The sequence below is a fragment of the Taurulus bubalis genome (genome assembly GCF_910589615.1).
Source record: "Taurulus bubalis genome assembly, chromosome: 16".
NCBI classification, from domain to species: domain Eukaryota; kingdom Metazoa; phylum Chordata; class Actinopteri; order Perciformes; family Cottidae; genus Taurulus; species Taurulus bubalis.
In genome coordinates, this window is record NC_136604.1 from 17,056,221 (window position 1) to 17,128,309 (window position 72,089).

At 42.8% G+C, this 72,089-nt stretch overlaps 3 protein-coding genes across 3 annotated transcripts; 1 reads left to right on the top strand and 2 right to left on the bottom strand.

Moving 5' to 3' along the window:
- Positions 1-2,348: 2,348 nt before the first annotated feature.
- Positions 2,349-14,378, bottom strand: hivep3a (HIVEP zinc finger 3a; the record flags this gene model as incomplete). The annotated part of the gene is made up of 6 exons (XM_079231701.1): positions 2,349-2,885; positions 5,130-5,740; positions 7,246-7,320; positions 7,407-7,579; positions 9,807-9,970; positions 10,533-14,378. 6 exons carry the CDS (start codon positions 14,376-14,378, stop codon positions 2,349-2,351), a joined length of 5,406 nt encoding a protein of 1,801 aa, XP_079087827.1.
- A 22,418-nt stretch (positions 14,379-36,796) lies between these two features.
- serinc2 (serine incorporator 2) lies at positions 36,797-42,909 on the bottom strand. The gene is made up of 10 exons (XM_079232308.1): positions 42,803-42,909; positions 40,232-40,393; positions 39,705-39,892; positions 39,458-39,537; positions 38,877-39,014; positions 38,611-38,780; positions 38,217-38,307; positions 37,948-38,107; positions 37,622-37,831; positions 36,797-37,520 (listed from the first exon to the last, which is right to left on the bottom strand). Exons 1-10 carry the CDS (start codon positions 42,839-42,841, stop codon positions 37,382-37,384), a joined length of 1,377 nt encoding a protein of 458 aa, XP_079088434.1. The 5' UTR covers positions 42,842-42,909; the 3' UTR covers positions 36,797-37,381.
- A 19,538-nt stretch (positions 42,910-62,447) lies between these two features.
- pkib (protein kinase (cAMP-dependent, catalytic) inhibitor beta) lies at positions 62,448-63,896 on the top strand (the record flags this gene model as incomplete). Its single annotated transcript, XM_079232168.1, has 2 exons — positions 62,448-62,589; positions 63,814-63,896. The coding sequence occupies 2 exons, from the start codon at positions 62,448-62,450 to the stop codon at positions 63,894-63,896; spliced, it is 225 nt and encodes a 74-aa protein (XP_079088294.1).
- Between the last annotated feature and the right edge of the window lie 8,193 nt (positions 63,897-72,089).

The following is a 72,089-nucleotide window of genomic DNA, read 5'->3' on the forward strand; positions in this document are numbered from 1 at the left end:
TAAGAGTGAAACTATAAGGTTTGGATTTCTGTGTCAGTCTGAGAAGAAAACTATTCGCGAAAATGGCTTTAAAAGATATGTTTTGTAAAATTCCATACATTTTGCATGACACTAGAATATGATAAAACATTAACTAATGAATATCACCATGAAACGTCCCCAGCTGATTACTAAGACGAACATATGTTGTATAACAAGTTAACTGAAATGTTATGTTCAAATGACGCATTTTGGTAAGTTTTGGTGACTTTAGATTTTAGGATCAAGTCTACAGACGCAACCACACAAAGTAGTAATGAAAGCCTTAATGTGTTTTCTTTCCACTCGTCTGAATGAAGACATGTTTTGGATGCAAAAAAGCCCAGAATCTCAAAATTGACAAGATCATAAGATCCTAGTGTCTCTCCTTAGAAATACATATGTGAAAGTAGCTTCTATCTGATTATTCCTGCTGCATATGATTGATAACAGTATCCGGTCTGATACCTTCAGTGTGTGACGTCATTCCTTTCAGCACACAGGCAGCATGAGCCAAGATGGACCTAAAGTTGTTTTCTACTGCCACCTAGTGGTCATATGTGACACCTTCAGCTCCGGGAAACAAAGACGAGCTGCCTTCGCGGCCAAATCAGCACAGGAGAGAAAACAATGATACAGTAAAGCGCCACACAATTAAAATAAATAACAGATTAAATCAAGGCAGGCACTAAAACTTTGTCAAATTGTTTCCATTCTAAGAGGTGGAGTTTCAACATCAAGTACAATCTTACCACAGCCACAGGGTGGTGCCACTTCAGTCTCTACAGGTTTCAAGAAAACAACAATAAGGCTTTCTGTCTATTTATTTTTAAGCTCTTATTAAAGGGTCAGTTCAACCCAAAAAAGAGTTGTTGATGTTATTTGCCAAACAACTGTAGTTCTGTGGTGCTCACATCGAAGATTACATTTGAAAAATTCAACGGCAACATCTCTTCTCCTAATTAAGCATCCTAAAACCTCTGGATAATGCACACAGCAGGCAGTGAAGAGCTTTTTTCGGGACTTTCTCTTGAATAGAAATTGCCAACGTTCCAAGTGTTCACAGCAAGTCAACACATTTTATCAATAATTATAATTATCAATAATTTTTAGAAACTTCAATCAGTTGGATTATGATACTGCTTGGTTTGCACGTGTAGCTTCATTTTAATTGCAGTGCATTTAAAAGTTGAGTGGAATACTGTGCAGAAAGTTTGCTTCCTGTGTCAATAAGGGACATAAATTGCGTTGCAAACTCTGATGTTTTTGCAGAGGAAAGTTTGGAGAAAACATTGTGTATTAGTCTGATTGATTGCAGGAGGTGTTTGGTGATATAGGGCAGCTGACCTTTAAACTACAAATCAAATACTCTAAATTCACAATAATTCTCCTTCGCATACAGTTAAGTTTCACATTTCTTTATGTGCTTTTCCTAACTTCCAAGCAGCAATCAAATTCCATTCATTTCTATGCATGAATTAGAATTGGAAAAAGAAGAGGAATAACTTATTGAGAAAAAAACAGACACGTGTAACACCGTTTTAATATAAATCTGTAAAAATGAGAAGTTTAATGGTAAACATGAAGATGACAGAGTGATTGTATCATTTATAAAAGCAACAACACAAAAATACATGTATCTGTTTTATGAAAAAAACTGCACCGTAGCTACCATGTACGTGAAACAGGTTTCCTCTGGATATCAAATTATTTGTCAGTGCACTCCAAATGTCTTCATCTGAAACGTTTCTTTTCCTGAAGACATTAGAAAAGGAGGTGATCGTAAACCCTGCTTCCTGGAACTCAAACAAAGACGACAACAACAACAAAAACTGACAAATAATAATAATAATCACAGCCTTTTAAGAATGACATTTCAAACCACAATCTCGACATAAAATTGCACTTCAAAATACTGGTCGGGGGTGAATAAATATTTGTGGTACCTTTCTATATCCATTTTGGTAATACAGTACATTAACACAGCAATAGTATGTCAGAGCTGTCAAATGGGTTAATAGGGAAACTGATTAAAACTTTGTCTATTTTCATTCCAGCTGCTTTTGCATATAGTACAGAATTTGCATAATAGCACATAAATAAATTAACACCGATGACATCAAACAAGAGGGTAAAAAAAGATTTACAAAACATACTGCATATCTAACATAGTGTCTATATATTATTCATATAATTACATAACAGCGTCATTCAGAAGCGGTGCTGAAGTGCTCTTGCCTTTTGCCCTCGGTCTCCAAACCCGTGCCGTGTTTTGACAACAGGCTCTGGTTCTCAGTCTTTTGCACTGTCCCTTCAGACTCTCCCTCCTATCAGAGTTGTGTCTGGGAGGAAGGAGCCTTTTTTTGGCCTTGGGTGGACTCTGGGTAAACACAAATCTCTGTAACATGTGCGTGCGTGACGACCTCCGGATGCCTCGTCTCCGTCCCGGCACTGGATGGCTGCCGGACGCCGAAGCATCCCCGACTGTCTCTGTGTAGTAAAGCGTCCGATCGGCTGATTCCGGACATTCCCCCCGATGCCTCGGGGTCCTGCGGGCTGCTGGGCGACGACGTCTCTCTGAGAGTACCCTGACGCTGCAGCAGAGGAAACCTCCCCTTCGGAGCGTCACTTAGTTCCCAGGATCTCCCGGCGGGGCCTGCCGTGGCTGCGATGGAGCTGCTCACCAGGCTGTACAGAGGGAGGGTGGACCGGGGCTGAATCATGTGAATCCCCCCGATGGGAATCAGGACGCTCGGGACCCTACTCGGCTGCTGGGAGTGCAGAGGGAGGTGACTCAGCAGGGTGTGGGCTCCGCGAGGCCGCGTGGGATGTGGGGTGGTGTGGGTCAGACCAACGTCATCCACGAACTACAACGAAACAAGGTGAAGTGAAACTTGAAGGATTCGGTCAGCACACCAACAAAATGAATGGGATACAGTTAAGAAAGAATAAAACAATGACCATAACTGTTAATGTCGTCGATCAATAATGGCGGATGAGCTGTAAATTAGCACCCAGCAGTGAGAGGCATTTTACCCCTGCAGGTTAAACAGGTTCATTCTTCAGCAATGCAAGCACATGCTAATCAATTTAGTAATTATATCAGAAAAGCATGCTGATGTGTTAAATTGACTTGATATGTCTTTTGGAAGTTAGTCTAATTAGTTTGAAGCTGCCTCTGTGAGTGTGGCATTGTATTAGCAGCTGAAGCTAACAGAGCAGTGGGGTTCACCTCAGGTCACCTACACCAGACAGTTCATACATTATCCCCATTTCCAAGCCAGACATTCCCACTGCATGCCTGCAAGCCTTTGTGCTCAATTTGTATTTATTGCTCAGATATGATTTTTTTTGTTTCACTAATAGATATGAGTTTGGATATCAAGAGTCCAGTAAGTTTATGTACAGTGGAAGGCAGCGAATTTGGGAACAGAATATAACGAGCTACGTTTTTAATGGCTGCTACTTGTGTGGAGGAGTGTGTGTGTGTGTGTGTGTGTGTGTGTGTGTGTGTGTGTGTGTGTGTGTGTGTGTGTGTGTGTGTGTGTGTGTGTGTGTGTGTGTGTGTGTAAAGTCGGAGCCAGGAGTGATCGAGACGTGATCGGCTTTACGGCGCAGAATTGTGACGAATGTCGGTACAGAGTGACATAAAGTAGTCGCATAAATACTGTTCAGACTGAGGTGCCATTGCAAAAAATTATAATTATTATTTTTTTTTTTAAATCAGACCTGTGTCTGATTCAGGACCACATATGAAAGTGACCCCGATCTGAATTGAAAAGATCAGATTCCATGATGTTCACACAGCTGCTTTAACTAATCACTGTTGGGTGTGTTTAAAGGTGCAACAAAGCACACTTCAATATGTACAGTATATGGACATTAGGAGTCAGCTGTGGGTTTATTTATTGATTTAGCTTTATGGTTAAACCGTTATTATGTATTATGTATGTATGTATATGCAGTGGGCGGGACATTTTACCTCGTCAGTGCTCTCGGGTGGAGAAATCTCTAATAGTGTCACTGTGTCTAAATTACCCCAAACAAATCTTTGGTGTTTTTGTACTGTAATACCTTGTTACAAACCAGAGTATATATGGTCTGGTGAAGCTAATGTGGGCCTGATGTCACTATAGTGTACATTACAGTATCAGAATGGTGTCCAAAATAATATATTATAATCAAAATACTAAAACCAGGGTAAAAAAAGTATGTGCGGTAAGAAAATCTATATAAGAAAGTCAACTGTGGTTCTTATTTGAGCATATATTCACATATATGTACCCATCAAATATTTAGGTATTTAAAAATGGCTCCCCATACTAGACACACCCAGTGTACAGGTGTAGCTCAAATGTAAACAGGTATGTATTTGTGTGCAGATGTGAAGAAAAAAAAGAAAAAATGAGGAGAATGTGAATTAGTATCTCCTCCTGTGAGGCCTATATTAGTGTCAGGAGGAAGTGGTGAGGTTACACCATAACATAACCACAAGTTTTTATTTTTTATTTATTTAATTTGGGTGAACTGATTATATTCACCCACGTTGTTTTCGTCGTCAACATGTGGTTCTAATCTCTGGTGCTTAACGATCGGCCTGCGTCTCGTTTTATCGCCGGCTGCCCAGGGAAAACATGCGGCGTCTATTTGGGAGCTCTCCTGCATTATTTTAAGGTTCGGCGCTGCAGGCTCAGTTTGAGTGATATAAAGCAAGAGAGTTGCCTTTACTTCCCTTTCCAATAAATGTGCGACTTTTAAAAATAACCTCATATGTACCAGCCTATCTATATTTGTTCTAGCTGTTGACTCACTGGGATTCAACTGAGCCGCACAAGATTAGCTTTGTGAGCCCAAAGCTGGTGTATTTAAAACTGTCGGCTGAACTAACAGAGATGGAAGTCACAGGTGAGTGAAGACAGCGGTTTGAACAAAAGCCACGGCTTGACCAGCGTTAATTATACACGCGACAAAAACAGAGCATCGTGACGGATTCAGAATAAGACCAACACAATGGCTTGGGTTAGATTACGGTATATGTAGAAAACTAATGAACATGCTGCAGGAGATCTTATGTCACCGTGTGTTTTGAAGCAAAAGCTGAAGCGACTCACCACTCTTGAGTTAGACGACCGGTCCCTTGGGTGAAGACGAGCTTGAGACAGAGCAAAGGAGTCTGCGAGGGAGCCTGGAGGCCCAGAGGACTGGACTATTACAGGAGACAGACCTCTAACTGGGGAGACTGGTCTCAGAGTGGAGGTGGAGACATGACAACCGGGTGAGGAGGGTGAGGAAGTGGGAGCAGGGGACTGGCGAAGAAGTCTGGGTGACGGGCTACGAGGTGGAGACGGCTCCCTCCGCGGGATCAGGGGTTGAGTGCTGGGAGAGCGGGAGCCTCCGGAGGACGCCGATGCCGACGTGTCGAAGCGCCTGCGGGCGAACAAGGCCCTCCTGGCGCTGGCCGAGCTCTTCGGGGTCGAACCCTCGGGGGAAAGCGGGGCGGACCGGCTGGGTTCGGGCACCATCGGCTGGCCTCCTGGATGAGACTTCTCACTATCAGAGGAGGCAGTGTGAGAGCTTTCAGCCACCGTGGACCTGCTGTCTTCCTCAGGTCGGCCATCTTTGTCCCTTGCATTGTCATCCTCCTCATGTCGACTTTCCCTCCGATCGTAGTGCTGAGGACCTTTTTGTTCATCTGGGTGACGGGAACGTTCTTCACAGACTCCTAGGACAGAAAAAAAAGTATATTTTTAAGCTTGTGTTCTTACGCTAACAACCAACTCCATTCTGTAGTTAAATTAATTCAGTATCAAGTGCTTGGCAGATATTGATCAATCATCTAATGCACATAAATACAGAGATTTCCTTCTAATTTGGGCTATTTTCTTTAGATCTTGTCAAGCCAGCTGGGACTAAAACAATATTTTTTCAACCTGTAAAGGTGTATGTGTGCCTCGTTGTGGCAGGTTAGTACCAGCCTAGCACATTTTTTCCCTGGGTGTAACGCTTAAGAGCCTCTCCCATGTTTCTTTTCCCACATATCTTACATCTTGGACGCCCAAGATTTTGACATGCACAGAACCAATGTTTACATTTCTCTTCAAATAAATGTGAAATGTAGACGCTCAATCAAAGTGACAAAGTGTGTAAGTCAACAGAATTAGAGCGCTGCTATTTATTCATCAATGCAGAGACAATCGCGTGTGTGGCTCAGGTTACAGCAGTGGATACACTTGTGGGTAGTCACCTATAAAAGCACTTTCTGAAGCGACATGGACCGGTGGTGCTAATGGGAAACATTACCACCTTTGTCCACAGGGGGCGCACACGTTGACGCAAAATAAAAGTTCCTTTTAGTTACTTTAACATTCACAGCACATTTAAAGTCCAACTGAAATCACAAAAGATACCTATTTTGGTGAATTGAATTTCTGAATTACTGTTTTTTTATTAAAAAGAGGAGGAAAATAATGCTTGTGTTTGACAGCTGAGCCATCAAAGGTATCGCATTAGCAGACGTTTTAAGCGGCCACACTAAAGACAACTTCTGTTATGACATCATCATGTTATTAACACATAATAAAACATAATAAAAAGCAATCTCTCTGACCGGCCTCCATGATCATAACAGTTACATGACGGCTGTAAGCCGATCCTGGTGCTGTGCGGGTAGAGGACTGATCTAGGTAGCGATGCTATGGAAATAGTGGTGAATGTTTTTCAGACCATGTTCCTATGACTCCGTCAGACCCACGCGCTTTTGTTATTACAAAACTGCTCAGATATTTTATCTAATGGAGGTGCAAGATGATGACAACGTGACACATTGCCGTCTCCAGTGTATTCAGGAAGTAAAAAGAGAAAAACAACTGTGTCAAAGCACATCCTTGTTGCTTTGGTGTGCTAAAGCTGAAACATTTTCCCCTGTCGGATATTTGTTTGGTTGCTTCCTCGGCTTACCGAGGTGCTACACATGCTAGTCCATGTGCATAGATAAAGAGATAACACCCAGAAAGCTAACGTGGATGCTAATGCTAAGCTAAGATGGAAAAGTCAGTACAAGAAAAAGAGAGCACAGGACATGTCATTTACAAAGCATCTTTGAATTATAAACAAACGCATGCAGTGTAATTTCAGTTGGATTTAAACATTCAGTTTTTAGCATTTAAAAGAACAGCGGCACTTATCACTGATATTTGATAGTACATCAAATACAACAGCATAGCATACCTTCATCTTTGCCATCTGGGTAACAACAGATTTCTTCTCCACGGGACTCAGATCTCAAGTGTTCAATGAGGCTTCCTGAGAAACACAACCGACAGGCTGAGCTCATGACGGATGCATGATGGATGCACAGTGAGCGCAGACGTCACTCGTAATTTCCTTACCTTTGGCTTCGAGAGAAAGGTTGCAGTGTTTGCAGTTATATGGTGGAGATTCTGTGATGCGATGGGGGCACTTTTGCAGCACACTGGTGGTATTCTTAAGGTGGGATCCACAGTCCTCACATTGGCACTTCCCTCCACCTCCACCGGGCACGAGAGCGCACTTCTCATTTGATCTGTGGGTGTGAAGAGAGCAGGAGGTTTCAGTTTCGTCCTCAGAGCTTTCCCCTGTCAGTTGTCCATTGATGCCGCTTCTCTCGGGATGACAGTCACAATCAATATGAGTGTAACTGGAGTCGACAGACTGTCTGCAGGCCCTTTAGCACCTGTAAGCAGCTCTTTAGTGCCTGTATTTATCCAGTGTAAGTACACTATCTGCCTTTTCTACACAGTGAGCTCACACTGTGGCAGCTGGGCCCGGGGTCCACCCCTCCATGTACACTGAGGGTCCCTCAGCGAGGCACCCACTTCAGCTTCAACAGAGCAGCTTTCATAAGCCAAAACCAGACACCCCCACCCTCCCACTGCCGTATAACCCCATCACAGCTCACACCACCACCATGTCCAAACAAGGGGGGAGCCTACGATGTGGCCAAAGGTCCGGGGGTTTGCTGCAGCCAGCCAATAAAAACAGGCCAGAGAGGGAGGGAAACCCTGGCCCAGACCAGCTGCTGCTCCAAATAAGTATGAAAAAACACAGAAAAATGAAAACACATCCCTATGAGAAACAATCTTTCTGATTATAAGCGGCTGTTTTTTTTCTTCTTCTATTTTCACTACAGGCTTTCATGACTGGATAAACTCGACAGGTATCATAAACGGTGGCTTTTACAGTCTTGAAAAAGTGAATGAAAGCGAAACACTTAATAATCATGCCGGGACACTTTACTCACTATAAAACAGCTATATTCATCATTAAAGCTTTTCATGCAGCACCTACTCACGCCCAAGACTGAAGTCTCGGTGCCTCTGCCTTCACTAACAACAGAAAATGTTCAACTTCCTCTCGGCCTCAGTTTGGTCTTTCTGTCCCTCAGACGGACTGAACAGACAGTGAAGAAGAGAGCGAGCAGGCGCGAGGATGACTCACTCTTTTAGGAAGGCTGTGAGGAGCGTCAACATGAGTCACAACAGGGATTTGTTCACACACACACACACACAAACCAAAAAGAGACACACAGATGGCACCTCTCTGCACTCGGCCGCATCGCAGCAGCGTTTATTTCTGATGGGTATCAGAAGTACTGAGCGTGTCTGGTTTAACCTCGCTGCAGATTTAAATTGAGAAGTGTGTGTGCTTCAATTAAGACAAATAAATAACAGAATCGTGTCAAAATAAATCCACACCGTACATATTTGCGTACTGCATTTAACTTTACCTCAGGATCAGTCATTGCTGTTCATGTTATCTTTTTACACAGATTAAATTACCTTTATGACCCGTGACTACTACCATTTAAATTCAATAACACAAATCACACTGTACACAGCAAAGCGTCCTGAATAACAACACAGAGAGTCCATTATTTTCTATGTCTGCTGATATAGAAACACACCTCAGGGTGTGTTGCTTAACTCATTGTTGATCCAGTTCAGTGAGAGTTATTATCTGGTAATATAGCATTAAGCAGAAGTAACTATGGTTGCTATTGTGACACACATTTTAATTTGATTATACCATTTAATATGCTGTATCTCAAACTGATTTAGAACAGTGGTTAAACTGTTGGATGTGAGTTGGTGCATTAAAGCCTACTGTATTTTTTTGAATATAATTCTGTCCGTCTTAAAACGTCTTTAACTGATATGACTTCCTCAGATTGCTGCAGCCTTTGAGTGAACAGGGTGAATGACTACAGCAAGAGTAACTGTCCATATTGGTACCTGACTACTGTTTTAAGGACTGCGTTCCCTTTTGTGTTCTCTGATCACATCCTAAGACTTTTGTGCTTTTTTGTTGTATACAGTTTGTCTGTTTTTCTGCCTATACACATTTAGTATGGCAGGCTCCCTTTCACGACTTATGCTATGTGAGTACATGTACTGAGTATATTTTCTACTCATTCCGTTGGTGTCAGTGGAAGAGAATGAAACGTGCTGCTTCTCCACGTGAATGGCTGGTGATGGTTGTTGTAAATTAATCTCTGCAGGCTTCAAAAGTAACGAGGTCGTTTCCTGGCTTCAGCCCCTCAACAGACGGGCTCTGTTGGTGCAGACAGCCAACCCTTGGCCTCTCCAACATGGTGGACAGACACCGGTTTCCACAACATTCCACAATATATGACGCAAGCAGTAATGAGGGATGTACCGCTGTAAACACAGACACTATATCACGGGGAAACTGGATGTTCTTAGCTAATGTTCTTCTACTGAAATGCTGAGCTGTCATAAGTTCAGACTCACCCTCTCTCAGGGATCCAAACTTCGGGAGGTTGTTTATTTCTGGAGCATGACTGTACTTCCTCCTCCACGTTCTTCTTCTCATCCTCCCTCTCTTCTTTTCTGTCTGACAGCGGTCCCTTCGTCGTTCCCTCGCGGTCTCTGCAGTACGACCGGCTGTTGTAAACCTACACCCGAAAGAGACATGGGCAAATTCACCAACTCTGCTCCAGCATGCCCAGGGAGACAAAAATTGGGAAGTCTCATTGAACGTTGTGTTTAATAGCATTTGTTAAAGCACATATATTTCCATTGGGTGTCATCATTGGTAAGATTTTTGATATATATATATATATATATATATATATATATATATATATATATATATATATATATATATATATATATATATATACACTATTTATAATGTTGCACACGATGGTGCACTTTCTATGCACCTGGAGAATAACCCAAGAGGCTCTCTATGCTGACCTAGCAATGATGTAAAGCATGCCAGGGACATCCCTGGATCCTGAATTTAGGGTCGGCAACCATCTAAACCTGGTATCTTGGTTTCAAATGTGTTTAACATCTTTTATTGCACGTCAACAAACTTCTCTCACACCCTCTAATTTTGGATCGGGCAAATAAACGTGAAATTCCCAGATGTTCTCTCTAGTGATGGGCAATATCTTTTACAAACGTCGCTATTTAAATACAGATTTACAATTGTAATCATTTTGTAATTACCTCAGAGGAGCACGGTCTTCTGTTGTCCTCTTGCTCCATTGACTCAGTCGTCCTGACTGACATGGGGGATACAGTGTAGATGGAGGGACTGAGCCTCTGCTTGCAGTGCAGCAGAGAGAGAGCCGTCTTGCTCGAGAGGCCAGGTGGGTTGGGGTCATAGCCGCTGGTGGACCACGATGAATACACTGAGGGCTTCTGTTCGTCCAGAGTAGATGGGTTTGGTTTAATGTAGTTCAAATAGCACCAGCTATTACAGGTGCTGGACAGCAGACTGGGGTACGATGGGCCAAGATGTGTAATGGGAGAGCAAACACTGGGTAGACATGTCTGATTTTCCCTTTTGAGTTCCTGATTGCATGTGTCCACTGATGCCTCGTTGACGCATCCCAACTCCCCTTCCTCTTCCTCCTTTACTCGTTTCTGCTGCTGCTGTGACCCAGGGAGGAGCTCTACACTGTTTGAAGGGGAAAGCATGCGCTTGTTGCCCCCTGAGCCTGATATCTTGAGGCCATCGTCAGACCACAATTGATGGTCTGGACTTGTGTTCCTATGGTTTCTGTATTCGGCTGTCGGGATGCCCATATTGTGTGATACAGCATCAACCGCCTCCTGGGGCCTGGGTGAGGTGGACTGAGAAAATGTAGTGTATATGGCACATGCTAGGGTGAGTGTGTCTGTTTGGAGACGCACCGCTACTGCTGGAGATGGAACTGGCCTCAGGAGTTCCAGACTGGAAGTGATGTGAGGCACAGAGTGCTGCACGTGAGAGGGATTTACTCGAACCTCAGAGTAATCATCGTGTAGCAAGGGAATCTCCAGCTTCAGCCCCGTAGACATGGGGAGATAGTGAGCTCTAGCTGCCCCTGATGGTCCATGTGTAGGGTAGGGTTGCGGTGCTTGAGGAGGCGGCTGCTCTGTATGGATGTGTGAGGCCTCTTTTACGTGATCTATACATGTGAGTTCTGTGCTGCCTGTCAACTGAATATTTTGACTGAGTTTCCACTGAGAGAAGCGCTCTTTGCCTTGTGATCTTACTGGATTACGCAAGACCGTGTCACCTGATAAAGGGGAGGTCGGAGACCTGCTGCAGTGCACAGAAGTTGGGCTCGCTTTAGAAGATGTGGTGGAGCTGACATGTTCGGGACTACGGCTCGGTTTGGCACACTGCTGCTCCTCCTCCTCTTCATCTGGATCTCTAATAGCAGTGTGCCTCATAAGGAGACACTTTCTTCGTTCCCTCCAGCCAATTGCAGAGCGCTCAGGGGACAGACAACTGTAGTCAAAAGACTTACTGCGGGTCTCGGCCATGAGAACACTCGGTTGTGGGTCATGAGGCGCCTGCTCAGATGCCGAGCGCCTCATCTCTCGGTGCGGATGCACCCCAGGCACCGCCAACATGTGAGGAGCCCTTGATCTCCTCAGGGGTGTCGACCCTGCGATCTCCATGTCTGGTCTATTTGTCTCTTCAAAGGATGTGGAACGGCTAGACGCATAAGATGCACTACTGTCCTGACTCGGGCTGCGAGGGAGGGATATAGAGTCAAAACTGGATTCCCCCGAGGATTGGGCAGCCTCGGCTAGACGTAAGCGCTTCTTCTTTGGAGGAAGCTTTTCAATGGGGAGCTGGGCCAGAGAGGGGCTTCTCTGTGGCCACTGAAACTCATCAGGTTTCTCTGAATGCTTTATTGTGGATGTCGGCTCTATTGAGCTGGATGCCCTTGAGTTGGAATCCTCTGTAACCAGTATTTCCGGGACCTGCACACTGTGTTGGAGGACCAGCTTTCGAGGTGTTAGTTTCGTCGATTGCTGGGGTTGTTTCTGAGGCACCAGTTGATATTCTTCGTGAGGTGGAGAGTTTTTTGTTGCCTCGGTGCCTTGACTATCATTGCAAAATGAGTCCTGTTTTTCAAACGAACGAGTATGTTGGATTACCGAACAGGTTTGTAGTGCGGGTCTTCGGGGCCCCTCATGAGCCACATTGCTTTCGTCTTTACACTGTCCTGACAAGAGGGCAGGAGACGGTAATGAAGGAGAAGAGGGATCGTCAAATTCTAAACTCTCTTCTTTCCGTCTCTTGCGCATTGCTGAAGCTCCTGCTCGGACTGCGTGGTTAATTAGCTGCGAACACCCCGTTTGACTAATTACCACCTCATTTTTGGGATGATGTATCAAGCACAGGCTTTTCTTGTGTTTCTTATAACCCTCCCAATCTTTACATCCCGTGCCACAGGCCTCACACTCATATGGCTGCGGTTGGCTTTGCTTGTGGTCAGGCACAGTGGTAACGACGTCTGGGTAAAGCGAACGAGAACCCTCTTGTTCTTCTTTTGTAAATTCGGCACCAAGTGGGATTTCAATAGCCGGCTGCCGTTTTAGCATCCGGTAACGACGGGACGCCTGCGTTTCAGAGGACTGTCGTTCATCAAAGGACTGAGTTAAGCGGAACTTACTGAGGCCACCACTGGAGGCGTCAAATGAACTTGCTGCAGATGGCATCGAGTGACTTCTCACCAAAGGGGCGGTGGATGTTTGGCCAGCTGGCTGCTTCACATTTAGGGATGGATGATGAAATTTCTCACATGGAACTCCCATGGTGATGGAGCCACTGTTTTTATAGCCCAGATCTCCAGCTTTAGGGCTGTGAATTAATGCATCTTTCACAGATGAACTCTTTTGTGACTCTGAACTATTCTTCCTGGAGAGTGAGAATCTCCTTGGCTTTACACTGTCAATTTTACTGGTGTCAACCACAGCCTCGTTGATAGTGATGAGTTTGGTGATGTGATCAATGACCTGCTTCTTCGGGACTGTGAATGCGATGCTTTTGTCCTCCTGACCAGAGGGCTGCTGGTTATGTTGCCGGGACATCCTCTGCAGGTGTCCGAGACGCCCATATTTGCCGAGGATGATCTCTGCGTAGCTTTTGGCACTTGTGTTTGGGGGGCTGTCCTGTGATTGCTCAGTACTTTCAGAGCGAGAGAAATAGCCCGATTCTGTACTGCCTTTACTCCCTAAAATAAGAGATGAAGTCTTTTCATCAGATAAGTCTTGAGGACCTTGTTTTCCTCGACTCAGACGCAAGGCCAGTCTCTTTTTCACTGCATTCGAGTCATCGTTTCCTCCGGTGCAATCTTTGACCCTGTGTGTTTCATGACTTTTTATTGAGGCTACACTGCTTTGCCTGTCTGCAAGGGAAGAGGATGATACCAGCTGTCTGGTTTCATCTTCTGACTCAGTGACTTGCTCTTCTAAAGTTCTCGGCTCCCCAAGCGCCAGACCTGCCTTCACCCTGTGGGTGTGCGATTTGCGGTGTTTGTACAAGTTACTCTTGGTCTTAAAAGAGAAGCCGCATGGGGCACATGGATATGGTCTTTCACCTGTGTGGGAGCGAATATGTTTCTGGAGGACACTCGGCTTCGCACATGCACGGCCGCAGTAAGTGCAGACGTATTTGCCTGGTCTCTGAGGCTTGCGCTCACGTTTTTGTTTTGTGGTGCCTTCCTGGGTTTCTGGTTTGGACCCGGTGGGCCCACCTGCTGAGGAAGGTGAGCCTGGTGACAAACCAGAAACTGCGGTGGCTTTTGTTGCCTCATGATTGTGTTCAAGCGCTGCGTCCGAGTCAATGCTCTGCCGCTGGTGCCGGAGACGTTTACGTTCAGGATGCTGTCTTCTGGACTGTTTGGGCTGCTGCAGTGTGCCGTGGGGTTTTGGGGAGCCAGTTTGCTGTTGCCGCCGGGGCTGGGAGGGAGACTTGGGCTGCGGCCCTCGCTCAGGAGACTCTGGTTGACAATGCTCTTGACCTCCGGACTGCTCCCCAGTCGTCAGGCGACTATGCAAGGGCTCCATAAAATGGAAGGACAGCCTCAGGTAGACACGTGGGATGCGTCTGCCTGTGTCAGGCTACGGAGTTCAATCCAAATCATGAACTGGAGAATGGGTTGAATATGAGTGAATTCTTTCGAATGATATCCACTTTAGTTTACTTCATAGTTTTCACTTGTTTTGCTGAGACTGTATGGCTTTGACAGCAGAATGATGCCATCAAATGTAGAACGGCGGCGTCAAAGAATGCAGCCGCGATGTGTCGTGTGCTGTGGAGGAAGTCCTCTGCCATGCAAACTTAAAGTGTCCCATCGTGATGCACTCGGCCAGTCTTGCTGCCACACCGTCTGATGCTCAGTTAACTCAGTTGATTTTATGGTTCTTCCCTCTTCTCAACATGAAGATCTGTGAAGACAAACAACTCTTTATATACAAAACATGCATACAATTCAAAACACAGACCACACTCTGACCCTCCGGCTTGCCAAATATAGATATTTATGTTTTATGTTACATAATCACTGTATGTGTCATAACATTCAGCTCTCACTTTCCCGCGCCTGCTGCTGAATACTGTTAAATTAGAATGCATTATGTAACAATTTTGTATAAAAATATATCAGGATGTAGCAGATTCTGCTAACATTCCAAGAGAGAGAGGCATTATGTCCACTGGAAGCAACAGGAACATTTCAATACAGCATCATCTGAAATTGTCACGGTCTTCAATGATTTTTAATCAACCATGCATTACCTATTTCAAAAACGTGGACCACAGTATTTTTCTGTCGGACAGTCTTACAAATCCTACCCACTCCCTTAAAATGAGTCAATTTTGCAAGAGAAAAAAAAAAGATACCCAATGAAGGATGATATTATTTTGATGCTTTGGCAAAATTTAATTTCTGAATCTTTCAAGCCAATAAAACCATATATTAATACAAATGCTTCTGGTTGACAAAGGAGTTCACTCATATTAGAATGTCATAAAAGCACATTTTTTTGTCTTAATGGAATTGCCTTGCATGAAGATTTCCTTTGCATAATGAATTACACTGGGATTAACAAAGGAGCTGTGGCATGTGAACCTGTCACAGTGTCTCAGCATGCTCAAATTAATACTGCATGTTTATTCAAAATGATGAGCATCAGACAGTGCTATGTACAGAACTGCCACATTAGAGGACATTGATGTCTGTTTCATTGCCTAATAGTGCCTGGATCATTATATCTTTGATTTTGAATACTTGCAAAAGCCAAGCCAAATGAAGGTAAGGGGTGTGTGAGTGCATACACAAGGTGGCATCAGTGGAGATGCTGAAGAGAACTCCCAATGTTATTTTGTGCCAGCATACTGAAACAGTAAACAAGGCATCCCACGCATTGACCAGCTGGTTTCTACACCCACGTTCTGGTGGAAGACGGCAAAGCTGCTGGATTATATCCAAATTACTGATAACAGGTGGATAACCGTCTTTGGTTTAACTTGTGGAAAGAGTATACGTGCGAGCATTGGATGAATATTAAACCAACATCCCTTTTATCCATCTTAACATCTCCTGCAGTGAGTCTAAGAGTGTTCAAATGTATGTCAGACAGGTAATGTAACTGGACTAAGAGCTTTTGGACAGACTCAAGTCGCCATAGTGAAAATAATGCCTCACAGAGTTTAGACCGTGAGACGCTCAGAGGCTCTGCACACTCTGCACGAGGAAGGCAATAACTGGAGTGAAAAGCATTTCAGATTGAGCACAAAACAGGGAACTAAAACCAAGTGCCACTTTTTAAATCATGCAATGCATCTGCTCATTTACACTTCCATGTGTCACACTCATTCCAGACTTAACTCAAATTAATTTGCACCTCTTGTGGTGCAAATTAATTTAGCAAACAGTTTTTTTTCTTCTTCAACCCTTCTCTCCACAAGGATCCTGTTTTCCTCCCGTCCTTGGCTCTCAGCCGCAATAATTCTCTCTAGGTGAACTGTTGGAGGCTCTCCTAATCTGGGTGTAATGTACTCTGTGGTAATTAAAGACACACAAATTTACTAAAAGAATACCAACGTCCATCTATAGCTGCAATCCAAATACTAATAAATCTCCTCTTAAAAAGGGAAGTCCACTGATTTTACACAAAGTGTGTTTACAGGAAGTAAACCACTGCATACGTGAAACAAGTTGTATTGGGCATTTTGAGGCTATATAATCTGATACCTAGCCTCAAGTGACATCACATGAGTCAGCGTCGGTTGAGGATTGGAACTCCAAGTTTGAGGCTACATTAGCCAAGTCAAGCATAAAATAATGAACTCATTGACCTCCCGGTCAGCAGTAAAGTTGCATTGTGGGTAATGGCAAGATTTTGGCAAGAAAAACATGACATAACAGACTACATTTCTCTTTTTTTTAACTGTCCATCGAGAATCCGACAATGTTATAGGAGTGCAAAGCTAAATGGGTGGAATGCTTTAAATAACTTTCGGACATCTTTTCCAAAAAACAATAGGCCATTTTCTCAGCAGATTTTGTGAGAAATCTTATACAATTCAGGGATTTGTTCCTTTTATGGCGTTCCAGTGAGCCATACCAGTGAGTCATTGTGAACAATACTAGATTCATGCAACCGCCACTCCTTAATGTAATGCAGCCATCATTAATATTACTAATTACACATAGGCTTTTCCTGCCAACGTCTTCCATGAACATTAGCCTAGAGAGAGAGAAAAAAGTTGACTGTTCTCATAAAAGCATTTGGTGGTGGGTGATATGAGCAATGTGCACAATATTAATATATATTGCATTTGGTGCACATCCCAAAAATATTTGTGGGCTACTTTATATAATGAGACAGTATAAAATGCATGTATGTGCAGAGTGGGTATACAGTTACAGTTACAATCTGCAGAGTTAGCTGCCAATCTGCAGGTACATAACCGATGAGGTCATCACCTCAAGTTGAGTAAAAATAAATAAATAATAAAACCCTGAAATGCTGCATCCACTCACACACACAGAAAAGAGAATATTGTATAAATGGCTTTTTAAAAATCTTGTCAATTTCCTCCTCTCACACTAATGGGCACCCAGCGGTGGTTCCTATGGTAACGGCCCTAAACCATGTGGTAGCAGATGGAAGGAGGGCTGGAGGGCTAAATTTATCTTCCAGCATCCTCACCGACTACAGAGAGAAGGAGAGAGCGAGGCAGGCGAAGGTGCCTCCCTCCTCGAAGCTATACGGCTTTTTGGAGAAAAAATAAATCAATACTTTGGGAGTCTTGAATCCGTAGTAGTACACCAATACTCCTCCATTCTTTCAGGGGGAACCAGGGAGGAAAAGGCACGCACGGGGATGACAAAGAACGCTGGACCGGTTGCCATGAAAAACTAAACGATATTGATCAATCATATAAACTATTTTAAAACCTTCTTTTGTTATTTCCTATAAAATAAATATGTAAATTGGCTTGAATATAAAATGAAGGTCCAAATAAAACAACGAGATGATTAAAATCATTCTGGTCTCGAGGCAAAAAGTAGTAATTTCATTGACAAAACAGCGCGCTGATGTGAACTCGTTCCGCCGTCATCCTAAATTTTCATCTCGCACACTCGTCTGAAGGAAGCAACAAATGCCGTCATCTGCGGTTGCGTTGCCACCACAATGTCAGCCGAGCATCAGCAACGCTGTCGAGTCCAAAAAAGCGCAGCTTCATCAACAGCCTGATAGCGGCGCTCTGCGAGGACAGAGGAGAGAGCCCACGGGGAGTCAGTGCATACACAACCATTCATTCCTCCGGGTGTGTGTGCGTGTGTGTGTGCGTGTGTGTGTGTGAGCACCTCGGGAGTGCTCCCCGGTCCACAGGGGGAAGTGCCAAGCAAGGGAGGTTGGATGCACAACACAGGGAGCTCATTCACTGCCAGTCTGAGCTGTGAGCGTTAATACATACACAGTCCACGGACTGCTCGCTATACGCACTCTCCCTCTCCTTCATTCACACACACTCACACACACACACACACAAGCGCAAACAGCCTCCCGGCAGAAGCTGCACTGTCTGCATAGGTTTAAAACGGCAAAATGATATTAAAAGGTCTCCGTTTGCTCCGGAGTATGATTCCACGAGCGCGTCTTGTTTTGGGTTGTCTCCGCACCACACTGGCTCATTGATGTAGCAGCCTTTTGCAAATAACAAAGAACCTGAATGGAGAAAATCCCCCAGCCCTCACATCATGACACTCACATCACCTCACACACATCAAAATCACTGCAGATGACAGAGAGGATATCAATGTTTTTTTGTTTTGTTTTTTTACCTGGTAGCAGGTGGTGTTGTCCTCCGGTTGTGAATGACTGGAAACGGGGAGAGCAGAGAGAGCCAGAGGGAGGTGAAGTGAAGGGGAGAGAGAGAGAGAGAAAGGATGAATGAGAGTGACGGAGAAGAGAGAGGGGTAATCGAGTCTCCGCTCTACGTGCACTGGGCTGACAAACAGGTAGCCGAGTATATTATGCGTATGAATGAGGAGGAGGGGACACTCTGTATCTATCTCCACCTCCTTCATACACCCCCCCCCCCCCCCTTTTAGTGACTCTCTTTCAGGTCAAAGTGAAGTAGCAGCTCCTTATTTGGAAGTTGACGTAAGCTTGTGTTTCTTTTGGCAACGGTCTCGAGCTGCACAGCTGGCAAAGCGGTGAGAGGTAGAGGGGCCGGGTGAGCGGTTGGTGTTTTAATTTGATCGGAAAAAGGGGGTGGAGAGGGGTTACTTCATATTTTTTGTAAAACACAGTTTCCCCATTCAGGTCTCTCTTTCCAGCATAGGTGGAGCGCTATAGCTGCTGCATTCTGAGAAAACCCTGGAAAATGTAAAAACATTTAAAAGGACCCGCATGGAGAGAGAAAAAATAATAAAATAGAAAGAAAAAAAAGGGCACAGGGATCCAGCTTTTAAGAGCAGCTCTGGAGAACGTCCACACACCACAGCACAGCATCCACGCTCCTGCCAGGGGTCCGGCTGAAATGAGTCCAGGCAGCTCTGACATCACTCTCTGCTCATTCGTGCCACGGGTCTCCCCCCCCCCCCCCCCCCCCCCCCTCTCTGCGCTCCTCCGCCAACTGACTTGTTTTCAGCAGGCTAAAAAGCTTGCAGACATGTGGAGCATTGAGGGAATACCAGCCGGTGGGATGAAGGCAGGCGGTCAGGAAGAGGAGAAGCTGAGAGGGGAATGGAAGAGAGCCCAGGGAGTCCGTCCTGCACCGGGCAACAGAGAGTCCTTGTGAGTAGGGCTCCGAATTCAAAAGACCTGTGGTAGTGACATTTCTGGATTAAGGCTGCCGGTAGACAATTTTATTTCATTATTATATAGACTGCAACCTGACCCTAAAAGTCACCTCTAAAGCCGCTCCTTTAAATACTGCCAACATCAGATTGGATATAATTTCAATCTACTGTAAGATTCTACCTGTGTTTTTCCAAATGAACATGGTTTTACACACAACAAAGACAAGGTGCTGGTGTGTGTGCTGTAAGGTGGAAGGGGACGGTCAGGTGATGGGACAAGTCTGACGGCTTCTGGTGGACAGGTAGAGAAAATGTCAATGAATGAACCTGGGGAGGAGACGTGACTGTACGAATGTTTAATGTCAATGAACCAGCTTCTAATATGTACATAGCAGTCGTGGATGGAAACGCATATTCACTTACATTTTATTTTGCAAATTTTCTGGAACGTCATACTCGCTTTTTTTCCGCAATCACAGCAAATATTGAACAAAAAGACAATCTGTTTTTTTCAGGCACTCGGGTGCATATCAGCAGCTCTTGCTGGATTATCACTGAAGAAATTACCCCAGAAATTACTCCATCGACAATCACAACTGCACAGTTTGTTGGCAACACCTGTACCACATTGGATTTGACCGAAATTGTCACACAGTATGTAATGAAGTATGTTTCACTGTGTGGAAGGGTTTATGATCATTCTTTTACCGGCAAGGCAACATCCAGCTTGACTGAAACATTGCTTTCCTAACATTGCAAAACAAAACGTAACCAATAAATATATAGAAATAAATGTACTGAATTGTTATTTAAAATCATGACATCCAATACCAAAATCGTCCCGTTGTCACCGATAGCAAATCCAGCTATTAGTATTTAGTGCCAAACCGATATCCAATATCAATATCAGTGCATCTCTAGTTCTAAAAACTGCCAAGAAACATTTTAACAAAACGCTGAAAAATTACTGTTCACAGTTAAATGTGCGACTAACTTCACATCTGCCTATCATTGGAAATGTATCCATCATAGAAAGGGAATATTTGCATTATTGTTTTACAAATAACATCCTAAATACTTTGCAATTTATGATAAATGACTGTTTATAGAGGCACAAACCTGCTGAAAATAAAGGTGGTTTTTGCTTTCAACATATTTTGGTTTGGTGTCACCTTATTTGAGCACGACACGAAGACTAATATTGGCTCAGTAAATCGGTCTTACTCCACTTGTCAGCCTGTTCAGGAGGTGACAAAGCTGCCAGTGTTGAGCCCTCTCACAGCGAAAGGCTTGCCTCGCTGCAGCTGGGGCTCGTCTGGATGGCCTTGTCACGGTGTGAACATCATGCTACCAAACACATTTCCTCAACAGGAATATTTCCTTTTGTTCGGAATGTAGGACAAGGAAGGGAGGGAAACAAAAAGATAAGGTCTCGCAATACTGTCCTCTTTTTGCTGAACAGAACGCACAGTGAATTCATTTTATACCTCAAGCTACACAATACATTAACATTTAGCACTGGCTGCATGAGGCTATTTTTAAAAGATGCAGATGTAGAGGATAAACCTTCCCTAATTTATGTTCAGCCACCATTTTATTTGCAGAAAAGCGTTCGCCTTGCTTTCTAAAGCTGACATACACCAGTGGTGGAGAAGAAAGGGTCTTTCAATGGGAAAAGAGCACACACTTATGCTTTGCTGAAATTGAAAAGGTTGTGTACAACTGCCAAATTGCGACATGACAAAAGCATGTGCGTATGCGAGAAATCGCCATTTATGGATGGTCACACTAAAAGCAGCTTAAGCAGTTCGACCCCTTCGACACAAGGCTTTAAAAGTAAAAACGTGTGTTTTTCCATTTTGTATCGCCCATGTGATCAATCGCATAATCTTTAACAGTGATCTAATATTGGAACCGACTTCAGCAGGATGAAGTAACCTTCGGCGTAGGAGAAGGCAGGATTCAAGTGAAAGCCTGGGGGGGAAATCAGGCGGTTGATGCCTCCGGCTGGATGAAGAAACTAAATACATGCTCATGTGCGATTTGTTTTACTACTCATACATGGCTGCTACATGCTCAAGACGGGCATCGCGGATATCACACGGTTGAATGGTTTGTGTGTCCGAGTAAATAACTGGGGTGACTTCACCCGAGCGTCTCTTCAATACGACAAATATAAAACAGAAAGCCTGAGTTGCAAACTGGAATTTTCTAAATCTGACACCCCCGCAAATCAAGACAATTTTCACATTTTGACCAAGGCGCCGAACAGCATCCCGTCACGTGCGTATTTATGTATACGATATCAGACAGCAGGCCTAGGTAGACAATGCACGGCCCGCCACTGCAAAACAGTGAAGCTGCAGGACATGAAACCAAAACAATGTGCAGGGATATACTTTCCTAACTGCACTCCGAAGTGATAATTTGTTCTCATGACAACTTTCACATTACTTGTAGTCATTTTATCCATTGTTGACATAAAAATAAAAACTGCTTTGCATGTTGCATCCCTCTGCTAACCAGTCGTTGACATCCATGTCTGTTCGAAATGTCCTCACTTTAAATAGTCATAGTTAGAATTATTGAGTTATGGCCCAAAACGTGTTTTGAGAGGTCGCAGAGACTTTTGATCACCCAAATGTTTTAGTGCAAGTGGACATTTGTGCTAAAATTGGAAGAATTTTGCTCAAGGCCTTCCTGAGATATCACATCTCACGAAAATGTGACGAACAAGAAGTCACAGTCAACTTGACCTTCAACCACCAAAATCTATTCAGTTGATCCTTGAGTCCAGGTGGATGTTTGGTGCCATTTTGAGAAAGGAATCCTGAGATATTACAAGAATGGACAGGACGGAACGGCAACCCAAACACACATGATGCCTCTAGCCACGGCTGAAGCCTACAGAGGCATAGCAATATCAATTAGAGTAGCTTTAAAGTAGGTTAGAAGATTATTTTGAAAGAAGTTTCGCTGCAGCTTTGAAAGATTACGTCTCTGCTTAAACGTCTGATTGACGTCAGGGGCGAACGTCAAATTGGAGGAGGAGCACAGCGGCGGGTCAATATTAATCTAAAAAGGCCAAACATGGCGAACATATATAATCGGCCCGACCCCGGTTGGTTTGCGGTGGAGCGTCAGCAGCAGCAGCAGCAGCATCCGAGCTTCGGCTCCATCCTGCAGTGCCTCAGAGGGAGTTTCTGGGCACACTGCCACCTGTCAGAGGGGAGAAAACACAGCCAGTGTTCCTCCTCAGCATCCCAGTTTTCCAGGACTTCATGACCGAGACGGCAGAATCTGTCACTGCCGCGGCTTCCTACGGGACAGGGTGCTCTTTACCGAGTAGACCTGTAGTGCTCAGTGGCCACTGAAATGCTTAATTTAGATGAGGGACTGCATCATGTCGGTTCAGAGTATAGGTAGAAGAAGAAGAAGAAGAAGAAGGCTATACAAATAATGTGTGTCTGGATCTAGAAGGTTGGCGTGTACCTTTTAGTGTGTACGTGTGTGTAAACCCTCCTGATACCTCCCAACAAATAACCAGAACCACTGGTCCCCTGGCCTCCCTCCAGACGCCACAGACAGACCAGATACCTCGTTCCCCTCCTCCATACAACCACCAATCAGAAAACAACAGATGCCCTCTCCCAACCTCAACCTGCCGTGATCGCGACAGAAAACAACGCTGTGACCACAGCCGAGTCCATGGAGAGAAATAACCATCTATGAAAAAAATGAAATAGTCTCCGCCTGCAGGATGACCTGGACTTCCCAACAGAAGACCATGTTGACAGATGTTGTGCAGAGCTCAGCTGTGGTGGGTGGTGCTGGTTCAAACCCTACTACCAAATGTTCCAAACACATACTTAATCCACGTATGTACAAATGTACCTTTATGGACCAAAGAGGCCTGTATGTGTACTCAAGGAGCAATAATAAAGATTTTTACTGTACACCGTAGCACTGTGACCATAATACACCTACCAGCCCCGCTGCCTTTTTCACGGCGCTCCCAACTCTACACACCCTGCTTCAAAAATACAGTTGCATGTGTTGAGTACTTTGTTATGTTTTTAATTTTCTTGTTAACGATTGTGACTTGAGGACAGGAAAGCTAATTGTGAGTTTTTTTTTCTGACTGCTAAACCAATCATTAACCAATTACCAATGCAAGAGTATTGCCTTGCATGCAGGGGTGCTGTGGCTGAAATGCTAACAAGCCGCCCAGGTTCAATCCATCAAGCCGCCCAGGTTCAATCCATCATGCATCCCCAGCTGCAGAGTATGCACAAAGCCGGCTACTGAGATTCCCCAATTCACCCGTCTGGGAGAGTGAGCAGCCACTTGTTCCCAGTAAGTCTCCACCGCTGCGAGGTCGTCAGTGAAGGAGACATAAAGCTTGCAATTTGTCACAACTGCAAGTCCGAAAGAACATTTTGGAAACGCTAACTTAATCAGACACTTATTATGTGTAATTAATTCCCATGCATGCTGCTCAGAGTAATGGCAGTGACCCGAGCGCAGCTTATAACGGAGCCCACAGCTTTTGAGAGGGAGATCGCATTGACTTGCCATACGAAGCTCTACTCACTAAAACATTAATATTGAGCGAAGCTAAATTATAGCGCTGCCATAATATGTTCAAATGTAATCTGTAAAAGTTAGTTTTTGGCGAGAAATGTATTAGTTGTTTGAAGGAGATGTTTTCAAAGCAATATATAATCGATATTAGACAGGGAATTATGACCGGTTTAACTTCCTAACACTAGCTGGTTTGCAGTAAGCAGAGTGTAATGTATAATTGAAACTACTTATGTCTAGAATTTTGTTTTTATAAAAGCCAATTATTAAATATTAAAAAAATCAATCATGTATTACTTCCTAATCATTTAAATTGTGTGTTTTATGCAAACAACTATAACTATAGATGCCAATAGAATTCCTTTTATTTATTTTTTGCAATCGATGCATTAGAGCAATGCAATACTGAAAAAACTCTTCAAGTAAGGAACCTAGCAAACTACTTTTAAGCCCATCACGTCACCCACTTGTGTCCATATTACATTATGAATTTCACTTATATTGATGCTTTTAACGAAGATTTATGTTATTGTATGCATTTAATATAACTAAGCATCACAAAATAAATACTGATAACTGCTCCATTATCCTTGTCAACATGTACAGGAAGCTGATGTGCAGCATGGACCACCAAAGCGTGAAGGGATCCCATCACAGTTTCGGTCAGTCATGCCCCGCAGACTGATCTGCACGGGTGGTCCACCACCAAAGCGCTATTTTGAGCGAGAAAAAAACCCTTACAAGCCGCTGGAAGCTGTGCCAGACACTGACCGATGTTTCTGAAGTTCCATGGTCAGAATCGCAGGCTGATAAAAGTTCATACTTCACTTAAATATATAAAAACAGCAGCTGTACCGTACATGTGACTTCCAAGTAGTGACAGTTTACAATAATCATTGTGATCATTGTACAATTTCTTTGAAAGCCAGAGCATCTCGATACTAGATATTCATTGTTCAGCTCTTTGAACTTCCCTAAACCCAATGTCTACTCTAAAAGGGTAAACCAAGGGTAATTCCTCTATAAATAAAATAGTGTTATTTTGATATACAGACAGAGGCTCACCGACAACAGGTTCATATTTACTGAAAAGGTGTGGAACGCATTTATATTTAGAGCAGCAGCCGACCAAATCAGGAACAAGGAGCGAGGCACAAAGAAGCATAGAATGGCAGGCATTGTGCAAGCTAGAGAAAACAAGTTGGGAATATTTAGAGGAAATGCTAAATATAGGACAGATGACCAGCCACTTGCTATATTTGTCCCCACATCTAAGTTAGGCTGTTCCTGCGAGTGTTTGTGGTTTCGTGGGAGTGAGTGTTGGTTTCGGTAAGGGCGCCGACTGAAACTGTGACACTGTTTGCATACACTCATCACCGTCATGATGACAAAGGCAGACTGCTAAAGGCTACCACCCCTGCAGCCAAATGAAAAGCCAGCATCTCAGAAGACTGTGTGAATCAACATGTATGGACTTGAACAACAATTCTAATTAAGCCAAATAAGATTGTCATACCTGCTGGCATAAGGAATGGCATCTACTTAGCGTACAGATAAATAATTCATGTTTTAGGGACATTTCTACAGCAGGAAACAGAGGCTCTCCCCACGAACCTGATGATGTCAGAGCAGGTTTTCTAGATCCTGGATCGGTCAACAGGAACAGCAATCAAACAGTCATGATAGAGCTGCAACGATTATTTGATTAGCCAAAGAGTCTATTATAGAAAAATCATCTGCAGCTATTTTGCTAATTGCTTTAGTGAAAATTGCCAAACATGTATTCGTTCCAGCTATTCAAATGGGACAAATTGCTGCTTTTCTTTGTCACATATTATAGTCAACTGTTCGGTTTTGGAGTGTTGGTCAAACAAAACAAGCAGTTTGAACACTCTGGGAAAGTACAACAAAAAAGCCCCAAAAGCAGTCGTTCATATCCACAAGAACTGAGCCAACTCCATCTGCTGATGAGTGAGCTCCAGAAGAAGCTGATAAGTCCACTCTGGGGTGGGCTTGTCATGTTTGAGATTTTGGGACTTGGCCATTCGGTTCTACAATTCAGAGGAAACAAAGTACAGTGGTTTGGCCGCAGTACGACGAGACACTGGCTGAGGTTTAAATCCAAATCACTACCAGTGAGAGTCCATCAGTGCATGAAAACCAGGGAGAAAAGTTCAATCAGGAAGCTAATGGAAGCCAGTGAATAGCTGAAAATGACCACATGCAAAGTCTTAAACGCGTGCAGCGGGCAATAACTCTGCATGGTGTTATATAACTCAGATGGATCAATACTAACACTGTTGAGCCTGATGCATCTGGCCGGGCTGTGCGCTGGGTTAAGCAGGATACAGAGTTAAAAAAAATAAAGTACATCCCAACCTGCTTTTATTTCAAGCAACCAAAATAAAGCATGCCAATTTCTGTGGAAAACACGTCTCGGATACAAACCGTCCAAATACAATGAGCCCCCCCCCAACCCCCCCTTGAGCTGTAAATGCGAACCAATCTGCTTGGATATTAAGGTGATGTAATGCAGGGAGAGAGCAGCCATATGTTCTCTTATTTCACCAACAGTGAATCAACAGACAAGGACCAGGCCGCGTGCCAAAGAGGCTACGTGTCCGACAAGCTACTCTCAAACACGGAGAGACATGGAGAAGCTGGTGTGACAGTTCATATCTTGACACGATGCAAAGCGATGATACTCATTTCTACCTGTAGGTACCAGCTGAGTCGGCAGTAGCGATCTACTGCCGCTGCAGTCTCTCTATCACTGGAGGATAATGGACATCGGACCTACTGTGGGACACATCCAAAAAAATAGACACAATTGCTGTTACATAACAAAAGGGCCTGCGGTGTAGCACCACATAGTCGTCTCTGCTCGGAGAGAACCCGTCCTTGATCAACAATGACAATGTCAACAGGGGTAAGCAGAGGATAGGACAGAGGACATTAGTGGATAGGACAGATGTTTGGACAGAGGATAGGACGGAGGGCAGGACAGAGGACATTAGTGGATAGGACAGAGGATAGGACAGAGGATAGGACAGAGAGCATGACAGAGGATAGGACAGAGGATAGGACAGAGGACAGGACAGATGATAGGACAGAGGATAGGACAGAGGATAGGACAGAGGATAGGACAGAGAGCAGGACAGAGGACAGGACAGAGAGCAGGACAGAGAGCAGGACAGAGGATAGGACAGAGGATAGGACAGAGGATAGGACAGAGGATAGGACAGAGAGCAGGACAGAGGACAGGACAGAGAGCAGGACAGAGAGCAGGACAGAGGATAGGACAGAGGATAGGATAGAGAGCAGGACAGAGAGCAGGACAGAGAGCAGGACAGAGGATAGGACAGAGGACAGGACAGATGATAGGACAGAGGATAGGACAGAGGATAGGACAGAGGATAGGACAGAGAGCAGGACAGATGATAGGACAGAGGCAGGACAGATGATAGGACAGAAGATAGGACAGAGGATAGGACAGAGGATAGGACAGAGGAGAGGTGGGGAAATGAGAGTGTGGTGTTGAGGTCAGTGTGAGTCACTCCGGTCTGTTTCCTTGCATTTAAAAACTACTTTGCACCTCAGAGAGTGCTCTATAAACGCAATGTTACGCGTGTCCACACTACATTAAAGCCGCAAGAATCAATATTTAATGGATGAGAATTGTTTTGTGAAACAAGTCACTGGAGAGACGAACCCACATAGAATCATCACCTGACTATGCCGTTCCCCTCGGGAGTTTTTCCACGAGTATCTGTCAGTGTGCAGAACCAATTCTTTATTGCCGCGGCTCCACTGGGGACAAATGTGAGGATTCCCTTCCTTTCTGTGCCTCATATAGCTATAAGAATCATATACTTGGGTTTTGGACTGCTTGCCAGGCTTAATGGAAACATGTGATGGGTATGTTATTTATATATAAAAAAAAATAAAATAATAGACTATATAAACAATCCAAAAAATAATCAACAAGTCGGTTGTTAATAGAAATAGCTAAATACCAGTGTGCCATAAGAAAAATCCTATCGTGAATAAATTTGCCAATTAGATCGTGGAATTTTCATGTAAAATTAAGTAACAGGTTAAAAACTGTTGAGACATCATATTTTGTACCGCAGACATTTTTCACAGTAAAAGCACAAGTGTCACTACTAATAATACCTATTGGTCAGCAAGTCAAGTTACAAGTCTTTCCAGTGAGCCGTTACACACACACAATACCAGGAGATGTATAGAATGCAGCCATTATTGATGCCAGTCATCTCAATTAAACCTGTGATACTTCTATCTATAATCAGAATATGTAGGATAATACCATAATAATGGATCAAATACTACTCTCGAAACACTGAATGAATTACATGTTTCGAGAAAGCAGGGGGCATCTTTGGACATGAATGTGGGCACATCTTGTGGCTCATACGTGTGTGTGTGTGTGTGTGTGTGTGTGTGTGTGTCCACTGGGTGATTTGTGAATGAGAACTGCAGGTGACAGGCCTTCTGCCCAACAGGCTGCTTTCTCCACGGGGGTCCCAGAAACCAGAGGCCCTTCCACCTTTCAGAGAAACCCAAGCTGGGTCCATACGCTCGCCTCCAGGGTCACTGACGGCGTCCAACCCCTTTCAGCAGAGGGCTGCAGCTCGGCCAAAGGCCCAACAACACATGCTCTGATTCCCATACACCTCTACACACACACACACAGCATGTAAACACGACACTTAACACCCGAGCATACGGTGTCCACAAAGCGCACGTGCATGCTTTTCTGCCAACACGTTTCCCCGTGCACAAGCGCATGGGCAAGCAACTGCGTGGGCGAGGATGTAAACACACACACACACACACATGCACACACACACACACACACACACACACACACACACAAGCCAGTGTATCCTTTCATTAACAAGGATGAGAGTCAATTTCCGCTCCTGTCGTCTTAGGCCGGGTTGCCGGCGGGGAGGAAATCTGTTCGCTCACGGCAGTTTTGACATTAAAGCTTGTGTCTCTGCTGCCGGGGGAAGTCCCGATGATTGATGACCGGGGCCACCCGAGGGTCCCCCTGCTGCATGACTCGCTGGAATGTTGTGGCCCTTATCTACGCCAGGATGTATGCGCGTGTGCACTACACGTCCTCACTCGCATGGGAGTGCCGGTTACATGACACATCTTAAATCATAAGCGTGAGGTTCTGCGCAAGTACTCAATGATTTATTACTGCTGTAGTCGCTTACAGTTAAAAAAAAAATTCTATTTTCCAGGTTTTTCGAAGGCAAGAGCGTGGAGTTTGATGATATATTGCACTCGGAGGAGATTTGTTCCAATGCGAGTAATGCAAGCTCAGCGTTATGTACAGTAACCACTGTAGGTCGTTTCCTACTTGCTATTTAAACTCCAGTGGAAGGTCAGAAATCATGTGGCGATGTCGTGAACTGGCTTCTTCTTAAAAAAGGGAAACGTTGCTGTGTTCCCATGTTTTTGTGTCTACATGACAAATGGGGACAACCATGTTTTTAATTGATCCAGTATGGAGGGAGAACGCTGTAAAGATTGTGACTATTAGTGTTTGAAAGGCCGCTACGGTGAAATTACGCTCTGATAAAAAGTAAAGTGAAATATGTCCCGGGCCAGACTCCTATTCTTCGACTCCCCCCCCGCATTATTCCAACGTCCAAAAACTGCAGATGGTATTCAACCAGCTGACAAGCACTTCATTTTAAGCACATTGACACCTTAACGTATCCTTAACAAAAATCACGCAAGAGTCACATTGTACATATTGGCTCAAGTAACACAAAAGATTGACCGTAGGACACCCAGCCGTAATATACAAGCGTTTAATAATAAACTAAATGATGTGTCTTCTGCAATTCCTGCCATCAAGACATTCACTCCGTCCTCAGAGGGGTCAGACTGTCACGGTTATAAAGGACCACTTTTTCTCCTGGGTAAATATATACTTCTACTCTCCCACTGAGAAGACCGTTGCCTTTATGTTTCAATAAGGTTCAGATTGTACGTCTCTCGTATGGACAACATCCGTGAAGCTCCAGAAGTGCCCTTACACTTCACCTGCAACCAAGGTCACTGTAATGACAGACATGTGAGGGATGAGGCACCTCCATACCGACGGGCTGCATGAATATCAATGTTGTCCTCTCCGGCTCCGCTGCCGTTGGCTGAACAGAGGGACCTTTGACAGGACCGATTTTAAAACACACAAGTGTATGCCATTTCATAATGCAACGGCACGGCATGGGACCTCAGGACGCACTCTGAGACCCCGCACACCGCACACATGTTTACCATACCACCGCTGTGTATGTGTGTGTGTGTGTGTGTGTGTGTGTTATGAGCCGGTGCAAGGTCAACTCCTGAGACTCTTGGTTGCCTTTTGGGCCGGGCTGCTCATGTCCAGTGTCAAGAAACCTTTTGCAAATTTCCTTTAGGAAAACTTTTTCATCACTTATTGATATAGCAAATTAATGATTGAACCTATATCCAATCAACAAGTTTGTATAAACAATTTCATTGTAAAGAGAGAAAAACATATCCTAAATTCTAGTCTCTGGGTCAAGCAACATCTGGTGACGCATCTTCAGTGAGTGAGGTTCGTTAACAGGTTGTCCCTCCTGACCAACTGCCAAAAAAATGTAAAAAAAACAACATTGGATTCTACAATTCCCTTCATGGAACTCAATAGCATCCTTTGTCAAACCCTCCTAAATGACATCATCTCCTTTTGGAGCCATACAGTAAGCGTTTTATACTCTCAGTGCATGTAAACTGATTATACTGAGGAGAATTGGTAAACGGACAAATGCATAACTCAAATAATGAATTCTGTGCCTTAAATAGATGCGTGAGGTCAATGCCGTGGTGACCAGCCAGCCTGCAACAACAACAAATGACAGGCGCTGCCTCCTGTTCGTCCTCTGGTCGGGTGATTGATGCCGGTACCGAGCATCAAACCCCGACTGCTGGAACACCGAGTCGTGGATCGTTGCGTCCCCTGTGCGTCCCCCTGAGGTGAAGGACAACTCCGGGCGGCGAAAAGAAAAATGATAATAAACAACCACAGCCACAGCTTTTCCATGGAGACTTTGTGGAAAGAAATTCCCTGACGAAGGATGCAGTTCGACAGAAGAATGCCAAACATTTGACCTCTTCAGGCCGGATAACCTGAGAGAGAGAGAGGAAGCCTTGGGTTCCAGCTAAAGGATGGGAGAACCGCAAACACCAGGACTTTACTGTAACGCATCGATAGAGAAATCACTTCAGTCTGGCCTGGGTCAGGGGTCAGGACATGTTTACGTGATGTACAGCAGCTTGTTGCTGCTACCATGACAACACAATATTTGCTCATTATTCTTGGTATAATCAAACACATTTTTCCGTAACACGGTTGCAGGACTGCGCTCACAGACGTGTAGCGAATATGTCGTGTGAAACGTCAAAAAGCTGAAAATGATCATCATCAGAACAATTTATCTTTTAGTCAAATCGGCAGAAAACGAATCAAAAGGAACGAAAGAAATGTGCAACACTTGCTGCGTCCAGCTTCTGTATTTGCTGCTTTTGTCTGTTCTATACTGTTGTGTATTAACTCTATTTGTCAGCATATTCATTTTTTTTTACATTTTATAGATTTTTATTAAAATAATGATTAATAGGTTAGTCGATAATGAAAACAATTATCATTCGCCCCCTCCCTCCTCAGCTTCCATCATAATAATAGACGTCATCTTATTGATCAAATATCGAATATACCCAGACGGATATCGTGCCCAGAAATGTTGTGAGAATTGGCATATTCTAAAATCTTGTGATAAACCAATCACCACTCACATGGAGGAAATGATGAACGCCTTGTTGTACACAGTTGTTTTTGCAGCAGAGCAATGTTGCAAGCCTCCGCTGTCCTCAGATGCCCTCTAATCCAGCAGGCATCGCTGCAATGAGGAGTGTTTCAGGGCTGCAGAGATGATCCAGTACAGTAGGTCATTCTCTTGAAGGCACATTAATATGCATGTTTTGTTGTTTTTGTTGTATTTCAACAGGGATAGAAATAGTAAAAAACACAAGGGTTGCCGAAATCCACATAACATGGGGATGTTAAAGCTTAGCCACTACACTGACATCCAAATCAGCCCACCAATTTAAGCTCAGTTGTGATTATGTAATATTATCGGAGATTTGATCCTGAGGCCAAACAAATGTATAAATAAATAAATAAAAGAAATCCGCCCCAAACGGTACTGTTTCTCTCACGCATGATGTCATGTTGGATTCCTTGCAAGCAGGTGATCCAGAAATCCTCTCCGAGCAGCAGGAAGTCATTACGCAGGCAGCAGGAGCCGATGGGGTTCGTTTTGTGTTGCATGTGGGAAACGGAAACGCCAAATTCCCCTAAATGAATCACTAATTTTAGTTTAAATATGCGTCTCAGCAATATGCATTTATATTAGAGAGCATGAATAATAGCATTTTTTATAAATACTGTCTTTTTGTTCATTCGGCATTCATAAACTCAGTGAATGTGAACCTTTGGTTCTGGTTGCTCACTCATCTGCTATTACTGCTGGACTACATTAAATTAGAAAAAATAAGTGCCAGTTGATGGGCGAAATATTGACAAAAAACACCAATAGTTTCTAAAACACCATATTCTCAACGGGACATGCGCACTATACAGACGAATAAATACAATATATTAAAAGTGCCAGATTTTTTTGAATGGAGGTTTTTTTTTGCTACACACGGAATACAACGGAATACGCAGTCGAATCAAAACAGCCCAAAAACCATCATTACCAATTATGATACACCAGTGTATATTTTTGGGAGATTGCAATGGTGTGACTGGGTTAACAGGCGGTAGCTGCGATTATTCGAGATAACACACCTGCACCCATGTGTAACAAAGCAACAGTGGCAGCACCGGACAATATTGATTCACATTTGGGGTTGTTTTTTTTTCCTCCTACGTAGTAGCTTCGGACCGAACCATGCAGTGTTGCGACTACAATCAAGCTAACGGGAATAACAAAGCCTCCAAATAAAGTGACACTGCATCACATGAAAATACATTTAAAAAACGACTGAATTCTACTCATGCTTCATTAAAAAAGGTCGCGCTCTCTACTGCGACACGACTATTTTAATATGTTAACATCACCTCAGCTGTTATAAACTATCAACGTGCGCACTCTGTCTATTTTACTACACAAGGCAAATTCAAGACGTTTACTTTGAAGATGACATCACCACACTTCCGGTCTAGTTATGTCCCATTCTGGCTGACTTGCCGCAGCTTTCCACCACCACCTCCTCCTCCTCTTCTTCCACCTCCTCCCTCTCACAGACAATGAATGAAGCCAGTTTTGGGAATGGACAAGCCCAGGACCAGTCCAGGTAGCTGAACATCCTCACCTAACACGCTACCCAAATATTTCACTACACACAGGACAGCACGCTGTCCATCTTAACGTTAGCTACCTTTATCTTACCATTCCGGACATATAGCGACAATAAAAACATGCTGAATAATAAGACCCGTCCTGCCACACCATGTGAAACCTCACAATGACACAAAGCGACACACGTGTGTTGTAATATTTACAACAACTCACTGACACCATGAACGCGCATCACATTACCTGCAGGATGCTTCAACTTCACTTCTCTGCGGTGCGACCACGGGCTTTGCGAGCTGCGTCAAGTCAGCCGACGTGCGTCTCGAACGACACAGGAAGTCACCAGATGTGGCTTTCAAAATAAAAGCAAAAAAACGCAAGCGTTGGGGCGTTGACAAAAAAGAAAGAAAGAAGCGAAACGCTAAGTGTAGCTTAAGTACTGAAGTACGTGCCTATCTTTGAAACTGCTGCTAAACGTTTATGCTGCTTTATATTATATTGTAAATAACTGTACATGCAACCACTGTCTGGCAGAGATTCATCTGGTGCGACGTGTTTAATAGCAAAATGTTGTATTTTTCACCGGAAATAACTAACTATATTTAATTGTAGCGAGCTTGATAGTACAATGCTACTGGCATGTTGAGCAACACCTTATCCGGTCATTAAACTAATTTACCATAAGACCTCCAGCTGCTCATATCTATATTTATTTATTATTGTATTTGCCGTGTATAAGACTGTTTATTCTTAGTTGTTACCTTCAAACAACGTGGGTCGTCCAGTCCGGATAATAGTAAATACATCATGGTCCAGATGATGCCGGCAGCGGGACGGAAAGTTGATGCTGCAATTTGCCACCCATCTCGCGTCATCGTTGTCATCGCGTGGTAAACAGAAAACAGAGCATTTCCGGGCACAACTTTTTTTCATCAAAAGCCAGCGAGCGTGGCTACGTAGCAAGGAGGCATTTAGGGTCAATAGAAATCACGTCATTGACTGCTAAAAAAACCCTAAATGTTCGCACAATGAGACATAAATTACGAAATATCTCCAAAACGTAAGTATTTTTTAACGTTATATATCGCTATAATGGTCACGAATCACATGGAAATGAAAAGGCATGCATGTGTTCAAAACTTGTCAATTTTGTTATATTTCTGCGCATTTATTCTGAAAATAAAACCCCGGTTTGTAGGCGTCTTATTCCGGTTAGCTTGACAGTGCCAACATCCCGCCACAGCTGGAGCGCAAGACAGACCCGCTGCTGCCTGGAGCCCACGCGCACTGCCGCGAGACCCCGCCCCCTTACACGAGTATTGGAAATACATCTTTGCGTAAATTCAGGTTTAACAGATATAAACGCAACTGCTTTAGTAATTCATACATTTGTCTATTATTATTATTTAATTTATTTACACAGAATTGCACTTAGTGTGGGAAAGTCTAAAGGATCACACAATCTGATCTCGTTCTTAATGTGGTCGCATTATAGTCATCATTTACAATTTTTTTCAAAAACATATTTGAATCTATAAGTATTTTATTCACTTGAATAGAATAGTGTACGATGTAAAATGTGTCCTTATAATATATAATCACACCCACATCACATTCCATGTGCAATGTACTCCGACATTATTTGGCCCTCACACTCTTAAACCCGTCATAACAAGAGAGAGATGAACGTCATAATGGAGACTATTGCCAAGGTGTCAGGGCTCCATGGCTTGTTTTTAAACAGGTTGCCAGGCGCTTCGAAAACCCTCCGAGGAGGAGGAGGGGCACAGTTGCTGTTGATGGTGGCAAAGGGCCTCCAGGGGAAGGGCCCCAGAATGCCAAAACACAACAAGAGGAGCGCGGTGAGTCCCCGGCCAGAGCGTGATCCCATAACTGGCTTATGCAACTGATCAGCATTTATATAACAGCATCAGGTCAGCCGCCCGCTCACAGCTGGACCAGAGGCTGCATCGCTGTCCCTGAAACATGGAGGGCCACATCACAACTTCAGGCGCGCATCCTGTTTGTATATATGGTCCCAGTGTGTGAGGAGCGTGCCACGGTGCAGCAGGGGCCCGTGCATCGGACGTCCTGGACGGAGAGATTACTGATACAACCGTCACCGTGCTAAATATTTTATGTCAATAATCAGCTGAGAGGGAGCGCTCGCTCAGATTGGTTCCAGATGTCCCCTTTTTGGTTCGTCTCTTGGTTATGATACAATGAATATGGCTTTTTTTTTCATGACAAAAATGTGAGTTTTTAGCTTTGTCAGAGCTCTGATTTACAGTGATAAAAAAATATCGCTGATCAGATTCTGGTTCAAATGTTGCTACATTTTATTTAGTGTTAAATATACATCATCTTTTCCAACCGAGCACAAACAATTACCCCTGATGATGTCATTAAGGTTATTTTGGGTGGTTGGCTTGAGGATTTCAAATATTTTTTAAGAAAGCCTGCTTACAAAGTGGACCTGTAGAGCTGGAAAAAAAGCATTTGCATTCATCAGACAAAATGCAAAACAAGCAGGGGAAAGTCTGAGAAGGTGTCAAAGCCTATTAGGACTGTGTGGGCAGAAATATACACCGTAATGTTGCAGGTACAGCGGCGAAGATTTGTCCAGACGCCCAAACTCGACTTCAGAAGCCGGTCATTTGTCGTTCCTCCCCAACTCAAGCCTTGAATGAGTATTTTGAAGTTTAATGAAGTGTTCGACCCTCCTCCCCATGCTGATCTTGTGATAGGGGAGAAACACATTCCCTCTACATTACTTGCCAAGTGTGTGTGTGTTCCTGCATCGAAGGAACACAATAAATCACATTTGAGCAGGATCATGTGATTAATGGAGGGAGGGCAGAGTTTCTGGAGAGAACAAGTACCAAGTCAGTCAGTCAGTCAGTCAGTCAGTCAGTCAGTCAGTCAGTCAGTCAGTCAGTCAGTCAGTCAGTCAGTCAGTCAGACAGACAGACAGACAGACAGACAGACAGACAGATAGATAGACATATATATATATATACATATATATATATATACACACATGTCACACATGTCTAAATAGGTTCTACATTATGAAATCCAGCTTACACACGCACAGAGTCTAATTCGATAGACCACAGCTCCATCTACAGGACAGAAACGTTGCCTACACTCTGATTAAAGACAAATAGATTGTCAACTTTATTGATTAAAATAAAAAAGTGAACACATAGTATATTGAGGACGAAACATCAACAATTGTCCTTGTGTGCAAATATGAGAAGGCACCTTTTTTTGGCAAAGCAGTGGCATAAAAAAAACAATGAAAATATGTACGAAAACTATAAACTACTAAATTTAATGTAGTGAAACAAATACAAAACATCAGCTCCCCAAAGGTATCATTTAAGTTTCATTTGGTCTTGTCCTATATAAAAAAGGCACGGTGCTCTTAATTAAAATCTTTGTAACAGTGAAAGACCTGAGGTGGAATAATCTGGAATGTGTGACTAAAGCTCGACTCCCACAAATGTTTGCTCCCTAAAAAACTGCAAGTTTCAACTCGAGGTGCACTAATCAACATTTAGGCAAAACATGTCCTCATGTTAATTAAGAACAAAGCACATTACAGTTTCATTCTTCAATGTTAAATGTGGAGTTGTAAGCGTATGATAACCAATTTGAAGCTTAGGCTATATTTCTTCAAAGGTAGCAACAGGCTACCAGCCACATGTTGAAAGACTTCCCCGTTTATTTTCTAGCTGAAGTCTCTGCCGGAGCACACCAGCGGGGCCACCAGGGTCCAGAGGTAGATCGCCAGGGCGAACCAGCTGGAGATGATCTTCACCCACACGGCCGGCATGGTGCTCTGCATGACCTGGTAGTCGGTGTCGGGCCTGACGAGCCGGGAACAGAATCAGAGAGGAGTCGTGTTGCAGAGGGCCACAGCCTCTCTGGTGGAGCAATACAAACAAAATCATTTTAAACCGATACTTACATGTACCAGTTGGTGAGAGTCATCATGATGTAGAGGGAGGCCAGACAGAGGCTGAAGTGGAAGAAGGAGTAGTCGTAGGTGACCGACTCCTCCTCGTTGTCCACGGCCCGCCGGACGCCGTCCTCCCCGGTCCCGTCATCGGCGGTCAGACCCTGGACCTCCTCGGTACGCATCAGCTTGTTCACCTGAGTGTTGTTGGAGGAGCGGATGCTGCGGCGAGTGAGAGCACAAGATGTCATGGTGACATACACTGTAGTCATCATGTATGACTAACCTAGAAGAGCTTCTGGTTATTTCTAAAAACAGCAGCTGTTACAGTAAAATACCTGGCAAAAAGAGTACAGAACAAGAAAATGGTCAATCCCACGATGCTTTGTGCGTCCCACCACTGGATGCCTCCAGGGGACGCGGTGGGAGCCGGTCCTGGGGCCGGAGTCGGACTAACGGGCTGGACCAAACTCAACAGGCTGGGGTTGCACTGCCGGTCTGCGGGCGGAAACACAGAAAACAACAACAGGTACAGGGGCGTGTTTTTCTCTCTTTTTTTAACCCTTCCCAAAGTCCCAAAGTCCTGAATAAAAGGCGTGTGACTCACTGGGGTTGTTGGTCATGGCAGACCAGGTGATGTACATGGTGTACAGGGAGATGAAGGAGGCCTGGAGGAGGCCTGAGGTGGGCTGAGCCTCCTGGCATGGGACGAGTTATGAAATACAAGACAGTGCCAGAAACAAAACTCTCTCCAACGCTCAGAGATGACAAAAAGCTCACAAGGACGAACGTTAAATCTTATTAGCTTGTCTTCTGGATTAAGCATCAAATGAGTTGTCCTCATTTCTTACTAATATACATACATCACAGATAAGAGTATTATACATAATAAGTTCATTATGTACGATGGAGGATTAGGGAACAAATATCAACCTTTAGTAGCTTCAGGCCATAGGCCACTTTTTTTTATATATCAATTTAAATATCTGTCTTCTTATTACCTGAACTTTGGGCAGAATGGACACAATGGACACAATGATGCAGAATATCAAGTTGAGGCTGATGAAGACTTTGTGCTCGGTGCAGTCGTCAGGTTGGGTATAAAACACGTAGAAAAGCACAACGGCGGTGAAAGCCAAGGCGTAGAAGAAGAACGTGAAGGTCAGCAGAGCTGCGAGGGAAAAACACGAGTGGAGAGTGGCGTCGTTAGGCAAACGCATGACGCGCGACTCAGATTCTAAATTATAGTTGTTCCGTTTAAACCTACCTGCATACCAGCATTTGGAGTTTCCGTTTTCTGCCTTCTCCAGCCAGTTCTGGTTCCAGGAATGGACGAAGTCCACCAGCAGAATGAGCTGGATGAGGATGAAGAAGAAAGAGCCCACCATGCCGAAGTAATACCACACTGAGGCCAGACAAAAAAAAGAGTCAGGACATTTGGTTATTAGTAGCTCAATGCAGCATGTTCCATTATAGGTCAACAGTTATCAGTTCTGCTTGTTATATATACACGGATGCTTCTATTATTTATGAACATCAGAACAGACGTTTTAAAGCGTTCAAGACGTTTATCAAAGAAAGAGTAGAAATATGAGCGAGCATTCAATGCCAGCTTTCAGTACTTCGTGGTACAAACATTTTGTAGAACTGTTGAAGCTCAGTTACGAGCCCTAATTTTACTTGAGTCTGCAGCTTTGCTCTTGTGAACCAAGCAGAGTAGCATCATATTAGTCTAAAGGTGTGTGTGTGTGTGTGTGAGCAGCTGGATGTATTTAGATGTATAGAAACATGGCAATAAAGAAACCAGAACCACTAATGAGTTACTCATAAGACGTCTGAACTTCACACCTGTATTAAAGGTGCCATCTGGAATGAAGAACGCTCCCACTGTGATGCCAACCAGCAACAGGAGCTTGAAGAACCAGAAACTGAGGAGAAAAGAAGTAAAGTCATTCTAAGTATGCACAGAACAAGCGTGTTTACGTTCTGTTGAAATACTATCTTCCGTGTGCAGTTCCCATGTTTGGCCAGCAGAGTGCAGCAGGCCTGCATCGCACAGGACTGTGGTCCTGAGGCTGCGGAGAAGAGTACCAACCCGTTTTGGATGGAGGATCTGGGGTCCTTGCTGTTGCGCACTCGGATCATGATGATGAAGAAGAGGAAGAAGAAGCAGGCCATGGCGAAGCACATGCGGTACACCGACTTGTAGCCGACAATGATGTCACAGTTCACCTTGTTGTCTATGCCAGGTATGGACGAGCCACCGAGACAGAAGCCTGGAATCTGACAGTGAGAAGCACACAAAGGAAATAATAGAAACAGGGAAGGATTTAACTGGGTCAACTGGAGTGTTTTTTTGGATACTGAATGATCACCTTTTCTGAGACTACTGGTTAAAAAAATAATAAACCCATAATCCGAGCTGCTCTACAGTATTGCTGTTGCTGGGTTACAACCTTATGAAACCAATTTGAATTATTTTCCAGGTTTTTTTTTCTTAAATAGGAAATAACAAGTAGGTAGACGAAAAAGCAAAGATACATGGGCCTTATGAAACTAGTAAAAAGGTGCCTGATGCAGCAGCCCAGTGTGGACCATTAAAATGAATCTAATCTAACGTACCTGTTTAAGATGCTCCTCCATGCCTGGGAGAATCATGATGATGGACACCAGAGTCCCGAGCAGCAGCAGGAAGGAGAAGGCCAGCCGGCTCACCGTGGAGTTGTACGTTGACGGGCAGCATGATGACAGGAGGCAGGAGGCCGACCCGCACAAGCAGGACGCCTGGAGAAGAGAAGAGGAAGAGAATTAGCTGGGCATTCATTCAGATTCATATTTTATGAAACTCAGGGACAGGGCTCTGGGGTGTGGGATAATCAGGGTAATGCATGCATGGCTTGCAATGACAGCGGTTGGGACAAAAAAATAAAATAATAAACTGAACAAATGACACTGTCAAGACGCCCATCTTTCTCCTTCTTCTGCACGCTTCCACGGAGGCAGTAATCAGGCCTGTGATTAGCGCTGCCATCATAACAATTCTCTCTTTCTCTCATCCAGCAACTGTTAACTGGATCGCCGAGGATTCCTGCATGATTCAGATGCAGACCGCTGAGAGGTGTGTGAAGCACTGAGGCGGAGACTGGAGCGGCGAGCAGCCATCCTTCACTAAATACGAGTACGCACTAGAGTACACAGGCCTTTGGTGTAAACATTGCAGCCATGACGGGAAGAATCCTGTTACCATGGTTCAGACTAGCCTAAGCAACAAAGAACTCAAGAGGAATACAACACAAATATTAAAGCAAAACTCAGACGTGTTGTGATAACACAGCATATATATATATATATATATATATATATATATATATATATATATATATATATATATATATATATATATATATATATATATATATATATATATACAAAAATAATGCTTTTTACATGTTTTATTTTGCCAATCTGAAAAGGGCTACGTTTCAAAACTCAATACTCTTCTGGCACAACAAAAAGGTAATCAAAGCATCAAATGTTTGCTGATTTAATTCAGCATTCTATTAATTTGTACAATACCTTTAGGTATATATAGTGTGTGTGTGTGTGTGTGTGTGTGTGTGTTTAGACAACATTGAACATTTGAGAGGTTTAGCTTCTTTTGATAAATGAAAGAGGAAAAAAAAGGTTTTATAACCAAAATGCTCCACTGCCACTGATGCCCAGCCCTAACATTCAATCACAGACGATGTTAAGGGAAATGTATGGAAAATGTAAAAATGAAAACAAACCTTTAGAAATTGATCTAAGTTACATCTGCCTGCTGGTGGCAATTCTACAGCTGTGCCACACTTTTGGGCATCTTAGATTAGTGAGCTTAATGAACTGTGATATAGTAGTCAGTGTATTGGATATTGTGTCCTTCCCCTGTTGTGTTCATGGTAATAACCTTGATGTGGATTTGTTTGGAATGTGCCCTCATCTTCATCACACGGCTTTTTACTGTAAATTGACTTAAGAAGCAAATCAGATTTCCCAGATATGGGTGTGTTTGACCTACAATCATCACTTGTAACACATTGTTAACAAAAAAATGTTTCAATCAAATTATCACCAAACTTGAAATAATAACCGGCTGAAAGAGGTGAATACTGTTTTTCACAATCTGTAGTTTGTTTTCACAAGTCTTTCATTGGCGTCAAAAAAAAGAAAATCTCAAATAAATGAAGAAAAAAAGGCGAAAAAATCCAATGCGGGTAATTACACAAAAATAGGATTAAATGTAAATCAAAAGCAAGACTATAATGATTATTGTAAGCAAAACTAAAACTAGACTGAGATGAGAAAGATAAACAAAACGCCCTGTTCCAAAAGGGGCGTGGCCCGAGAGCTCGAGAGAAACCCGGAAATTGCGCATTTTCATAAACAACTTAACAGACAGCGTTTTGTGTTGTATTAATGATTTAGTTGTATATCAGTGTACTTTGTACTTTTGTAATATGTGAAGCCAGCAGCTCATTGTTGGTAGAAGACACGAGCACTTTGGCTCGTTTCACTTCCTGCTCCGGATTCAGAGAGCTGCTCCTGGTTCAGAGAGCTGCTCCGGTGCGAGGAGAACTCCGGTTGCTCCTCACAGGAGAGTTGCTGTTGCATCTTCACCCTGGGAGCGTTTAAAACGCAGATATAGCTGTCTGCTTTTCACGCGACATATTTTTCGACGCTCTCTGTCCGCTGCTGTGTGCTCAGTGCTCACCTGTGTGCGCGCGCACGCATCTGTGGGCAACGGGGCGGAGAGGTTTTGTGTGTGTTTTTGAACGACAGATATTTGCGTGAAAATGTAAGGAGTAGAAGTAAAAAGTCGTCTGAAAAATAAATACTCCAGTAAAGTATAGATACCCAACATTTCTACTTAAGTAAGGTAACGAAGTATTTGTACTTCGTTACTTGACAGTTTCACATAATTTAAAAACTTTACAAAAGCCGGTCTAAAAGTTGTCCCAAGTAGGCCGGCTGACATTAACTAGCTAGTGACGTTATGCAACTAACTGGTATCACACGTACAGTAAAGCGGGTTTCGATATCACTGCGTAATGGTTTCTTGGCTAAACAAAGCATCGCTCAATTAGTCAATACATGTCGTGAAATACTCGCGTTAAGTCCATGAAGAAACAACACAACTGGTAAATGTGTACTTACACAACTGGCGAGGGAACCCAGTGCCAAACAAGCACCCATATTGACTCAGTTTAATTCACAATTCGGACGGGAGGGAAAGTTCAGGAAGAAACTCAGACAAAATGGCGATGTCAAGTAACCTAATTAACTAAGAAGAAAAAGGAAACCAGTTTGTTATCTTCAAAATAAAAGCTTTAGGTCGTGCGTATCCGTACGTCATTTAAATCGTGGGCACGCCAGGGGCATATTATATTATTTCGGTTTGTTTATCTATGTATTGTGATGGCAAATGTACTTCAGGACCATAACGGATCCGTCGAGTGAAATGTGGTGTTGCTGTAGACTGAGATTACGATCTCAGTTTTATTTTGAAGGCAGACACACTGTACTTGTACTTCCTGCACTGTCAGGGTAAATTCTGGAAAACAAACGCATCTTTACTTTACTTAGTGCTTAGTGTCTGTGATTGATTTAGTGAGTCTTCCCCACAAAATATTGATAAACTCATCAGAGTGTTAATGTGTAGAGGAAAAAAAACCTACTATCCAAAATGTCCAATGACAAATGTATTATATTTTATTTTAAAACTACAGCAAAACCAATTCATTTAAAATCAACCATGTTTTAGGGTTTAATTTATTGCCATTGGGGGTTATTTAAACACATTTATTTGTGTTGCTTTGCATGAAAAATTATTTGCTCCTAAATTGCAGCTGTTGTTAGCATGCCTGACTTTGATCAGTGGTTCAAGCCCCGGCTCCGCTAGTCCATGTCGATGTGTCCTTGAGCAAGAAACTTCACCCCAAATACAATTCAAATTATAATTTAGAAATGGGCTGCTTCGCAGAATGATACTTCTGCTTCATGTGTATATAGTTCATTGTGTTACTAATGCTCTTGTACTATGAGATTTTGAATGCAAGGTACATTAATCTATTTTTAACACTGTGGTATTATGATTTTTACTAGTCTAGACTAGTAATAGTTCTACTCCATCCACCACTGCTAATAACGTTAGAGTAACAAAAAAGGGAAGACAATTGTGATTTATACAATAAGGCCATTGCAAAGACACTTTAATTATTTTGCCATATAGGAGCGAATAAGAATAATACTGATTAAGCTTCACCAGTATAGCAGCAAACAGTTGGTAAACAAGAGTGACAATAAAAATCAGACAGTGAGTTTAAAGCAACCGGGGGCAAACCTCTATCTGCTAGTGTCTGACCTTCAGAGATACAGTGAAGGTGTTCACCCGTGAATAATCACTGCAAAGATAAGGCTTCTCCGTGCCTTCTTTTCCCCCTGAAGAGTGGCAGTCTGGTAATATATGAAAAAAAATAAACTGAATCATGGTTCACATGATTGCACTTGTTAATGAGCAGCCTAATGAATTTGGTGTTCATCTGATAACAGCTTCATTACATTATGTATTCCTCAAGGGACTAATGGAAGTCACCTCTTCTTCCATTATTGATATTTTCACAATAACCCCAGGACCTTCATTATGAGGCCGAATACTATGCAATGTGTTCCCTTTTACTGTACTGTGGCCTTTCGGTGGCAGGAAGACCTTTGTGACGTGTTTTACAGGTGTATCGGGTTAATTATATACCTTTAATTGTTCACCTCATGTGAGATAAACCACCAAAAATGTTGAGGAGGTAAAAAATAAAAACCTGCTGACTGAAACCATTACAGCCTTTGGTGAAAACGCAGTTGACATTGCTTTAACTGGACCACTGCTTTTCTGTTTTTATTGAAGGTGGTAGTATACAAGGGCCTTCGTTTCATTATACCTGTAATAAGAATGAGAGAGAAGGAGAGACACAATAAACTATTCTTAGGCCTATATTTTAGGACTGAGGATAAATTACTGAGTGATTGTATTCTATCAAAAGACAAAAGGCAATTTCATTTGTTAATATTGTAATGTTTAGACACGGTGCACCCCTTACTAAAAAGACAATGGTACAAACCTTATAGCAGCAGCGGCAAGACAAAACCTGGACAAGACAGCTAGAGTCACACAGGAAACTGGACCACTGTGACTTCAAAGTAAAACACACATTTTGAAAATGTAGCCTTTAAAGATACAAAAACATTCACCTCCACTACTACTACAACAACATATACAGACTACTACAAACGATAATGAAGTTACTAATATATATATGTATTTTTTATATAATTAGTGAAGGCCTACCAACCAATGGGCTACAATAAATCTACCTCCATCTTCTCTGAGTAAATTAACTTGTCAACCCCAAAAATAGGTAAATGTGTGTTTTATTGAAGCATTGCACTGTTTTACGGTGAATGATATTTGCACCTGAAAAAGCAGACTTGATGTCCTGTTTATTTTGATTGTATTGTTATTGGCACAACACATTGAGTGCTTCGGGGCAGTACAAAAGCCACCAATGAAATTATCTAGCCTTTTAGGCCTATATAGAAGGATAATATAGGCAACTATACTGAGCATTACAAGATAATTCAAATCCATATATAAAGCACAGGTCTGTATGTCCAAGCAATATAGCCATCACAGATAACCTCTTCTTGAACTTATAATTGATTTATATTTTATTTCTGTGAAAATCCTGATACCATTAGTTGTTTAATTTCTCCAATGTGTCCCCTACATATATAATTACAGTAGTTTCCATCCCTCTTCTCGCGCCCATCCTGCTTTTACTTTGAAGGCCAACTCCTTTCTCATCCGGTGTCCCCGCGGCCGACGTGCGCGCACCTTGACGCTCCTCCCTGTTGCTGCTCGGAATGAGCGCGCGGTGCTCGGCTGTCGGTGCGGCGTCAGCGCGGTGTAGTCCACTATGCCGCGGGACCAGCGGCGTCAGCTGGAATGAAGCAGTGTGATGTGTCGCACCGGACGGACCCCCTGACGCTACGCACTCACGCTTCTTCGTCCCTGCAGGAGATGCTGGCTGGCGGCTAGTTCCAACTTCGGACTGCGCGGTTCTGTTTCCTCGGCGAAGCGCAACTGACATCCGCTGGTGAGTGTCCGTCGCTGCGCACATCCAACACAGTCACCTGTTCTGCTCCACAGGTAGGTCACCGGACTGGCTTCTGCTGCCGACGTATCGATAAGCCTCCGAAACAGGCTGATGGAGCAGAAGCTGCTGGTTACACTAGCTTTTTTTAATTTTTATTATCAGTGAGGCTGGTGACATTATATGCTCTGAAACAGACAAAGCAAACAAAACAACACATCCTCGTGTGAGCAAATTATTTTAACACCAGTCATGTGTTGATTCTGATCCTGATGTTACAATTTAACTCCACACTATAGCAAATGTTACACGACAGTATATGGCTCCAAGCAACTCCAGCAGCTCACCTGTCACCTCCATATGGACTTATGCGTGTGTATCAGCTGTTTAAAGGGAAAGGGCTCCAAACAAAGAGCTGCATGGCAGCTGGATTATCGGTTCTAAGTGCTTTAACCGTGACCTTCAGATGGGGATCATGATGTAGTAAACAATGCGGTGGAACCATGGTAAGAATCCACCAGGCTAAAAAATAACATTTCAAAATGTAAATGTTAAAATTACCAAAGAAGAATATGTTAAAAACACACGAAAGGTGGTGTTGTTTTTTTTGTGGTCATTATTTCACTCATTTATTCATATAGACCCATATGAATTAAGGAGTTAAAAAAGTTGGGTCAGTCACTATCGCATATGTATGTCGTTATTTGATAAATTATTATTGCAAAATTTCTCAAGGAATTTGTCCCTGAACTCTGTGTGTGTGTGTGTGTGTGTGTGTGTGTGTGTGTGTGTGTGTGTGTGTGTGTGTGTGTGTGTGAGCCCTTCGTGTCCTTATCCTTATCCTTAAGGGAACTTCTACTAGCATTCAGACGGGTGTCAGTTCCTCGCGTGTGAAGGCCCGTGAACAAGCCTCAGTCTTCATGCTTTGGTGAATGTGGACCAGACAATGTTTACATTTACATCACGGCTCGGGCCTCAGTCTTTTGTGTAGCGATTACAGTCCCATCGTTCTTGAATGTGCTCTTTAGTGAAGCATCAATGTGATGCACAATGTCAAGGAAGGGAGATGAAGTCCGGATCTGCAGGCGATCGAGAAGATCCTCCCTGCTTTTAATAGTCGCTTCAGCTCCATGGCACCTCCTTTAATTTATAATTTCACCCTGTGCTAATTACCTGCATATACATGAGGTCATTTATTTCTTTAAACCGTGTCTCATTTGTTTGGTCTTGGATTAGTGGCGGTCTTAAAAATGTGTTTTCAGCCAGACTGACTCTCATTGCTCCTGCTTACCTCAGAGTGACTCTTTTGTTTACTCCAAAAAACAAAACACAGGGATCATACATTACATCACTTCCTGTGATTTTATTTCCCCAATGGACATAACTCCCAACAATAATGTTAAAAAAGTAAATAAAACTGGTGGTTCAAATACAGTACCAACATTTAATGTGATGTTTTTAAAGCTGCATTAAATGTTTTTTTTGAGCTGCGACATATTATCACTTCAAATAGTTACTATGGCCAATGTGTTAGCAAACAGACGCCTATTTACACATCCATGACACACTGAGCAACAATAGCATTCCTCTGTAGTTGTGTCACCTGAATACTAATATTCTATTAGTCCTGATTTGGTCTCCACTAGGAATTCATAGTTTTCCCAAAATGTTGACATGTTGTGTCCGGGAGTAGAAGCACACTATTAGAGGAATCTGGGGAAGTGATTTAATTTTAAAGGTATAACTCCAGCTTCACACATTAGACATATTTCAAGCAACACTAAATTCAACAAGGGAATATGAAATGTGCATACATCTATGGGTGCCCAACCCTACCGCTATAGAGTATTATTTGATGGTATTCATAATTATTAGGCAAAAAAAACAGCGTTTATGCTCGTCAACATTGAAGGAGCTGTGGTGTCCTATGATGCTTTAACGGAGCCTGAAGTGTGACGATCTGGTGGAGCAGAGATGCTGGTGATATAACGAAGAAGTCTGGGTGCTTATAGTGATTGGCATTTCACTGGTATATATACATAAACATGTATAAAACAATTTCAATTATTATAATTATTTGGAAACGGGAAATAGTTTGGATGTGTATTCCCGGGAATCCCGTTTTCTGGGTTTAAAACCAACCTCAGAGGAAAATATGTGTCTCTTTAGCACCTAAAAGCACACTCTGTCTGTCTGCTGGATATGTAGCGTGCATTGGCTTTAATCAGAGCTTTTAAAAAAATAAACGCTTCCCGCTGCAGCTGGAAAAGAACCTATAATGAAAGCAGTGAGAGTAAACCAAAACAAGCTAAAAGAGGCTAAACGCATCAAAGAGCTGAAATGCACGGTGGAGTTTGGTGTCACTGAGAGCGTCATTGTTCATATTACCCATGATACCTTGATCCATGTTGAACAGAAAAGCAATTATTAGTGCAGCTTAAAGTTGACGGACAAGATAATCCTAATTAATATAAGAATTTTAGATACAGAGTGAACCAAAGAGCTACAATACAGATCTTTAAAATGTGCCTGCACACTGTGTGGCTGGTGCAGGGGGAGCAGTATTGTAGGCATGAGGGAATACACTTATTCCGAGTCATATTTAAACTCTCTTAGTTAATATTTAGTCATAGTGAAGGTACTTTGCTCACGCCTGCTCTGTTCTGTCACCGGTGGGTGAATCATCCGACTTCCTATCATCTATTCTCCTTCCACATCCTGCTCTTCCTTGGAAAGACTTCATGTCACTGTGTGTTAACACACACAGGCGACAGCAGACAGATGATGACATCACAGCGGGCGCTTACCGCCCACCGCCCACCCATTCTGATTCCTGAGTCCCAGAGGTGACAGCCGTTATCATTAACCTCCTGAACAGCTTCAGTCAGCCTCACCTGTTATCTTTGATAAGGAACAAAGGCGTCCACCGCAATCAGTAAACAGGTAACTGCCTTACCTATAAAATCTCTTAATCTCCATGTGGCATCGGCACGACTGAGCAGCTTATCTTCATCCGCTGTCTTACACTTTCCCTCATTAAAGAGCCAAGATGGACGCATCGACCGTGGTAGACCAGATTGTATTCATGCGTGATACAGATATTTTTGGACTTAAGCTGTCAAAGGCTGATGTTGTTTGTTGATATTGTTCAAATTCGAGCAGAACTGTTAGTGCATTCTGTTTTTGTTCACTACAAATAGCCAATGTACTGATTATGCAGAGGTTAGTTGTAACGTGGTAACTTTTTATTTTTTTACGTGATAGTTTAGTGTTGTATTTGTCTACACAGCTCTTTTTCTGTTTTTTTTTCTCTCGCTAAAGTAAATATATTTTAAACCCATCCAAATAACTTTTCAAGATGCTGGATCAAAAAAATTAAATGAAGGCAAAAGTCAGACCAAAGATCGGCACATTGTACTGACGCATCGTAGTGAACTATTTTTACAGAGCAACCGAGCAAACAATCAGTGAAAATCAACCCAACCAGAGCTATGTAAGCACAATTAAAATGGTGATGTCATCTTTGCGTGCCAGAGCCAGAAGAATAGCCACAATAATGGGGGCATGTCTGGATGAGATTTAGGTTGCTTTACAGTTTGTCGAGAGTCAAATTAACAGAAACAACCTCTCTCATATGTGTACTTTCCCTGTAGGCAGTTGTATACGTCACTCCAAAACATAAAATCCACACTGTAAAAATGGCAATGTATCCAAAACGTTGCAACTTTATGATTCTATTTTGTTTCAGTGGAATTCTTCTACAGCGTCAGGCACATTTTTTAAGTTAGCTTTGACGTTAAAAAGGGAAAACCATCCCCGAAAGAAAGTTATCAAAAACTGTTGCATTTTGGTATCAGCCCCAAAAGCTTAGATATTGTGGCACCAGTAGCATTAAGCAATCTCAAAAGATACCAGGCTCTCCTCACTTCTGAGGCAGACTTGTTGTTTGAGATGGAAAGTGGAAGAGAACAATTTGCTGTCTGCCATGAAATTGCTATTGAAGGAAAGAAAAAGTGTTCTTCACCTTTTTTTGAAACGTGTCTCTTTCAATTAAAAGACAGCCAAGTGTAGCCTGTCACTTATAATTTCACCACCGGACGGCACATTGAATTCCCATCGATCGTGAGCCTCGACACTCTGATGATGGAAAACAGTGACTCGCTGGGCGAAATTCCAGTCATTCATTATTCCTATGTATTGACCAGTGACCTATAAGAGTTTAGTCAGAGCCGATGCTTCTGTACAGCCCATTGCCCTTTACAGTGACCACTGGCTGGCTGCCATTTGGCCAAGGCTACTTTTATCTTTCTGCCATTAAAGCACGTCAGTCAATTCTTTCCCCACCTGCGGGTCTGGAGGACATATGCGAGCGACAGTGGCTGTGTTTTGCAGAGATGTAGAGGACGGAGGATGATAATAGGAACAGAGGGGACCTGTTTCCCACGAAGCTGTGTTCGACTGTTCCGACCTCAAACCTCCTCCGTGCCCATTTTCCCAGCATCCCAGCCTGGCAAGAGGCGAGGGGTGGCGGTGTAGCTCGATAGACTTTCCTCCCAGCATGCCGCTGACCGGCTCCATGGGAAAGGACTGTGGTTCGTCAATGTCATCTCTCCTGCTTGCCAGCCTCTCCATACTGATTAGATGCAAAAGGAACAGTAGGTGAGATGGGATGGTTCCTCTGTGGAGACAAAGGGTTTATTGTAATATCCCGAGGCAGCCATTCATTCCACAGATCAGTGACCTTTTCAGCGTATCAGACCACACAATAGAATCAGCTGCTTTGTTTGCTCCCTCATAATTACCGCGTGGAATTCCGTCTGCCCTAGAAAGAGGCACGGCATCTCAAAAAAACGTTTTTTCAGACATCAACCATCTGAAGAGCTCATGCTGCCGACAAATGGAGAAGCCGTAAGAGGATGAGAGATGCAGTCGCTGTTTTGAATCGCGTTTCAATGGGCACCACCGAACGTGGTTGTCACTGGAGATGCCTCTTCACAGCTGCACCTGGAAGCTTTACACATTTGCATCTTCAAATAGCAGCTAGAGGGAAATATTAGCATCTCCATCTGCCAGAAATTAATCAAGCCAGATTGATTGTGGCTTTGTCAATCTGAGAGGAGCATTGATGGCTTCAACACTTGTGTATATGTACTGCGGCAGAACTTAAAGCTGCACTTATCAATATTTTTATATGAACAATGAGTCAAATGACTGTGTAAGAGATAATTATCACCCAGTTTTAGTTTCTCTTCTCCCACAGGGAGCTTTTTAGTCTTATTTAGCTCTTTGTTTTGGTTTTGTATGTATTAGACTAAAAGAAAAACGAATCATTTAGAAAATCAAATGTTTCACCGTATTCTCCGGTTCCAAGAAGGTTTGTGGATTTGCTAGCTCAATATCTTAAGTCTTGAACTTTTGGTTGGACATCAGAAGTATTCTGATACCACCAATTGGGACAATTCAGTCAAAATATCTGCAGATTAATCTAAAACGAAAGTAATTTTGAGTTGCAGCTCCATGTATGATACATTTAGATAGCCGATGGGGCTCTTTGACCATCTGGTCTGGGAACATTTTCCAGGAGTAGCTGAAGGAAGTGTTTGGTTAAATTAATGTCCGTCCTTCTCTGTTATGTACGGACCTGTATACATGTTGGGAGATGGCAGGCTGGACAGATGAGGGAAACGAATGGAGACGAAATCCTCTTTTGTTGGAGCTCCTCTTTTCATCCCTATCCCTTTAGTGCAGCTTCAATCACAAACACTAACACACACACAAGCTTGACACTTGTGCTGATGCAGGGTGGCAGTGTTTGTGTTGCCTTTATAGCATTGTATTGTGTGTTTGTGTGTGTGTGTGTGTGAGCGTGTCTCAGCCCATGCCTCACTTGCCAGGGTGGTTGTCAGAGAGTGCTAGAGGCCAATGGGTGGCAGCCAGCGTGCAGGAGCAGCACGTGCAGCCGCGGCCGCACGATGCTACGATGGTCTAGTTTGGAGAGCGCCCCGGGGTGGAGAGCAGCCTCGGTCACACTCTTCCAAACAACGAGCTTTGTGCTGAAATATTGATGTGACGGCAGCACACACTGTCCTCCCGGTGTCACACATATCGGACATGTGTAGACTTATTATCCCGTTCTCGCTGCAGCTACCAGAGTGCAACAGATGTATGGATCCTAAAACATGAGACTAGTAGTTATGGATGGACTATGCTCTGAAACAAGTAGCCGATAGATGGAAGACTATCTGTCGAAACTTTGATGAAAGATTATTTCAGAATCTCGGCCTGCAGCTTCTCAAATGTGAATATTTTCGATTTTCTCTGTTTTAAATCTGGGATCAGTCATTAAATTGTTGCGATATGATGAGAAATATATATTATATTTACTGGCAACTGGCGGTAATGTGCTGGTAAAACATGTGTCAAACATTCAGTTTGACTCTTTGTTGTTTGCTGATTCATATTCATGCAGGTGATCAGCGAGGGACTCCCAGTCCTAGATTTACCTGGGAGACGCAGTTCGAGCAGCTTTCTAAAACTCGACAGACGGGAAATGAATACTCACCCAAACAGTCTCGGTTTAGTCTTTCTACTGTTCCAACAATTTGGTTGAGTTAGTTGTCTACAGTCTGTCGCTCTCTCTCTGCCCACTGAGCAGCTTGCAGAGAGATTTGACATCAAGATTAATTCAATATCTTTGTGCGTTTTGGACTGTTGGTCGGACAAAGAGACTTTGAAGATTTCACCTTGGGCTCATCAAACCACATTACTTGGCATTAACTATATGGTCAGATTTGTTATTCTTTAATTGCATCCTTCCTGATTTTAAACCAGTTAAAATGTTTCCAATTTTACGACTTTGTTTTAGGCAACATTGTTGTGAGGCTGCTTGGTTTCTGATAACAGTTAGCATGTCAGAACTTTAGCTTCTTAGCTCGGACTGTGGTCTTTTATTTTATTAAAGTAATGTCTAATCTAATAACAGTTGCATTTTGTATTCATATCTAAATTTAGGTATCATATCGGCACCAGTGTCAAAAATGTGTTATTTCCCCCACCTGAAAACGTTTCTCCTTCTAGTACTACGACTCCTACTAGTAATCTGTGGTTGAAAAGTACAATCAATGTAGGTTAAGAGAGTCCAAATAGCTAACTGATGGATTAATGAATTCAAAAATGACGAAATATATTTGAACTTCCCTTTTTGCAACAGTTGTATAACTGTGTTTTATCTCACTAATAAATCATCCATTGCTAAATTAAAGTTACAGTGTAAATGATTGATAGTCCGGTATTAAAAGAGTGCTCCAATGATTGAGTATCGCTCTCTGCACAAAGTTGGGGAACTCTCAAAGAGAGCGATTAAATAATAATGGTCAAACTTGACGCAGCAAGAGCAGAAGTATCCTAATGTATAGTTCCTGGTGTGAGTCGAGTGCCAATGTCTGATCCTACACTTCCCATAATGCAGCTGAATAGTGCCATTGCGTTAGACCTTGCCTTGCTGACATCATTGGGGCTGTTTTATGAAATTTAGTTCTATACAAACGCACCGCGATTAACCAAACGGGTGAAGATGGAAGTCAGAGGCCCCCATCTGTTGCTGTCTTAGTAGACTGAGTGTATAGATGCTTAAAGCCACCACCAGGCCAAAAATAGGACGCTCGCAATGTGATTTTCTAATGTTTGACCTTTTCAGTGGAGCAAGTTGAAGGGCCGTTTGTATGCTCAGGATCGGTTCAATAAGAACGTTAGGGCTAAAAAAAATCGTACTTTGCCCAAAACAGCCCGTTCTTGCTCGACATGTTCTGTCCTTCAAATCGTCCCCCGAGGTCTCTGCCAGCGCTGCCTGCCAGCCATTCTTTACAGCTCTCTGTCAAGTGTGTTAATTGCTGTAAATAGCTGGGTGCTGTGTTGTTGTGATTGACCCTTATGAAACCCGCTCAATCTGTCTCATATTTGGCAACGAGGAGGGGGCGCTTCGTTGGCCTCATTTTGCATACCGGCTTGTTGTTATTGCGCATTAAACAGAGTTAATTACAAAGGCGCTATTTGAAGCACTGCATGGGGAGGTCCTGTGTGGACCTGTGTACCAGTAAACATTGTAGCTGAACGGTATCAATGGCTGCTTGTTACTTCCTTTTAGTGCTGTGGGTTGTTTCCGAAACTGCGGACATCGGGCAACTGACTATATCACACCGCAACTGACTTGTTACTTTACAGCATTACCTACCAGGAAAGTGACTCGTTAGTGTACTTTTTCCCACCAATAAGGAAGTTGGTGTTGATATTTAAGATAGATAAGAACTGACCTTCACTAAACATGTCACACCTTTCCAATGACGCATGTCCAGTGGCAGAATTGCTGCTTGAAATTCTCTGTAATTTCTGAACCAATAAATCTCGATGTCACACAGAAGTAGCCAAAAGCAAGCTTCTCATTTCTAACCTTTAAACCATGAATTTTGTTTTGAGCGAAATGACAACTGTTGCTGGTGGAGTTTATTAACTTCATGAGTTGGGCGAGAACTCTGATTCCAGCTGACTTTGTAACATTTCAAGCTCATTGAAAGCAAGAAACCGGTGAAACCCTGTGCTCCTCAAAGTCAAGACTTTAAAGTTGTCCTAACATGATAACACTGGAAACTTCCCGAGGACCAAACACACTCCTTACAATTTTGTTTTTGTAGTTTTTTGCCATTGTAAAGGCTAAAAACAACAAACTGCAAACTCTTGCTTTGGCATGTGGAAAAAAAAAGCTTAAATCGGCCTTGTCGTGCCGATTGCTAAGCTAGGTTTGGACAATTGCTGGTTCTGTTCCGCAAATGATCAATTAAGTTATCGCCCCAGAATGTATTTAATATTTGTACACTCTGAAAGATCCTTTTTTACACAGGACACTTGAAGTAAAAACATTGGTAATAATAATGATTAGAAAATATCCGTCCACTGGATTCTTGGAGAAATGGTTCATGTTGACATGGGAAAAAAAACTTTAATTTGGAGACATTTACAATAAATGCATAGACCTGTAGCACAAGACTTTGGCGATTTCTCTTTCAAAAGATCTCCCCGAAAGCAATTGATCTACAAAGTAAAAAGCCTGCGCTGATGCATTTTTGTCTGTGATTCCTCGCTTCTGAAACATGAAAGCAGGCCGACATAGACAGAAAAAGGGCTGCGCCGATCAGCGGAAAAGACGGAAGGATCTGCCCAGGATGTTAGCGAGATCTTAAGGGAGGCTGTGATCACGCTGTCTCATTAGATCAGAGCTCTCTCTCTCTCTCTCTCCCAGCTTTTGTACATATGTATGACTTTCTGTGAACCTGTGAATGTGACTGATGAGCAGAGCCACCAGCCTTCACATATTTCCTCAGTTGCTGTATTTTGCATGGAACTTGATAGTTTTGCACTGCATAAATATATATATTTGCAACATAAATGCTGCATTTTTAGCATTTTGAGTCTTTGTCATGATTATGCATTCCTACATACGGTTCTCATTGTGTTGCTGCATTATTTATCATTGCTTATACCTTCAGCTACAACTCCAGTTTCCCCAAAGTCTGTTACCTTCAAAATCTGGTGTTGTTGTAACAAAAGATGAGTTGAAAAAAACAAAACAATGCAGTACAAAGATACTCTGCTTCTTTCTTGGCTCCCCTCCTCCACTTTATAGCTGGCTTTATAATGGTGCAGTTACCATGGCAGCTAGAGCATGTTAAGCTTTAGGATGACAGTAAAAAAAAGTGGGGAGAAGGACAGGGAATAATCACAGGGTATGAGGGACTAAAAATAGCAAGGGACTTAATCCCAGGCATTATTTATTCATCTAAAACGTCTCGTGTCTGTGCCGGCTGTGTAAACATCATTTCTTCTGCGATTCCTCGTTGGGCAGGCGTGCCGTTTTCTGACCTAAACCCCCCACTAACTGACTAATGGCATGACCACAGGCAGAGGGGAGATGCACAAAGACAACACACTCTGGATGGGCACGTCGGGGCTGGATTTGCTGTGGTGAGGTTGTCTGGAAGAGAGATGAAGCATTGGAACACGGCTGCAAAACAGAGAGGGAAATGAGCACCATTGCTTCGTCTTCGAAAAACACCCACAGTGACAATTTGTAATTGAACTCCTCCCGACGTGAACATCCAATCGTCTTTAATTTTGTGTAATCTGCAGTTCATTTGTTCGATGCAGTGTAATGTAGAAGCTGTAGTGAAGCTGCAGAGTGTGCAGCGACTGTCACACGGCGAGTGTTAGACTGATGAGGAGCAGAATAGAGGTCAGCCTCAGGCGGCCGGCAGGGCCAGGCTGCTTGGCTGCGAGAACTGATATATATCATTGTCTCTTGTTTGGAGAGAAGAAAGCTTTGAGTGATATGGCTTTTTAAAGGCCGGCACCAATGCTGACATGTTTGTAACACAGCTGCAAGAGATGGCCCCTCTCAGTCGATTAGTTGACAAAATGGTTGTTTTGGTCTGAGTTGACTTTCGTTGATTAGTCGTGTTTTGTTCTCTTTTCTATGAGAACACTCCTGGTAAACACACGATTTAAAGTGGTGATATTCTTTGAGTCTTTATGAAGAAACTCAGTCTGTAACTAATCGCTTAGTCAACAAAATCTGAAGTGTTAGAGGACTAAGAATGGATTTAGGTGAGGTGTTCTTTGTGCTAGTATTTTGTATGTATAAACAGTTCATGACTATTTAAAATGGAAACAATTTCATTTAAATAGCCTCTGAAACACTCGGATCTTACGACCTACAGATCTGTAATTTCTTAATCAGTTCCTAACATTCTGAAATACATTTCCTGGAAAGAACTACAATGTTTCGAGCAAATTAGAGACAGACAATGTTCATGTGGCACACTTAATTAATTCTTAATGTAGCCTGGAGAGTCTTTTAGTCAGTATAGAGCTAGACTGATAAAGAGCCCAGGCTGCTATATTGGCCGTTATTAGCTTATTGCAGAGAGTGGGAGCAACATTCACACGTATGTTGGCAGATAAGTAACAAGAAATACCCGTACAGAAATGCCAATGAAGGTTTGAGATCATTTAGAAAAGGTCTCACCATAGAGAGCTGCAGGAGGATGCAAATGTGTAGGTCAATCCTGGAATTTAGCAATGCAATGGTTATTTTTGGGGTGTATTTACTGATGTATTTTATGTCTTAGGACAAAATGTGAAAATATTTTAAGCTTGTGTTAACCACAGATCTTTTTTTCAAGCATCTAACCAAATACCCAATAGAAAAAAATACATTGACTTTGAGAAGAGTCAGCTGGAAATGCATGCAAATTCATTTTCCACTCCACATAGATTGTCCATCAGAGAGCATCTTGGTCAATATCTTGTTTGTTTATGTGATGTAACAGTACATTCCGCTCTTAAATACATAATTACATTATACACAACACAATAATAATAAAATGTGCGAAGTAAGGTATTTTTTATGGACTGTTTTCATGTTTCTCCTGTCAGTGATGTTCACACTCCTTGATTATCAGCCTACCTTACACACAGAGGTGTAAAACCCTCAACGGATTTATGATAGGATTCAATATGTTTCACTCATGTCACGATTTAATGCATTTTCAATCCGGCAAAAATAAAGAATCCCTGAGACTGTACATTTCACCTTCATTTTGAAGTCATTGCAGTGCTCTGCCTTATAAAAATGTAATATTTGAGAATCCGACAATGGAGTTTTCCTGACCTATTTAGAGAGTGGTTTTCTCAGCGCTGAGTCCTGGTTTATTGCTTAACAACTCCGTTCCAAGTGCCTGCAATCACTCAAGGAGATGAGGATGCAGAGAACATGTCACATTTATTCTGACATAACCACTGACTGTAATGGACGTGACATTTTCAAACAACTTCGCTCATGCATTTATGTTGCACAGAAGGTGGATCCTTAAAAGCTTCTTTTATGCAACTAAACCATCCACTTGTCAAAAATGAGCAGTTTGCTGAATTCTAATGTTGATATTGTATCTGATTGTTGATGATATATTTTTCAAGCCTATCACCAGAAAGCTGGTATTTTTTATTATTTGCAATTTAGCAAAACCGACAGCTGAGCCTAATAACAAAAATGTTAAAGCTGCTCTAATATGTTTGTGTTAATAATTGATAAATGACTGTATATGTGTATTTTTAAAGAGGTGGCTTATAAGAAACTTAGTATTTTGTCAGCTCTTTGTTTTGTTTTACATCTGAAACTACTACTACTTGGGTTACTCTGCATTTTGCTTTGTCATTTTCAAAAGAAAAAAACAAAATTAAGAGTAATTAATAATAACTTGTTACAATTAATTATTACAAAAGCTAGGTGCCGAACCTCAAAACTTTATTTGGTACAGACCAATATGTTTTTGTTTTCTAAAATATTATGGTCATATTATGCTCTTTAATCAGAAAGTTTCTAATTTAATTTCTAAGATTAGAGTGCATTCAGGCAAAGTTATTGTACAACTGCTTCTGTTTAGACAACAAAGAACAGTTGAGAACTATTTTTGCTAAGAGACAAACCAAAGTATTGGAGCTAAAACGTTTGTATTGTATTGGCGTCAGTGTTGCAAAGTTCTGAATTCTGAATACCCCGAGCAAGTTATTAAATGTTATTTGACATTTTACACAATTACACTCACTTAAGTCTTTTAGAAACCATTGAGCACGACTGATGTAAGGTCATTGCTGCTGCTTCACATACTTTGTTTTGGTGGCAAAAGTTTGCTGAAATGACGACGAATACTTCTAAAAGTTGACACTTGTGTACTAAGAGCTTCTTGGGGCTTTAGTTGTATAATGAATTGACTCCTGACTGTTTCTGAAAGGTTCCAGAAATGCCATTTAGTCGACATCAAGGGAATATTTACTCGCCTTACTTGAATAGAGCTTGGTTTTGACATCAAGAAGCAAGTTATCGAGCGCTCAGCATCTCTTTCGGTCTCTAGCGCTGTCCGTGGTGCTGAAAGCTTGCTTTTGATTCTCCATCTGAGAAAACGTATGTTGAGACGAGCTTTCTTTCCCGTATTTTCAGTCAAACAAGCAGGTGCTCGCTCTCAAAGAGCCAGCGAGGCCTCTTTTGAATGGAGGCCCGTTGAAAGCACTGTGAGGTTGGATCGTAGATGATACCAAGTGTTTAAAACTACCCCTAAACATTGAATGTTATGGGCGACCCGAGTTCACAGATACACATGGAAGAAGGCTTTTAAAAAAATCATTTTCACATGTCCAACTGACAAGATCTGAGAAGACACTTTTAGCTGCATGATCATTTACACACAGCGTCTCTGCAATACAGACAATGTTTCAAGTACATTATAATGTGTTGCTAAATTGCACTGCGTTTAGAAATTGCCCAGAGAGCAATGTGCAGCATTAAAGAGTTCTTATTTAATAGAAGTGCTGTCACATGTTCACAGTTTTAAAGAAGGGATAGCCGTTTTGCTCTCTTTTTCTACCTGGCATGTTTGCACCTGCTCTGTCAACAACCCCTGACCTCCGACAGGTCTTCAGTCAAAAGGCTTTCTTAACTCCACCTTGTTGCGTAACAGATACATCTTAGTATCTAGGTCAATTTTCTTGACAAGCTAATCCAATCTAAACTGCTGTTGGATTATCAGCTAAAATAAACCTGTTCAGATGACGTGTCACTGCCTGTTAAATGTTTAATCTGGAGGCTTAAAGAAAGTTACCAAACAGATGTTCTAATGAGGACTGGTGGAGGCTATTATTGACACTGAAAGCCAACGATGTTTTACATGTGTTTATATTAATCCATAAAAATACAAAACCTCTAAAATACATTTGAATCATCATTGGATGCTAACTAAGCCAATGGCATTTATCTGGGAAACGGCTTCTTAAGGTGGACTGAGGCATCTTCCAATCCAGGTGGTACAGACTAAAACCCCTGAAACCGCTGAGGTAAATTCTCCTACATCAGGTGTCACATCAGCCGTGGCTGATTGTGGCCAGTATCAGGTAGGGTCAATAGACACCTGACATTACAGTCTAGTTTTTAATGATCCAGATTAACAGATAGACCACAGCTTTTTGATCGGTTGTTCATCTTGAAAAAGCCTGAAGCGACGAGCAGTGAGAAGTGTCCCTCCTGCTGCTCGGCCCTATTGTCAGACTTTCAGTTTAACTGTGGCCTCTGCTCCAGGACAAAGAGCAGCTTTGACACGTGGGGCCAGAGAAGGAAAAACTGGAACAATGTTCTGGCTTCCCTGAACGCCTACATTAAGATCCAACTGAAAGGCCAAGTTAAGTACTGCAGCTACATAATGGTTCACCGGTAAGCACTTCAATGCGGAGACCTGGAATATGAGTGGCCGTGGCGGTCATTGAGGCCATGTCCTTGTTAGTTCTATGTTCATTTGGGGATTTAAGTAACATGGTACATGCGCTGGATGGATGTGGTGGATTAGGGCTGTCATATTTTTATTCAAAAGTAACAAAACACCATTTGCAAGTGAAAAAAACAAACATATTTGATCTGTAATTATTAGTTTCTCAATGTTAACATAAAAGAAAGAGTACAATTTAATTGAGATGTGATGTTAGAAAGCATTTTTAAGCTGGAAAAAAAATATCTATCAAACTATATAAAAAAAGAATTCTGAACAAAAGATTCTGATGCATTGGGAAGACTCATGACCTCAGTATTTAAATCCTGGCTGTGGCCTTAATTGGACTATTATAAGGGTGTTCGACAGGCCACAGAATGAAATGTGCCATAGCATTTTACATTAATTAGTTATTACGGCATTCATTAGGAGTATTTTACAGTGGGGGGAGGATGGACATACAGATTTCAAACATTACTTCTGCTGTTAAATAAAGACTATTAATTACTTAAAGTAATTGCTGGTAGCACAATTAATAAGATTATTATATGTTGAGGTTCACAAATGCTTCATGTTTCACATTTTGAATCAAGCAAAGCCACGTAAAGGCTACACTTTCATTGTGTTTAAATTGCCTTCCCCATTCCTCATGTGCAGAGTCTCAGGGGATTATGGGAAAGTTTTAGAGGAAATATGTTCAAATACACATGGAATTATTTTTGAAATATAGGTCACAATTTACTATTGTGGCTTTTATGAGCTCAATGGCGATGCTACAATTCCGCTTGAACCTGTGGCCCTTTTTTTCTGGAGATCTAGATTGTGCGTGTGTGTGTGTGTGTGTGTGTGTGTGTGTGTGTGTGTGTGTGTGTGTGTGTGTGTGTGTGTGTGTGTGTGTGTGTGAGTTTATAGCTGCAAGTGCGCATTAACTCGCATGTCATTCCTTTGTTAAAGGAGAGGGATGGGAAATGGGATTCTGCTCCACAGAATGGTTATGGTTATTTAAAGCGAAGGCAAGACAACAAAAGAGCGAGACTGGGAAGAGAAAGTGAGATAGTGAGAGAATGGATTTGAGTCATGTGTTTACCTGCCAGTGGTGCTTTTTCTGTAGTGTTGCCATAGCAACAGGGGCTCGCTGTATTTGCGTGCACGCGCGCGTGTGTGTGTGTGTGTGTGTGTGTGTGTGTGTGTGTGACAAGGGATGTAATTCTGCCTGTCACCAGTGTAGCCAAGAGCTGACTCCCCAGCTGCTGGTTGCCATGAGACCAGACAGACACATCCTCCGCTTTAGTGATAAATCTTTTTTCTCAACGCTCAAATCACTGAACAGATGAGGCACATTTTGTTTTTCGGAGATAAATGGCCACTGCCGTGCTCTGTGTAACTCAAAACGCAACTCTGCCATCATAATGCAATTCACATGATCACGGTCAACACAGGTTTGGAGGGAAATTATAATTTAAGCAATAATATTGTATAAGCTAATACCAATAACTTCGATGTTGCCATAGCATGTTAGCTACTTGACGACAGATGGTTTTCCCTTGCAAGGCAACAGGAAGAAAGCACAAACAAACGTATTGATGACGATGAGTTAGACTCTGAACTTAATGAAAACAAAATCCCTGTGTTTAGAAAGAAACATTTATGAGCGCTTATTAAATTGAAGAGCAGTTACATGTTTACAGTTAACAAAAAGAAACTGTCCTCTTATCTGCTCATAGAATCTTTGCATCCGCTCTGTAAACAGCCCTTGACCTCCGATGGCTCTGTAATCAAAAGGCTTTTATAACTCTTCCTTGTTGCGTAACATATCGGCAGCTTGTACCTGTGTGACTGAGCCGAATGTGCCACTGTGTGAAACCTCCTTCGACATTACGGTGATGTTTCCCAGGATAGATAAGGCACGACCAGCCCTGCTCTGCCTCTGATTGGCTTTCCCTGATACTCTTTACCCGAACCAATCTCCCTCCTCACGCTTAAACGGAAACAATCCAACCAACGAAGGCGATAAGTGCTAGCCAATCACAGGCAGAGAACGGCTAACATACAGGCAAATCACGGATAACTTTAATTTACATTGAAATATAGTCAATGTTGTTTCCATCGCATGTTAGGACAGAAAGATATACTGAATGTATTGTGAAATTAATTAGATAACACTAATGTACAAGCTTTATTGTGGTAATAATCCATAGGTTTATTTGAGTCCTACCTGTACTTTATGTTTTCATGGGGAGGACAAAAACATCACAGTGTACTCTGTCCCTCTTTTTGTCATAGAGGAGTTCTGAGATGACGGAAGTAGAGCCCGTGTTGGACTTTGCCACCTCAGGGCGCTCGGGGAGGAGGAATGCCCTCCCTGACATCCTGGGCTCCCCGGCAGGCGTAAACCCTGGCGACCTGCCTCTTAAACTGGCTGAAATGTCCCTCACAGGTAAAGTACACAATGTTCTCTTTTTTTGTTTGTTGTTATAATAGTGAGCACAAGGCAAATTCAAACTGTAATCATCTTTTAAATTGAATTTGTAGTTCAAGTCCTGGTATCATGCACAGCCAGTCTTCTGTCAAGCTAATTCATTTCTGAGTCATTTAGGAAAGTTGCCTGACATGAATTTGGGTGGAACAGACCATGTCTGGTGCTGGTAATTATTTAATTATTATTATTTAATTATTTAAGACAAAGAAGAGATGATGGGAAGATATGCCAGATATGACAACGATTTGTGACCGAGGACTTCAAGTTCTGAGAATCGACTCCTGTAAGAAGCACTCGGGTTGCCATTTGAGAATTGGCTATAACTGGCCACTTCCATGCCAGAATTATAAGTCGTTCATCACCATTCTGGCCACCAGGCGTGCCAAATTTAGATCACTGCTGGGCTGAGTATTTTTGACTGCATGGATAGCAAGGACGTGCTAAATCCCATATACTGATACAAATTGTCTCGCACGCTCCAAAAATAAATTGAGAACAATTCTGGCATGGCTCACTCTTTCTATCCTTACCATCTCTGTGCACTCTGGGACGTTTCAACGTTGTGTGTGTTTGTAAGTAGCTACGAACTAGCTCAAGTTAGCATTGTTTCCCCATAAAGCGGGAGTTAATTTCCTCACTTCAGCTTCAAATTAGTCCCAGATGTGTAAGAAACGCACGTTTTTAAAAAGGAGCAGTGTGGAGGATTTAGTGGCCTCTAGCGATGAGCTTTGCAGATTGCAACCAGCTGAACACCCCTCCGCTCTGCCCTCCCTTTCCAAGCATACCAAAGAACTACGGCGGCCTTGAGGTAATGCAAAAACGTGAAAGGCTCTCTCTCTCTGGAGACAGTTTATGTTTGTCCGTTCTGGCATAGAAACATGCAACATGGCAACTGCTCCCTATAAACGGCTTATTCTAAAGAATCGAAAACACAACTATTCTTCAGGTGATTGTACACCAATGAAAACATAGTAATGATTATTATATTCCACTTCTGCCAATAAATTATCCTAAGCCCTACACACTACTCCTTTTAGGAAATTGTTGCTACGCTACTTTTAGTTGGGTTTTGAAACAGGCTTTGCGATCAACAACAGCTTTGCACTGTATACGTCTTTCTTTTTGCCCTCGAGAGTCACTGCAACCAATTTATTTTTGTGTCTTTTTTGTGATTGTGCGCAGATGGTCCGGGAGGGGCCCAGTCACCCACGGCGGAGGGGCCTCCAGCGCCGCCGGAGAGCTCGGAGGGGAAAGAGGGATCGTAGGGGTGTCGTTTGATTTACTCCCCGGAGACCTGCAAAGATAACCTGAGAGGAACGAGTTAGAGGGCGACCTGTGGGAGAACGAGCGATTATCTGTGGAGAGTCAGTCTGTTTGCAAAGCAGCTGAACCACAGAGGGAGAGGGATGAACCGACTCTCCCGGGGACTGGAGCCACGCACTCAGCAGCACTCTCTGAAAAGAGTCAGACGTCACTTAGTTATGAACCAGTGAGAGTGTGTGTATGTGTGTGTGTGTTTAGGTGAGTTATACACTCACTGCGGACACTACGCGGAGAATCAATGGGACCATGACAGATTGTACACTGTACACTATTTTTGTATGATTTATTTGACACTAAAGAAAAACAGGAACCCATTAGTCAAACCGTAATGTGTTCCATTTCCTGCTGATTCCTGTTTTGTAGTGATGTGTGTTATTAAACATTGACAATATTAGGAAGGACTTTGATCGCAGCCCGTAGTGGCTCATTTTTTTTTAAATCCAGCTGGATGTAAAAAAAAAAAAAAGTAAAGAGTAGATTTAAGAAAATTTGAAAATCTTTGTGTCGTCTCCTGCTTTTACACTAAATGTCTGCTGTATGTTTTTAAACTGGAGGCTGTTGTACAGTGTATCTACATTGTAAATGTACAGTTTTTACCACTCATTGCAGACTGTTTTGATCCTGGTAACACTGAACAGGGATTTGATCCATTTTTTTAAGACGTCCATATGGTGAGAGGTGATAAGGTGGAAGAACCGTCCATATCTTGTGACATTCCTTCAGAGAATAGTGTCCCACTGCCGGCAATGAACACGCTGCTTCGTTATAATACAGAGAAAAGTCAGAGATTTCCTTTTTGTTTTTTTGCTCAAGGCTGCTTTTAAAAGCCTCTTCACTTTCCAAACCTCTGAAAACGTGCCTCGTGGCAAGCTCACAACCCCAAAACGTGTGTTGTGTTCTCTCTCTGTGACGTACTGTTATCCACCATTTTGGGCTACTGATATTTCCTCAGTTTTAATAGGAGGTATCATAACACATCTTTACTGCTTGAACTGTAAATGAAAGACAAAACACTTTTCTAACATTCTGCCGACTTTGCAGCCGCAGATCCAACACTTTGTCAGGAAAAGCGTTTTTTCGGTTTCCCGTAAAACTTCGGCAGGGCTTCTCGGGCTCCTCGCACGTGCTTCTTATCGCAACGGCAGCATATGCCCGCCGACTGGGCACGGGAGCAAGCATCGCGCAACACTACCGCCACAATGTGCGTTTTCAAACACCGAAAAATGGCAGCACGCTCGCCTTCTGCCTCTCCGCACGGAGAAGAGTCTGTTCACACTCATCAACACATAAACAGAGCTGTGAATTGGATGCAAGACTGAGCGCGAGAAGCAGCAATCCACTCACTGCTCCTGTGTGTGTATATACTGTATTGTAGTATAACCCATGTGTGTGTCATACATGCTGCTTGTATGATTATCAGACTTTATTCATACTGTAGCCATATAGGAAATGCTGTTCTGTAACTGTCTCTATTTGAAGATGTTTTGCCGGTGGCTGTGTCTTTATGTGGATGTGTTTCACAAACGAAACAAGGAAAGCCTGGTGTGCTGCTGCCCAGCCTCTGATTTTGATGCTGTACTGAGTGTGTTCATGGTCTACACAAGCTGTATGATCAACACTTTTTTTTGGTGAGGGGTGATCGATGACTCAGAGGTGTATTTTGTAGTGTCCTGATCTCTAAGTGGTGCATATATTTTATTCCGCTGGATTGAATCCCATGTGATGATTCTATCTGGTGGTGAAACTTGCCATATTAAAACCACAAGCTTTACATATACAACTGTGTGTTGGATAGTTTCATTTCTACACAAGGCCCTCACTCCCAGTGCTTGGTCTTTCCATATTGGCATACGCATATGTTGAACGCAATTAGGATAATATGGAAATGATTATAATGTGTTCTCCGTTTTTTTTTAGCCACACTAGCATCAGGGCACTGTGTGGAGGTTAGTACGCCATTTTGGTCCAGACTAAATTAGCTCAACAGCTATTGAATGTATTGCCATGGACAGTTGTACAGATATTAATGTTCCCCAAAGGATAAATCCCACTAATGTTGATCCCCTGACTTTCATCTAGTCCACCGCAGTTTAAAGTTTGTCCAATGCTTTGGCTCACTGAATACCTGCTAAACAAATGTCGTTGTGTCGCCTAATAGCATGCTAAACTAAGATGAGCATGGTAAACGTGAGCCTGCTAAATATCAGCATGTTAGAATGGCCACGGTAGTCATGCTAATATGAGCAGTTAACTCAAAGCACAGAGCTACTACCAGACATGTTGTCTCCATGGACCAGTAGCTTATGAATCAACAAATGCAGTATAGCAGCTTTCACCATTTCACCACTCTTTTGTTGTAGAGTTCTGGATGCCAAGCACTCAGCTGATTAAACACATGAAAGGTTGTTTACAGGTGTTGGGCAGTACGCCTGCATATGTGGGGAAAAAGATGAATGAAGCCTTTTGTGTCAGAGGGACCTGTGTGAAGTCTAATACAGGGCTCTCAAGTGTCACGCATTGAGCGATCAATAAAAAGAAATGGGCGACACGAATAGGGGGAGAGGGAGAGAGATGTCACGCTTACCTGTCTTAAAAACTTGAGAGCCCTGCTAATAAATTGACTCAAGTGATGTCACAGACAAGTTTGACAATGAAAACAATCTGGAGGTACAGAGTTAGAAATAAGATTACCAGACCTCTGCAGTCCGCTTCTTATCTCTGCTCGAGGCCAGCAGCTAAAAGCTACATTAGCCGCTAATAGCATAACACAGTCCAAACTGCCGTCTGCCCAGTTGTATTCTGGGTAATGCAGCTGCCAGGTTTTTAAAGGGAAGTAAAATGAGTGGAATAAAATAGAAAAACAGAAGAAGAATATATATCTGGTTCTGCTGCATTTAAAAAAAAAGAAGAAAGCTATTCATGAGTCCGATAATGTTACAGGAGAGCAGTGCTAAATTATCACATTTAGAATATTTTAGTTCACACTTTGTAATAGTGATGATTATAGCTTATGTGGCTATAGATAATAGCTAAAGGTGATGTATTACTCTTTGGCAAAGTAAATAACAAAACCAAGTAAACACTTGTCTTCTTACATAGCTCTATTCCATATGATTGCAGTCACTGTTATGATGAATGGCACTGGATGTGATTTATTTTATGTGCATTTTCTTTTACATCTTCTGAAGTGTTGAGTAAGAGTGTATAAGGAGCACTTGAAGGGAGCACAAGGCCAGACATGGTGCTTTTCCTGTTGTTTTTCAGAAGAGCCATGTTGGCGCACTCCCGTTACATAATGCAGCAGTTCCTGTGGGTGTGCAGCAGATGGAGGCATTCACCAAATTATCATTCACACCACGTCATGCTTCCACACCGCCGGGGGAATTTCTTTGTTATGTCTGGTAGAAATAAAATGGCTTAAATTCATTTTTTACAACAATATTTACATGAATACCTTAAGGTTACATACATATGGTGACTAAAACCATGATTTGGAAGTTCTGGTTTTATTATCACACACACATATATCGGCGTAAACCCAGTAAGGAGCTGGACTTGGACACACCCTGTGCTGTCTCGGTTGTCGTGCAGCAGTTGGGTGTGATTTGACGAAAACTGACACCGTTTGAACCAATCTCGCTCCTAAACTGTGGAGGTCGATGATGAAGAGTGTGTGTGTGTGTGTAAATACGATGTGTTTGGAAGCCATGAGTGAACCTTTGTGATCATGCAGACTGGCTGTCTGGCTGCGTCCCAGCATCCCCGCTGACAGGAGATGAGACCATGCACACGTACACCAAGGGCTCTTTGTCTGTCTGCAGACACAGCAAAGCACTTGTGTGTGAGGCATTATGCTAACTGATGCTGTGGTTTTGAACATTATGTAACAGATACATAATTTATAACAACAAAAAAGCATAGCAATGGCTCTACTGCATGTGGGACATCTATGTATTAATATTGGCCATTTATTCAAGCAAAACATAATTGTGTAATCCGTTTGAGACTTATTGTTTTTGCTAAAACATCCCTGTTAGTCTTCACCTCCGTTCTCCGGCAGCGCTCCTCTCCTCTGAGGCAGCTCCTTCGCCCAGACAGCCAATAGCCTCTACGTAACTTGTTGCTAGGGTAACTGAGAGAAGATTGGGCCTCGTTGCATTGTATGCAGTCATGTTTTTATAGAGCACGAGGGAAGGTGGAGAATTGATTTGAAGGCTTTGGCTGCAATGAGGACAAGTGGCATATGCATGATGTCAACTGGGTCTATGAAGGTGCGGGGCCATGTTAGCCTCAACTGAATGCAAATTTGTCCTCCTAGTTTGTCAATATTATAATAAAATAGAGAAGCTAAGTAGTATCTAAAAATAATTTGGGTTGAATAGCGAATTGCAAGCCCTAAACGTTGACATAATTCTCTTATACTGTGAATCTGACTGTACTTTTACGCATCTAAAATAACAAGACCGTGTGTTTCTAATTCCACAGAGCAGAAGCAGAGAGGAAAGCTCTCAGTTTCCTTACATAATTGAATAGCGTGGTGTATAAGCGGTTAGCTACTGGCTTTCCTCAAGGAAATTGTTCAAGTAATTGACTCACAGAAATGCACTGTGGTTCCTCAGTTATAGGCAAAGGCTCTGTTATCAATCGAAGCTAAGTGAATGAATAGCAGCATCCTTTTAGGTACGCCACCAGTCTCTCCATCTCCATCTTCATGCCTCTCTGTCTCTGACCTCTCGTGACCAGGCCAGAGTGTGTGATCCCGATGAGCGTTATAGTGGCGTAAAGAGAGAAACAGAGATAGAGGAAGGGAGGGAGGATGGATGATGAAACTGCTACTGAGGCCACGCAGACGTGGGTCAACGAGAGGACGCTAGGCAGGCAGCCCAGCAAATAGAAAAGCCTTCACGTGGAAGACAACGTGCCATTTCCGACACACAGCAGCCTCAGGAGGAAAGATGGAGAGAAGAGGAAAAAGATGTAAGACGTAAGAGAGAGCAAGAGAACGAGGGAGAAAGAAACAAGGTACAAGAGCTGCTAAAAGGTTTCTGGGATGAGAACGTTTGGCACGTGGTTGGTTTGGGCCTTTTCATTGGATGTCATCAGACAAACATACAAGAGTTATTCTTTGTAGTTCATGATTCGTAATGCAAAAAACTATCAACCCAAAGACCTTTCTTGCTGTGTAATCGATGAACAGGCTTCTGATCAGAAGGCACGCATCAGTCAAGTTAAGTAAGTGGAACCGAAACATTATTCTCATCTGTCCTCATGTATGGGAGAAACCAAGACGAGTCAAGCGAGGAGGGGGGTTGAAAGTGAATTTGGTGTATTTGTTCATTTCCCCATTAGATTTGTTTTCTAAATTGACCGTTATCCTTCCACCCTTGGCACTGACTTCATTCTTTGTCCAGCCAGATCACAAGACTGTAGACACACACAGACATATGACATCACCCAGCACAGTGACGGGGCGGAGACTGGCAGCGTAAGCCTGGCAACACACACACACACACACACACACACACGCACACACACACACACACACACACACACACACATAGTTCCTTTCCCTCCATAAGCTCTCAGTCAGATAGCTCAGCCTGGCATCACTCGCTCCCAATAAGATGGAACGAGCATTAGCCTGACCCCGTTCTCACAGAGACCAAATCACTTTGCACCAACATTATGTGGTGCTATCTGGTCTGCCCTTCCCAATATCCCATCTTCCTCCTCTTCTCCAGCATATTCTTGATAAAGATATATTTAGACGAAAGGGGCAGATTGTCCACACCCCCAAAGTTCTGAACTATCCGTTATCCTTCAGCAGATGTCTTTTTCATACTTTGTTATCTTCAACAGCAGCTTCTGATGGAGGACAGCCCCTGTCCCTGTTCTGTCTCATCAATATTCTCTGTGCACAGTAATAGGTCAGTGGGTTCACTGTTAGCTATACGCTGCAGAAAGCCTTTTATAGACTTTTAGTGGGCGGAGCACATTGGAACACAAGCACTTACTGTTGTATTGTATGTCTTCTGACAACAAAAGCCATCAAAAAGATGTGATGTCTCGTGTAAACTAGGAGCTATTTTGGGAATTTGGAATTACATTTTTAGACTGTGTTCCTGAACATACCGAAGGATGTCAGACTGGCGTTCCTGGACGTAAATAAGAGTGGCTGCATCCTGCTACCACCTCTGTCATGACTTACGTATACCCCAGCTTCACTGGAAATACATCTTGCCACCAGTTTGACTAGAGTTATCCACCAAAATAAGAATGAGACTGCATTAAAACCCTATTTTGGTAATTCGTCCGAGCATTGTTGAAACATGTGAACCTCATGGTGGTGTCTCAGGAAAAGTCAGAACTCCATTTCAGTGATAATCACGTATGGTGATCACGGTCACATTGATCAAATGCTTTTATGGATCATTCCGATACAAATGTTGTTAAAAAAAATCCACTTATAGTAAATGAACAAGTTACAGACAGCTGTATGGGAGCTCACAACAAGGCTGAAGAGATCAGTGTCATGTCTAGGACCTGAGAGTTATACAGTCGACTAAAACGCTTAGATAGTCCGAGATAATACTGAGCCGAACCCGCAGACATCTGGCTTGTACGAGTGGATGTTGGTATGATAATATCAGGATAACACTAATCGCCCTGATTGGGATTATGATTAACACTTACCAGGACACACAAAGAGTTCCCTCCATACATCAGGGCTAATCTAAACATGTTGGTATGTTTAGTAACATGTATGTAAATGTCACTAAGTCAATCAGTGCAATTAGGTAGAAATCCATAACAAGCATCATTGTCATAACACAAATTTCATCATAATGGGGACAAACATCTGATTTGCATCACTCTAATTCATTTCCATTGACATCCACAGTGTTTGCCCGCAGCTTTCGTCAGCCATCTGTGGATCCTCTCTGCAGGTCTTCTTTGTCAATCCCTGTGTGGCTTCCCCTCCCAACCCCTGCCTCCCTCACACCCTTCTCATCCCTTTGTTTGCCTCCCCTCCTCTCTCTGTCCCGGGGCTGACATCATAGTCCCAGAGGAGTCCGGTGATGGTAACAAGCCCTGATTCAGCACCAAGCAGTTCCATCTATGCCCCCACCCTGCATCACTTTTCAGGCATTGGTTGCTCTCTATCTTTATTGCATCTCTAGTCTCATCTTTCTTTTTATCGTCCTTACTCTCCATCCTACCACAAGCGCACCCCTCCCATCACCCCACCCGGGCCATAAGCAGGCTCCAGGGCTCAGACTCCTTTTACTGTGCTGAAAACAAGCTCTCCCAGGTGGGCAGGGCTCTTATTCTACCATAGGCTGCGCCTGGGACAGCCGCAGTGCATTAATGGAAAACATCAGAGCAAACACCAAAAGGAAATATGTATCCAAATCATGAATATGGAGAACATCAAAGTAATAACTGCTACATCTCACCTTGTTTTCAGACTAGATTGCTTCCTTTTTTCAGGTCAGAGCATTTGCAGTCTCACTTGCAGCAAAGAAATGTCAACCAATAAATCTCTGCTTTGAGGGCAGGAGTTTAATGTATCAATCAAAGTAGGAAATAATTCTCGACACTGGGCAGAAACGGCGTCAACATGGCAAACATGGACAGATTCATTTGATGTAAAATTCTGCAAACAAGTAAAAAAAAACAAATGAATACAAAGAAAGGTCTGAGCAACTCTTAAACTCAAGCTGTAAACCATTAGCATCTATAGTACTGCCTTCATTATGAATTCGTAGGAAACTTTAAATATTTGACTTGCCTACATTTTAGCTTGGTGTATAACTGGAGAACTGAGTATACAATTGATTCAAATGTTCACCAAATTGGATTAGATGCTGATGAGGCAAATTCGACATAGCCGTTATCCTCCATTCTGCCAGCATGCATTATTAATCCAGTCATTTAGCTCATATCCACCAATGCTCGATGTTTTGTTCCTGCTCGATGTTCTCTCTCACAATAGCTGTAAACTACTGTACAGTGACACGCACTGCTGCTCCCCTGCGGTCCAGTGCAACAAAAAAGGTTCATCCCCCGCAGCGCTGTCCCCGTCTTCAGTTTCAGCAGGTGTGAGTCCCATCTGTTGGGAGAAAACCCAAAAC

Bases quoted from the DNA above. Each gene is read 5' to 3' on its own strand.
- serinc2 (XM_079232308.1), bottom strand. From the start codon at position 42,841: ATGGGTGCTTGTTTGGCACTGGGTTCCCTCGCCAGTTGT. The intron at 40,394-42,802 runs GTAAGTACACAT...TCTCTTCTCCAG, and splicing joins TGGGTTCCCTCGCCAGTTGT to GCGTCCTGCTTGTGCGGGTC. The intron at 37,521-37,621 runs GTAAGTATCGGT...CCGGCTCGTCAG, and splicing joins ACTCTCACCAACTGGTACAT to GCCCGACACCGACTACCAGG.